We start from the raw sequence: 72,089 nt of genomic DNA on the forward strand, positions 1-72,089 counted from the left end.
CAGTTGGCAGTGGAAGGTTAAGTCAAATGGCAGCCTGCAGAAAGATATGGCGGACGCCATGTGGTAACTGTCTAACAGACAGGCCTGGGAGCAAATGTGAAGCACTTCTTTGGGGAGTCCCCAAAATAAATAGGAACGGGCTGGTGGCGGGGTTGGGGACATACTAAGTTACCCTTTGAGAAAATGGAGTGGTGCCACAAGAAATTTCATAGGCTGCTGAGGCCTGATAAGATCACGTTAACACTTCCAAACATTGCAAAGGCAACAGTCAAATAGGCCATAGAGCTCTTGCCAGCATCTCAAAAAATAAAGCGAAGGAGCAAAATAGAAAAAAGTGAAAGCACGTCAAGTGTACCGGGGTCATAGATTTGGTATAAGATTGAACCTCTTCATGCCACGTGATAGAAAAATGCATTACATTTTTTGCAAAATGTTTACAAAAGCTCGTGAGGCAGGGCGCCTTGGTGGCTCAGTCGGTTAAGCGTTCGACTTCAGCTCAGGTCATGATCTCGTGGTTTGTGAGTTCAAGCCCAGTGTCAGACTCTGTGCTGACAGCTCAGAGCCTGGAGCCTGCTTTAGATTCTGTGTCTCCCTCTCTCTCTCTCTCTGCCCCTCCCCTGCTTGCACTCTGTCTCTGTCTCTCAAGAATAAATAAACACTAAAAAAAAAAAAGCTCGTGAGGCAATTGCCTATCATTTTTAGTTTTGACAAGTCAACAAGGCTTAAGGACACAAATTTGGATAAGGATATACTATCTAGATGACACAAATTACAAATGGAACACTGCCATAATTTGCTTTATCAAGTGCCCACTTACCCACCATAAGGTCACAACCACAATTTAGACCCTGACCGCTAATCTCCAGCTTCCCTTCTCCGCTTCTGATCTTCCACATCTCTGAAAGGCTCACAATGTTAGTTAGCCTCAATTAAGAGCAAGAAAATGAGTATGGGGTTTAAACTGGGGTGACCTCTTCTCCGAGATGAAACAAGGGACCATCAAAGTTCACCAGAACATCTGGCAATGCCAGCTGAGGGAGACATTTCCATAAAGTTTTATTATCAAACACAAGGTTTGTGCTGATGGCAATAATTCATAACCTTAGAGTCAGCACTTTTATTCTTTAACTTAAAGCCTCAATTAGTTGAAATCGGTGGACCATTTTGATGAAATAATATTTCTGGTTAATCGGCCCTTTATAAAAAAAAAAAGAAAGAAAAAAGCCAGTACTCTGTCAGCATCTTTCTAAACACTATAAGCCAACTGCTCTGCGTTAAGAGGCCTGGTTCCCTTCCATAAAACCAATATAGTGTTGATGATTACAGACCTCACAATGCCTCTGCCTTGTAATTCTGAATCTCGCTTCTCATCTTTCCGGGACCATGCATTCGTTCATTTATCAATCAATGTGATAAATATTTACCAAAAGCCCACTATGTGCCCAGTGGTCTTCCAGAGGCACAGAACAAAACAGGCAAAAATCACTTCTGTGGAGATTCGCTTTTAGTACAATGTTCTGTGTATCAAGAATGAAAGGCTGGGCTGACTTAAGTTTTACTAGTACCTACCCTGGAACTTGATGTTTGATTAATCACTGAGGTCAGCTAGTCTGATGTTACCTCCTGAAAATATATATTTCTAATATATTTAAATATAGTTTCAGGGAGTTGAGTTCTGGCTAGTGAAGGTATTCTCCATTGTATCTCTCTTAATTACAGACGAGGAGAGAGAAAAACCGTGTATAATAGAATGAATGCTGAATCTCTAAAGTCTTTTAAATCTAGAACTGTTTTTACCCCCTCAGTCTAAGTTATCGCCTCTACTGGAAAAAAAAATTTTTTTTTTAAGTAAAACAACTCAATTTTTTTTTCCCACTGCTAAACAGAGGACAGAACATCATCACCAACCATCACAACCCTTCTGCAATCTTAGTCCTGTCAAGGAACATCCTGTAATTTCCTCCCTTCAGAATCAGAACTGAATCCAAGATCAGTGCAGAACCGGGTGCTAATAACAGTCCAGTCCTACTGATAACAGGCTGAGGTCTTCGCAAACCTCTCCAAAGAACAGTTTGATGTAACTTTAAAGTCACAAATGGTTCTGTGTTCTCTAAGCAGGCGTTTTTGTTTTGTTTTTTTTTTTCCAGAGGGCTGAACTCAGTTAGAAATCTGAAAACCAGAGAGGGCCAGTGAGGCTTGAAGGTAGTCCAGAAAAGAGCAACTAAGATGGCTGAAAGCTTGGGGTGGGGGGTGCTCCTGGTGAAGAGATGCTAGAATTGAATGTATCCCCGCGATTGCTTGGGTGACAGAGAGGACTCCGAGGAATTCAAAGGCACATGGCAGTGAGGCGCTGCAAGCCATCGACCTAAATGCTGAGAGAGCTAAACTTGCACTAATACTACAGGGAGTGCTTTACATGTCTCATCTTGTTTTTAAGCCTTTCAGTAACTCAGGAGGCAGATATTATCGCTATTATTCCCATTGCATGGTTGAGGAAAATGGAGGCTTATGTAACTTGCACAAGGCCACGCAGTTAATAATGGAACAATTGGGATGTAAGCCAAGCGGGCTCCAGAGCCCCAGACCTTAATCGCTACACCATACAGCCTGAAGAGGAGAAACGCCCAGCTGTCTGTAAGATGTAGCTAAGTGAAGGCATGTAAACGCGCAAGAATCCAATACTCATCACTCCCAAGATTGTCCACAGAATAGAATGTCTTATTGAGATGAATGAGATTCAGGTCTGCCTGAAAGCTAAAAGCTAAATTAAAATGGCTTTGGGTGTCTCCTTGTTTCTGGAAATGATTTAAAAGATGGCTTTTACACATTTTGCCATCTGGAAAACACAGGTGACATAAAGAAAATTAACATCGAATTACATAACATATGTGATGTCCTTGGAATGTTAAATATCCAATTAGGGAGTGACCTTTTGTCAGTTAGGGAAAACTGGAGTACTTACAATTCAGGTATCTAACATTATAATGTCAAGTAAGCGTTCATGTCTTGGTGGTTCTGTACAGGTAAAGGGGTGGGCAGAAAGCACGTAGAAAATGCCTGAACTATCTCTGCTCTGTCTGTCTGAGGGTGAAATTCCTAAATATGTTATATTTTGCTTTAAGGCCTTAGAGAAAAAACCTTAAAGAAATTGGCATGAATCTTTCAAGAAATCTAAGGTGGCAGAAAATGTGCTTGTGTTTCCTGTGAAAAAGTTAATTTGTATGTCGGGGACCTAGAAAATGGGGGCCACTTCAGTGGCCGAGCCCATGTCACAAATCTAAACCTAAGTCAGCCTGTACTTACGGAAAACACCTGTCAAGGAAATTGAGCATACGACTGTTACAGTCCTCCAATCCAGTTTTTGATAGCTTACCTTACCCTAGAAAATATGACCTGCTAGCTTTCCAAAGAAATTCCTGACCTCCTGGACACTTGCAAGAGACAGGCGTGTGCCAGTAAACAACTGAGGGGGAAGGGTTTTGATTTATTATTTGCAGATTCCCACGATACAAATACTCCCACCATGTTGGATTTCAAGCCAACAAGTTGAAAAGCCATCGAGCCCGTGTCAGAGGCTCCAGCAGATTATTGCTTCTAGGCCCTCCAGGTAAGTTCAGCCAACGTTCTTCTTGTCGTAGACTTTTGGATTTCACAAGCAAATATAAAGATTTTTGAAAATTAGAAGAAGAGTAACCCCAAATCTCTTCCTTCCCTTCTCCCTCTCTCCCTCCTTCCTTTGCAAGTGCTAAAAAAAAAAAAAAAAAAAAAAAGACGATCTATAATCACCATCATTTCTTTAAAAAAAGGACATTTTAACAACAAAAAGTGAAAACCACATAATTTTAGAATAAAGAATAGCCCTTTAAATTTAAGGAATCTAGATCAAGAAAATTTTATTACCTTCTTTTTCTAATCTTGTTATTATATACCTGTGGAATTTTGGCATATTCATTAGGATGTGTTTTGGCTACAAGTGATGAAGAACATGGAAGTGGCTTAAATAATACTTCAGGTCATTTCCTTACATATGAAGAGGTCTAGAGGTTCGTGGTTGCCAACAATCGTTAGTTGTCCTGTGATGCTATCAGATACCTCCCTTACCCCAGCTCTCTTTTCCATTGTCTTTAGCCTATTTACCTTTTTCTCAAGAGTGTAGCTTCATGGTCATTAGATGGCTGCTGTACTTCCAAGAAGATGAAAGGAAAAGGGCATAAGCCCTCGCTATAAGTTGAATTTTGTCCCCCCAAAAGGTATGATGAAGTCCTAACCCCAGGTACCTGTAAACGTGACCATATTTGGAAACAGTCTTGGTCAATGTAATTAGTTAAGATGAAGTCATGCTGAATTAAGATGGGCTCTAATCCAGTAGCTGGTAGCCTTATAAGAGAAAACAGACAGATACCAAGAGTATCTCATGGCATGAGAATACACAGAGAATCCACAAAGGGAGGATGGCCACATGAAGACAAAGGCAGAAATTGGAGAGATAAAGTGTAAGCCAAGAACATCAGGACTGCTGGAAGCCATTAGAGCTGAAGAAAAGGCAAAGTATTCTTCCTCAGAGCCTTCGGAGGGAGCAATACCTGAGGTCAGATATATAACCTTCAGATCCGTGAGGAAATAATTTATGTTGTTTTAGGCCCAGTTTGTGGTATTTTGTTCTAGCAGTCCTAGGAAACCAACACAAGCCTCTTCATCGCAAAGCCTTGTCTTGGGAAGTCTCCAGATTACTCTTTATAGCCTGTTGGTGAGAACTGGGTCAGATACCCAAACTTAGAAGCATCAACGGCCCAGGGGAAGGAGATTTCCATAACTGGTTTAGATCTATACTGATTCATTCTTGGGCCTGGGGTAGGGTCTGTTCTCCCTGTGATCAAGGGATCTCTCTGCACCACATGAACACATTGGAAGAAGGGGAAATGGCCTTGAGGAAGCAATAGGCAATGACTGTCGTATGCAAAGATGGGTCGTTTTGCCACTTTGCATGTTAGACATGCTGCCCTATTTACCAGCGTTTGAGATTCACCCCCAAACAGATCTTTACATTCTCCAGAATCACTCAGAAATTTAGGTTAAGGATCAAGGTAGGTAGTTCCAGGGTAAGAAGTTAGAAAGGTGAGGGTATCTGAGAGGTAGTGTCCACAGGGTGAAACCATGGGATCTCATCTAAAACTAAGAGAGAAATTATGGAAGCAGCCCCAGTACCCATCGATAGATGAATGGATAAAGAAGATGTGGAATATCTTTAGCCATGATAAAATATTATTTAGGCATCAAAAAGAATAAAATCTTGCCATTTGCAATGACATGGATGGAGCTAGAGAGAATAAGTCAGTCAGAAGAAGACAAAAACCATATGATCTCACTCATATGTGGAATTGAAGAAACAAAACAAATAAGCAAAGGGGGAGAAAAGAGACAGAGAGGCAAGGCAAAAAATAGACTCTTAACTACAGAGAACAAACTGACAGTTACCAGAAAGGAAGCGGGTGGAGGGATGGGTGAAATAGGTGAGGGGGATGAAGGAGTGCACTTGTGATGAGCACAGGGTGAGGTATGGAATCGTTGAATCCCTATATTGTGCGCCTGAAACTAATATAACACTGTATGTTAACTCACCTGGAATTGAAATTAAAAACTTAATTTAAAAAAAGTTTTAGTTGGGGTGCCTAGGTGTCTCAGTTGGTTAAGCGTCCAACTCTTATTTATTTATTTATTTCTGAGAGAGCGGGGAAGGACAGAGAGTGAGTCAGGGAGGGGCAGAGAGAGAGGGAGACAGAGAATCTGAGGCAGGCTCCACGCTCTGAGCTGTTAGCACAGAGCCTGACATGGGGCTTGACCCCACGAAAGGTGAGATCATGAACCAAGTTGAAGTTGGATGCCTAACCAACTGAGCCATCAGACGCCCCAAGCATCCGACTCTTTATTTTGGCTGAGGTCACGATCTCACAGTTCATGAGATCGAGCCCCACATGGGGCTCTGCACTGACAGTGCGGAGCCTGCTTTCGATTCTGTCTCTTCCTCTCTCTCTCTCTCTCTCCCTGCCCCTTCCCCGCTCATGTTTACTCGCATTGCTCTCTCTCTCAAAATAAACAAATAAACATTTTAAAAAGTTTTACTTAGACAGCTAATAATAACTGAATTAGGTAACAAACCTTTGCAAGAATACTTACTAAAATGGAGGTGGGGTATATCAAACTCCACATTCAGTATGACCTAGCATTTCTTAGTCAAAAAAAAAATGGGAAGAAAACAGCAAAATGTTAATAATGATTATCCCTGGGGAGTGAGATGTTTTTTATATTGTTGTAATTTTCTGTTATATTTTTCTGTATTTTTAAACTTTTCTACAGTGAGCATGGATAATAATGATATTTAACATTTTCAAATGAACATATGCTAAGCATTGTACTTGAATTTTTTTTTTTTTCATTTCATCTTCCAATTCTTTGCAGTGGGCACTATTGTTATCCCCATTGTACAGATGAGAAAACTGAAGTATGGAGCCATCAGTTAAATAATAAAAAAAAAAGGAGAGAAAAACCAAGAGAGAGATGGTAAATGAGAGAAAATGAAGTGTCAGGAAACTGGAAATCCAAGGAAGGTGAAATGACCTGGTGCAGATGAAAACCCCCCATCCTTACTCCAAGGGAATTACTACCCTCGTTTAACTATAGCAGCAACATATAGTAAGGCATGCGTCTTTAATCTTCACTCAGTAACAGGCTTAAACAGTTAAACCCGGCACCAAGTGATAAAAGCATCAGTGTTGCTAAACGTTTTTTTTTTTCAGAGCTAAAACAGAGACTAAATGTGCTCATGAATTTAGCTCTAAGGACCAGAGGTGATAGAGTAGCTGTCCAAGCATTCCATCCAGTAGGCAACTCCCAGCTCTACACATTCTGGAATTCCTCTCAAACATTAAATCCATTGAGTGCATATCTGGGAACTATAGACATTGTCTGGAGGCCAAGTCTTGTAGAGGCTGTTACACTTCCTTGGGGCCCCTGGGTGGCTCGGTCGGTTAAGCGTCCAACTTCGGCTCAGGTCATGATCTCGCGGTCCGTGAATTCGAGCCCCACGTAGGGCTCTGTGCTGACAGCTCGGAGCCTGGACCCTGCTTCGGATTCTGTGTGTCTCTCTCTCTGCCCCTCCCCTACTCATGCTCTGTCTTTCTCTCTCTCTCAAAAACACATAAACAATAAAAAATTTAAATAAAAAAAAAGATAATTACACTTCCACTGGGATCTTCCGATGTGTGCCAGCCAAGCCCCATTCTGCCACATCTACTCCCTGGACCTGGCCTTTACTCCAACCTCTCCAAAGATAGGGTTCCAAGAGGCCAACTGATCTATCTGTCTTTTCCCCACCACACCAGTTCTTTGACCATGGCTGCTTTATTCCCACAGTTTGCTCTGCCTGGGAGCACCTCCTCCTTCTTGGTGACCCCTCTGTTCCCCAGACATACATGTGTCATAGCACTAAGGCAGAGTATGGCATTTGTTACATGTCTGTCTCACCTTACTGAAGACTTTGGAGGCAGTCGCCATGCCTCAGTTATCTTTGTATTCCCAGCATCTAACACAGTAGAGGGTCTATGTGAGATCATGGACCAAGATGGATGGATGGATGGATGGATGGATAAGTAATTAAAGGTTAATCCCAAGGGAAGCAGATCATGTTGTAAATTCCTCAGCTGGGTTCAGTGATGTTCCCACACAGAAGCCTTAAGTCACGAGACTCCAACAAGGGTGTTGGCCACAGGTCTTCCCGGTCTGTGGAAAAGTAAGAGATATACACAGTGAGCATTGGGCAAAAGTCCTTTGAGGTAGTCTGATTTATTTTTACCAAATTCAATGCTCAGTTGTGGCGATCTGTTTTTTAAATCTTCTTTTTAATGTTTACTTTTTTAATTTTTTTCATGTTTTATTTATTTTTGAGACAGAGAGAGACAGAGCATGAGCAGGGGAGGGTCAGAGAGAGGGAGAGACAGAATCTGAAGCAGGCTCCAGGCTCTGAGCTGTCAGCACAGAGCCGGATGCAGGGCTCAAACTCACAGACCGCGAGATCATGACCTGAGCTGAAGTCAGACGCTCAACCGACTGAGCCACCCAGGCGCCCCAATGTGATGGTCTGTTTTTAATGTGTAAATTCTGCTTTCCTAAGACATTGAGAGGGACCTGCGCAATTACTTACCTCGTTTCAAGTCCAAACTTCTCTTGAGTTCAGGACTTCCTTTTGTGAAATGTGCAGCTGAGCAGTTAGCGGTCAGAACTGAGAGCGGCAGAGCCCTGCAGATGTGAACGTGATATGGAAGCTTTCATCATCCAAGTGGAGATGTGAGACGTCAGCTGTAGCCGTCGGCCACACGGCAGTGGTGGGGCGGGCAGGGGGCGAAGGGAGTTTGGACGAAAGTGAAAAGCTCAGGGGCTGTCAGAAACACACTCATTTTACATGGTCTCCCTAAAAACAGGCCTGTTGCTGGCAAATGAAATGTTTCCAGCCCCAGTTAAACAATTGCTGGGTTTAGCTGCTAGACTCATGTAGCTTCTTACTGTGAAACAGCTCTGCATTGCATTTTGCCCTGTTTTCCTTTCTTCCATTTATTAGGTCACTGTGAACTTTCTCTCCATGTTTACTCACAGTACCAGAGTCTACGGGGGTGGGAGGGAGTGCCTTCACCTGTCTTGAGACCTCCCACTGTTCCTCATGATTGACCTCACCGAGCTACTTTTTTAAAATTTCCTATACTTTATATTCCGATCGTTTTTATCTTCTCTTTTTTCTTCCATCATTTGTTTCCTACCTGAATCTGGAAGTGACTTTAAGAAGTGATCTAAGCAGAAGACGTGCATCGTTTTCAGACCTTGAGAGGATCCACACTACTTCATGGGATGCCTTTGTGTGAACTGGAAGAAGGCATTCCTTCTGGGCCGATGCAGCCCCACAGTAAGGTACAGGTTTAGTGAGCAGAGAAGCAGACTGATTTCAGGACCAACTCTATTGTGCCATGAACAACCTGCCCAACTGAACAGGTGCAGTCCTGTTCAGAAAAGAACAGTCCGTAATCTTCCTTAAATTGTTACTGTGACCATTCTTCTCGTAATGAAGATATTCTTCTTTAAAGTCCTTTTAATGGATGAGTGACCTCGAACACACATTTATTTCTTCAATCTTTGGTAGTTTACAGGTCCTTGAGTGGTGTTGAGGCTACACAGTGGCTTTCTGCTGCCCTAGCATCAGGTGCAAACACCATGGACTTAGCCATCCCTTTCTAGCGCTGTATCGCCATCGCACATATTGTCTTCATTTCAGCAAACAACTGATGAGCAGGGACGCTGAGTCAGACTCTAAAAGCCAGCCATCTTTTGTTTCTCTCCAGCCTGGCATTTTCCCTTCAACTAGCCTTATGACGAAATGGGAGTCCTTGAAATTTCCAAACAGAAAGTTCCCCGAGATGTTTGGCAAGCCCTCCACATAACTCTCTGCCGCTCCAGGCCTGAGAGCCACAGAAGAGAGCTCTTGGGTTGGCTCCTCCAGCCCCAGCTGGCACTTGTCTCAGCCGTTCCCCACCCACATACCCACTTCAACACAATGTGCTCAGAAAGGTGCTTGAAGTGCACAGACTGGTTCAATGTCATTTGCAGGAATCTCTGAAACTCCACACAGAAACACAATGACAAGACCTCACGCACACAGTATTTTGTTTCAGAACAATATTGTCATACGCATGAGTTCGTGTAATCTTGAGCTGGACTTCTCGCCCAACAAGCAGAAACGCCTAAACTCAGATTAGCAAAAGCTGTCTATCCCAGCCTGTCCTTTTCTGTGGTTCAGGTTGGTTCATGAGAAGGCACGAGCGAGAGCCCTGCTCCATGGGGCCCCATTCTCTGGGTCTCAGTCTCCAAAATGGGTGCAGATGTCCCCCCAGTTCCATTTGTTCTGACCCACTTCTTCCTCGCCCTGAACCCCGAGCCTGTGGCCTCAACACCTTCCCTCTGGCTCCTTTTCTTCCTTCCAGCTCCCTGCAGGCTAAGGGTGATAGGCTTTCTCTCAATGCCCTTCAACTTCTTCAACTAGAAACCTTTAGGTCTCCACCAGTTTCCAAGGCAAATCTTTATGAGCCGCCACCTAAATCCTGAGGCTGGGATACAGGATTCATTCACACAGAACCTTTTTCTCTTTGAAACAACAGTTACATTAACTGATGCCTATTCCTGTCTGTATGATAGCCACGGCGTTCTGTGCTTTATGCGTATTCTCCCATCTCATTCTTACAACAAACACGTAAGGGGGCTACGAAGAGTATGCCCATTTACAAATGAGGAAGCTGAGGCTGAATTTAAGCCGCTTTCCCAAAAGGACCTAGCTGGCTTCACAGCCATGTGCTGTCTGTGTTCAGACTCGCTTTACCTCCTTATCTTCTGATAAAGGTCTGCTTGAAATCCCCAGGTTTCTCCTTAATGCCATACCCCAGCATTACCATTCAACGATCTACCAGATCTCAGGGGGGCGCCTTCCCCAAACCTTCAGCTTGCGCTTCCCCAGACAAACTAGCATGTTCACAGCCCAAGGCATCTACCTTACTCTCATCCTAGGCAACGTGGAGGAAGCCACATTTTCATTACAACCCAGAAGAAGAAATATTCACCCCCAGGCATGCAGCTCTCCACAAACGACGTGGAAATATTCGGGGTGCCTGGATGGCTCAGTTGGTTAGGCGTCTGACTTCGGCTCAGGTCATGATCTCACAGTTTGTGGGTTCGAGCCCCACGTCAGGCTCTGCACTGACAGCTCAGAGCTTGGAACCTGCTATGGATTCTGTGTCTTCCTCTCTCTCTGCCCCTCCCCTGCTTGTGCTCTGTCTCTCTTGCTTTTAAAAATAAAGAAACATTTAAAAAAAAAAAAAAGACGTGAAAATATTCATCATCTAGTCTTTGCCCTAAGGCAGAAGTTTTCAGCCCTGGATGTACATTAGAATCACAGGAAGCTTTCCTACAGCATGGATCCTTGGGTTCCCAGGCCCAGGGCAACTGATGCAGGATCTCTGGGGGTGGGGCCTGGGTGCAGGTGGATTTTTCATTTGTTTGTTTTTACTACCACGTGATTCTAATGAGAACCCTACATGCCCTTCTCTTTGTGATCCATATTCATTACATTTTCCTTTTTTAAAGTTTATTTATTTTGACAGAGAGACAAAGTGTGAGTCAGAGAGGGGCAGAGAGAGAGAGAGAGAGAGAGAGAGAGGGTATCCCAAGCAGGCTCAGCACTGTCAGTGCAGAGCCTGAGGTGGGGCTCAAACCCACAAACCGTGAGATCGTGACCTGAGCCAAAGTCAGACACTTAACCAACTGAGCCACCCAGGCGCCCCTCATTACCATTTTCTATAGCTGACTCAGAACCATCAGTTGATATATGGGGCACCTAGCACTTGCCAAAGAGGTGACAGTTTGCTCTCCATATCTCCTCATTAGGTCCTGACCAATAGAGCATCCATTCGCTCTGTCTCCTCCTGTGAATATATCCAATCTATCTAATATCATTGTGGAATGTCTATCCATTGTTATAGAACTACTGTTTTCTCATTGCATATGGATTTGCTTTACTTAAACAAACTGATAACTATCTCAAAGATGTAGACTATGCTTTATAATCTTTGCTTCTTTCCACAGGGCCTGCAAATAGCTTCGAAACCACAATAGACAGTAAATGAATGATGATGATAAGAAAACCTATTCTTTTTGCTTTCATTTCCCTTTGATATGAAAGGCAATTAAATAGGCTGCAGGGAACAGGGTGTTTAGAGGCTGAAATAAGAGAAATATGTAGCCTGGACAAAACCAGAAGATGTCCAGGAAGCAGATACAGATAAAGGCTCAGAGAGGTTAAGTAATTGGCTCAAATGTGCACAGAAAGTAAAAAGTGGAGTCCGTTTTGCAACCAGGCATTAGACTGTCCCGATTCTGTGTTGGCATCACCATCCATCCAGTTGTCCAAACCACTTCAGAAACCCGTGTTAAGTTAACCGGACAAGGAGGCCATTAGATTGAAATAGCTTTAATGCCATGGCAACCTGTGTAAGCAAACTAAAATCTAAGCCTGTAAATGCCTCAAGATTACAAGTTGAAACCTAAGGGTAACCAATCACAACCGGCCAACTAGGCTTTAAGCTAGAGCCAATCAATGACTTCCTTGCTTTACTTTCACCTTTTCTCTACAAAGAAAGTCTCTCTGGGAGCTCCTGTTGGTGGAATTCTCCTGACCACTTCTGACTTGGTGCTACCCCATCAGAACTGATTTTTTGCTCAAATAAACTCTGAACAATTTTAATATGTCTCAGTTTATCTTCTAACACTGGGAACCATTCTCTACAATACTTCTCTGGCCATGACTCTGGTACCCTCCTCCAATTCCGCTCGCCATTTGGTTCATCAGTTTGCCCCCACCCCTCTCGATCACCACCATAATTCAGATTACTGCCTTCGCATGCCCAGATTACCCCGGTAGCCAGAGTCGAAGATTTGGAATATTGGCTGACCTCCAAAACAAAAAGATTAAACATTGGGAATGACTTTTATAAACTGTGAGCATTTCTTCTAATCTCTTTTAGAGACACAGACCTACTTCCGTACATGTAGTCCTGAATGGCTTAAATCATGGTCCACTGGGAAGTTACAATTGTCTTTTCACCCACTGACATAAATTTTGGTGTGAGGGTCAGTGCACCTGCTCATTGAGGCAACCAGATAGTCTCCGAGATTCTAGTCTTGTTCGCTGATTTCATTTCACCAGTGTATTTCATTGTCCGCCATTTAGGACCTAACTGTGATGACTGCATTTGGTGTCTTGAGTTGTGGTTGCTTTTAACCCATTTCATTCCTCGGTTTCTCCGTGGCTGGGGCCTTGTGTTGCTCTTGACCTCACTAACCTGAATTCCCGGGTTTCCTGCCTACCTATCACTGAATAAATATCCCATGCTGTGATACTGAAGTGGTTTTTTTCGCTGTACTTTGCCACCTGTAGGGGCATTTGGTCAGGCTGCCTTAAGACCTCTCTGCACCACTAACTGCCTGCCCTTTGCTGCCAGCATCCTTCAGATAACTTTCTCTATTGCCCCTCAAACAGATCTGCCTCCCCGCTGCCTTCCTCATCTCAGAGGTGGGTCTCCTTACAAGCGTGGGAACTAGTTTAGACCCATAAGTGTCCCTTTGATATCTACTTATTGCAAACACAAGAGAAACTTCTTCAGGGCAAAGGGAGCTGGTCATTTTTGGCAGAGTGCTCAGGCTGTTTCAACAATGAAGCTTCTCCGAATATTACGGTCTCCTGCTCTTCTGGGAACCATGGAACAAAGTACTCTAGTTAATATTCTCAGCTGACCTGCCAAGAAGGAAGGTCACACCGGTAGGAGTTCCATATACTATTTAAAGAACAGACGTTCCTTAGGTGGGGGAACAGCAATATATGGCCAGGATTTTAATGAGGCAGGGAAAGGTGGGATGTGGCAAAATGAGATAGCAAATGAAAATTCCCTTCGACCTTCACACTGGCCATTTATTCTGTTTTGTGATTCCATTTAAACTTATTGTCTTCATTGGGAGTATTGTGCATTATTAACATTATATATTTAACCTGTTCTGTGAAGAAATGTGTACTTGTATGAGATAAAAGAAGCCTGCTTTAGTCTTTGGGAATTAGTCTTCAGGAGTATTCGTAAAAGTTGGAGCTGTGCCTCAAGAGAGAAAATGAGGATGATGAGGATATGAAATGATCTCTCTCCGTATTCATTGTTTACATTTCAATTCTGTCTCGTAATTGGTGGCTATAAGGTTATTCCTTTCCCTCTACCTATGCTTCTTCCTCTCTGATGGTCTTTCTAAATTCATTTAGAGGCAGAAAATCCCCCCCAAAAACTACATGGTCGTAGGTAGAGGAGAGTTGAACATTATACTAGAGGTGTAGTTCTTGTAAGCAACACGATGCAGTGAGAGTCAGAAAGACGATTGCTCAGGGCAGCTCAGTCCAGTGTAATATCAGACATGGAGGCGAGTCAGGCAGACGAAAGAAAGTGGTACCTGAGTCCGTCCGAGTTGTCTCACCCACTTTTCCTATTCTCCACGTCTTCAACTTCCATTCACTTTTTTGTGTGTGTCGTTAAATACTTATTATACGCTTTACTATACTCATGCAAATAGCATTCATAATTTAATATTGAGTGCACTATGATTACTATTAAATTTCCTTATCATTTGCTTGTTCCCTGTAGTTAATAATTGTCTTAAAAAAAAAAAAACTTCTCCGATTTCTTTCCCCACTACACTTCTTCCCACACTCTCCAATATTCTATCAGACTGGTTTTCCACAAGATTAGTCAAACCAGGGAATGTATCAATTCCAGTTCCAAAATAAATGAATTCTTTTAAGTTTGCAAGGAAATTTGAAAATCCTGCCATTTTTGAAATGGAGTCTGTACGAGTGTCTTTTTTAAAAAATATGCAAGGGGCGCCTGGGTGGCTCAGTCATTTAAGCGTCCGACTTCGGCTCAGGTCGACTTCGGCTCAGGTCATGATCTCACAGTTCGTGGGTTCGAGCCCCGCGTCGGGCTCTGTGCTGACCGCTTGCTCAGAGCCTGGAGCCTGCTTCACATTCTGTGTCTCCCTCTCTCTCTGCCCCTTCCCTGCTCATGCTCTGTCTCAAAAATAAATAAACATTAAAAAAAATTTTTTTAAATAAATAAAAAAAATTAAAAATATGCAAACCACAAAAAATATAGGTAGAGCAGGCCATCTGCAAGTGGGAGCACTTCATTAGGGGTCAGTAGAGCTCAGGGGCTAAGTTTCTGGCATCAGAGTGCCGCTCTTCAAATCCTGGCTCTGCCCACCTGAAACAAGTTACTCACCTGTTTGTGCCTCAGTTTCCTCATCCATAAAATGGAGATAATAGTACCTACCACAAGGATTGTTTCAAGTTTAACTTAAATAATGTATGTAAGTCTCTTTATAGGATGCCTGACACACAGTAAATTATCAGCACATGTGAGGTATTATCTACCACAATAACAAAGGAAGAAAGTTAAACAAAATCAAGACTTTATTTAAAGTTTATGCATGTATATCTGAGACTAATATAATTCTGTACATTAATTATACTGGAATTGAATGAATGAAAAAATCCACATCTAACATCATACTTAACGGAAACTAGATGTGTTCTCCTGAAGATTAGAAATAAGGCAAGGATATCCCCTCTTACCACTCCTTTTCAATATTGCACTGGAAGTCCTAAGTAATGCAATAAGATTTTCTATCAAGGAAATAAAAGTTATACAGACTAAGAAGGAAAAAATAAGCTGTGTTTGCTTACAAATAACATGACTCTCTGTGTAGAAAATCCCACAGAATCAACAAAAAACCTCTTGTGATAATAGCAAGGTTGCAAGATACAAGTTAGTATACCAAAGTGATTGCTTTCCTAATACCAGCAATGAACATTTGGAATTTGACATTTAAAACACAACACCATTTACATTAGTACTGACAAGAAAATAAAAATCCAATGATAAATTTTAAAACAAATGTGCAAGATCTACATGATCAAAACCACAACACTCTGATGAAAGAAATCAATGATCTAAGTAAATGGGGAGGAGGTGTTGCATGGATAAGAAGACTCAATATTATCAAGATATCACTTCTTTCTAATTCGATGAGCAGATTCAACTCAAACCTAATAAAAATCCCAGCAACTTATGTTTTGGCTATCAACAAATTGATTCTAAAGTTTATATGGAGATGAAAAACACCCAGAATAGACAACCTAATAATAATAATAATAAAAAGAAGAAATTCAGAGGACTGACACTATCTGACTTTAATTCTTTCTATAAAGCTGTAGTGATGCGGTATTGGTGAAAAAACAGACCAATAGATTGATGGAACAAAATAAAGAACCCAGAAATAGACCCCCATAAATATAATCAACTTCTCTTTGACACAGGAGCAAAGGCAATTCAGTAAAATAAGGATAGTCTTTGCAATAAATGTTGTTGAAACAATGTACATCCACATGGGAAAAGAAAAGAAAAAAAAGAATTGACACAAAAATTAGCCTTTCACAAAAATTAACTCAAAACGGATCACAGACCTAAAAATATGAAACAATAAAACTCTTAGAAGATAAAATAGGAGAAAACCTAGGTGACTTTGCATCTGGCGATGAGTTTTTAGATTCAGTATCGAAAGCATAATCCATGAAAGAAAGATCCGTAAGTGGGACTTCATTAAAATTACAAACTTCCACTCTACAAAAGACACAGTTAAGAGAATGAAAAGACAAGCCACAGACTAGGAGAAAATATTTATGAAACACACAGGTGATTAAGAACTTACATCCACAAGGTACAAAGAACTCTCAAAAGTCAATAATAAGAAAACACCCTAAGTTTTAAAATGAGCAAAGGATCTGAACCTCACCAAAGAAGATATAGATGCCAAATAAGCATGGGAAAAGATGCTCAACACTACATTTCATTAGGGAGCTGCAAACTAAAACAAAAATGGCACACCTATTAGAATGGCCAAAATCCAAAAACAATTACGACACCACATGCTGGTGAGGACGTACAGCAACGGGAACTCTTCAGGGCGTGTGGGAAGGCAAAAGAGCACAGCCACTGAAGACAGTTTGGCAGTTTCTTACAAAGCTAAGAGTTCTGCCAAATCTCTATTTTGTTTTTTTGTTTTTGAATGTAAAAGGCATATTGCTAAGTGAAAGAGGCCAGCCAGGAAGGAAAGGCTATATATCCTGTGTGATTCCAACCATAGACATTCTGGAAAAGGCAGACTAAGGAGACAATAGAAAAAGCAGTGGTTGCCAAGGTTTCTGGGGGAAGAGAGGGTGAGCAGGTGAAGCACAGAGGATTTTTAGGGCAGTGAAACTTTTCCCGATGATGCTCTAATGGTGGATACAGGATGATATGTGACGCCATGAAACATGGTGGATACAAATGAACATTTGTCCGAACCCATAGAATGTACAACACAGAGGGAACCCTGATGAAAACTAAGAATTTTAGTTAAATGATGTATCAACATTGATTCATCAATTGTAACAAATGTGCTACACTAATGCAAAATGTAGTAATAAGGGAAACTTTGGAGGTAGGTGAGGAATATGTATAGGAACGTGTACTTTCTTATTCAATTTTGCTATAAACCTGAAACTGCTCTAAAAATAGCCTATTAGTCAAGATACATTTTATATATATCATTTATGTATAGTGATACAACATGTTTCACCTAGGACGCTTCAAAATTACTTTTATATTGCAATATCCACTGTGAGGATGAAATCTATTCTCCACTCAAATATACATTGATACTTATACATTTATATATACAATTTGCGTGTGTGTGTGTGTGTGTGTGTGTGTGTGTCCTGCTTTAAAACCTTTATTTCCTTCTCAGTGCCCTCTACAAAACAATCCATAGTCACTCCTATGCTTATAGAATCTGGCACGGTGCCTAGTTCATAGCAGATACCCATTAATATTTGCTAACTCAATGTTTGTTGAATGATATGTCGAATATTGGATGTAGATGACTATGGATGCACTAAACTGTGCTATCATGTATCACCTACATATTTCTCCATCTTATTTATAAGGTTATACTGACCGCCATTTCCAACTGCCTTGCTGATATCAGGACACAATGTACCTATAGCATTCCCCTGGTGTATCTAATCTCAGCTTAGCTTGTTAGAGTAGGTAGAAAAATAATAAGGACAGGTAGACAGTAAAGGATATATGACATATGGATTAAAAGGCAGAGTTGCTCATTTAAATTCTATTTCTCCAGTTTCTTAAAAACAAAATAGAGAATTGCTGGAAGTTATTTGGAAGGCTTTTTAAACTTCTCAGTAGTATGGTTATTAATACTGCCCTAACAGTATTACTATTCTTACAAATTACATACATACTACTATATATATTATTATTGTTCCTTAACAAAGAAAACACGTATTCTTAAGTTCATCTTTGAGTAAACCCGAACTTCCATCTGAAAATGGGCTATGGAGCTCTGCCCAATTTTGAAGAAATATTAAAAAACATTTGGATCAACTACAATATCAATATACCAGTGTTACAAATATCTGATTATCTATATTCATGGTAAGCACCACAAACAAAATAAAAACTATACCTAGAAGATACTTATGAAGCATTCAGGCTTTGAGAACCTGATTTCAAGGATCCACAAAGACAAAGAAATGAGCATTCATTAAAAACTCCATACTTCACAGAAAGGTTGAAATCTGGGATGCCTGGGTGGCTCAGTTCATTAAGTGTCAGACTTTAGCTCATGGCACGATCTCGCAGTTCATGAGTTCAAGCCCTGCATTGGGTTCTGTGCTGTCAGAGCAGAGCCTGCTTGGGATTCTGTCTCTCCCCTCTCTCTGTCCCTCCCCCACTTGTGCTGTCTCTCTCAAAATAAATAAACAAGCACACTTGAAAAAAAAAAGGGGGGGAGGGGAGTTAACATTTTCCACGGCAGGGAGTTACTGCTCTAAAGCACCGTCTCAGCTTCCTTTCTTGGGTTTGTAAGACTCCGAAATTGTGCCAAAGTTGCCTATCAAGAAATGTTGCTACACTGCAGAAGCACGTGAGTTTCCAGGCTAGGCAGACTGGATGTTGCCTGGGAAACCGTTACTGGCTTCTGCTACAGCTAGAAGGGAAAATGTCTGTTCCCAAGGCAAGAATGGCATCAGAATTCTCTCTGGCCCTTCTGTCATTTCTGCAATCCTCATGGCTTATCTGTCCCCTGTCCACAGCTCCCATTTGACCTGATTTTGTGTGATTCCTGATTCCCTGGTTGTTTGCTTGAATTTGACTCTCTCACTCTCTAGACAGAAGTAAAAACCTAATGACTGCAAAGCTGTTTGGTTTTACCTACATGGTGTATTTATTTATTTATTTATTTATTTATTTTGACCGATGTTTAAAAATCAGGATATATCTCATAAAAACCTTTACAGCTTTGCTTTTTGAAAAATTGGAGTACTTGGCAATAACTGAAACTATTTTCTCTCACAGAGCAGTCTGTTAGAACAGAAGGGCTAGTGCCTACTTAAATGGCACGTGTTCTCCATTTCGCCACAATCCCCACTATTCCCTATTGTCCCCGACAATGAGACTGCATATTAAGTTTTCATTTACCACTCTACTTTCGCTTTTTTTTTTTTGTCTTCGTGATCGAGAGGTATTTTTCTCTTCCATTTATTCGTAAGAAGTGGCAAAATGAGATAGGAGAGGTTTAAGAATTTCAAGAAAAAAATATACAATACATTCTCAGAGGATACAAAGACTATTTCTACATGTTTAATATGGAAAATGAGTATACATCCAAGAACAGATCCTGCTTCACGTACTGTCTTATATCTCACGTCTAATACCCACAGCTATTGGAGTTTGTGGCTCCTGGTATAGTTCTCAGACATCCGGGTTTTCTTAAAGTGGTATCATGCTCTGGATGTATCCCCAATCCTAGCTTGCTGCCTCATTTCCTCAATTTGCCTACAGACCAGGAGAAGTAAGTCATACATCTACAAGTAAAGGTTCTGGGTGGCTCTAACTGCTCCTACTCATTGTCTACAAAGAAGCTGATTTCCACACATGGGCCATAGCGTTTCCTTCTAATTTAGCAATAAATGCTATACAGTCAATGATTCTTAGCATAAACGAATCTGGACGTCCTAACTCACTGACCCCCTAATCATTTAATCTTTGTAATCGTGGTTGTGTGTAGATTATGCTAGAACAATCAACAACTTTAGCCGATAGTTTTTAGCTAAAGAGAAGGGAAGGGAAGGAAGGAGAGAGAAGAAAGGAAAAGGAACACAAATAGCACTCAACAAATGTTAACCGTAATATTACGCGCATTATATCGATGCCGAGTACCCTTAGCATCAGGTTTAGGGTATTTTCCTCTCTTCCTGGTAATTACTTCAGCCTACTGGAGACAAGGCAAAAGTTTACTGCAGTTTTCTGCGCTCTCTAATGAATTGATCATTTAAAAAAAAATTTTTTTTAACATTTATTTATTTTTGAGACAGAGAGAGACAGAGCATGAACGGGGAAGGGGCAGAGAGAGAGGGAGACACAGAATCCGAAACAGGCTCCAGGCTCTGAGAGGTCAGCACAGAGCCCGACGCGAGGCTAGAACTCACGGACCGCGAGATCATGATCTGAGCCGAAGTCGGACGCTTAACCGACCGAGCCACCCAGGCGTCCCGATCATTTTAAAAATCCTAGAGTCGCCTGGGTGGCTCAGTAGATTAAGAGTCCGACCTTGGCTCAAGTCATGATCTCATGATCCGGGAGTTTGAGCCGTGTGTGGGGCTCTGTACTGACAGCGTGAAACCTGGAGCCTTCTTCCGATTCTGTGTCTTCCTCTCTCTCTGTCCCTCCCCCATTCATGCTCTCTCTCTTTCTCTCAAAAATAAATAAACATTTAGAAAAATTGTCTTAATCCTAGGTTTTTAAGGACCTTGTTTGTTGGAAAGGAAAGCGAGGAAACAGACCTGCATGCGGTCACGGGATGGCAGCAGACCACCAGATACCCCAAAATCTCCTTAGAAGGTGCAGACCAAGGTTACCCTGGTGGCCTTCAGGGAAAAAGCTTCTCAGGTCCTAGGTGGCATCCCGTGGTCACAGCATCAAGTACATAAAGGGACCTTGGCCTGAAGATGACAGACCGAGGGCTAAATGGGTTTAAGTCTCTGTCCCCAAAATGTAAAATAAATGATTAGGATAGTCAAGGCTGGTCTGAATAGGCACATTGGATTGGTTCAGATGAAGCAGGCTCGTCTGTTAGCACAGATGAGTCAAGGCTAGACACAATTAGGGCCATAAAAGAGGAAGCCCTGACTTCCTAAAAGAGGAGAGCCTCCACCTCTCCAGGGCAGTCTGAGGCTTTGGGGACATGCCCTCTGGCTGGCTGAGGCTGCTGCCTCCGTCCAAGCCTGCAGGCAGAAGTGACGGCCCAGCACATCAGCAAGTGGCCAACAGGAGCTCCCGGCTGCCTTTTTCTGCAGGGGTGACAATGTGGCGTGCTTCCTGACCTCTCTCTCTTCCTCCTCTGTACCGAATGATGAAGGGACAGGACAATCAGAAAATCTTCCTTGTGCGAACACGGAAGTATGCATTCCTCATCAGACACAACCACAAGGTAAAGAAACCGCATCAGCCTTGTAGGCTGGGTCCTGGCCCTGGCGGTCAACGACAAACCCACACACTCTTGAAACATCAGCTGAGCGCTCCCTTAGACCAGAGGCTTTTGCGTTCCCCTCCCCCCACGCTTGGGGGCTTTCCCATTTGAAGAACTAATAAACTCCCTCTCTAGTTTTCTTTAACAGACCAAGCACGTGACAGGCAAGGTCTCCGATCTTTTTTCTTCGCCTATTTCCTCCTAAAATTTAAGCCCGCAGTTAGCCACACTAAACTGCAAGAGAGTGCGGACTAACACAGCTCTGTGAAGCATACCCCACGTTTTGTTGTTGCTGTTTTCCCGAGGAGTGCCAACAATCCGAATAAGATTGTAAATAAATAAGGTATAAGGAATTTCCCCCAGGACCTCACATCTGCAATTCCACCCCAACGTCAAGGACTTCTGAGCCTGCTGTCCCCAAACATATGCCTGAAACCAAAGCAGTGACATGTTCGGTGGTGACCTGGGTGCTGCGTCCTCAGCTCCAGCCTCTCTCTTCCCCTGATAATAAAACAGCCTGCTTTACTTCACCACAACGTTTTAATTCCCCTGTATGTCGCCATTCCCTGTGTGGCACCCCATAGGCGTGGAAGCTGCAGGGATCGGGATCGGGAGGTGTGAAGGGCCCGGTTTGGGGGAGGACAAACTGGGGGTAGGCTGAGGCAGGCTGGGTCTGCAAATTGCTACTTCCTAGCTGACTAGCGTGGCCTGACGCCCTGCAGGGTGGTTTAAAAAGTTAACAGCTAATGGACACATATGTCTGGAATGTAAAGGAGCCGCCCAGTCCATGGCGCCAGTAATTATTGTTGCTGATTTTGTAAAAAGGGTTAGTATAAATTGTTAACATTCTGAGCGGTTGATGATGCGCTCAGTGTGTGTTCAGAAGGGTCTACTCGGTATGCACTTGTGATGTATTATTGTGATCTACGGGAACCCAGATGCCTTGTCAATTGGGGAGCCTCAGACCTCACCGAGGCACCGCTGCGTAGGTATTTGCCTAACATGCCTGATGAAGAAAAGGCAAAATGTTGAGTATTTTCAGAAAAATTCTAACAGGATGTAGCCGGTTAAACGCAGCCTCTGAAAGGGAAATGAAATTGTAAGCTACACATCTTTTTTTCTTTTTTTTAATGTTTATTTTTGAGACAGAGGGAGACAGAGCGCGAGCAGGGGAGGGGCAGAGAGAGAGAGGGAGACACAGAATCTGAAACAGGCTCCAGGCTCTGAGGTGTCAGCACAGAGCCTGATGTGGGGCTCGAACCCACGAACCGTGAGATCGTGACCCAAGCAGAAGTCAGACGCCCAACCGACTGAGCCACCCAGGCGCCCCAAGATACACATCTTAAAAAGAGCATGGACTGCAGACAGAGAAGGGGATGGAGGAAGAAAGGAACACCTGTGGGAAGATAAATCAGGAAGGCACGCCCGGGTTTCAGATTCGAACCCAGGTAGCGGCATAGGGAGAGAAGTGGACAGATCACAGAGTGGTCCAGAAAGGAGAATGGACTCCACGCCTGGCGGCTGAAGGCAAGGAGGGAATCACAGACGATCTTGCAGTTTCTGTCATGGAGCGATTAAGTAAATATTGACTTCACTTACTGAGAGGAGGAACAAGCTTGGGGACTAATATAATTAGTTTAGAATTTACTTTAAATTGGATACTTACGTCATCGCAGAGTTTATTCAACCAGGAACAAAGAGCCGTTTCTTTCTTAGCTATTTTTGTCATGTGTTTTAAGACTGCCCCGTGATTTAACTAGCATGCATCACCAAGAATAAACGCGTATATAGAAAATAAACACGGTCTTTTGTTCTAATACAAATATATAGGGTGACTGAGTCCACAGTTATGCAACACCTAGAAATCATGACTAAGAAACTAGAACATTGACATAGAATCCAAAGATGTATGATCAGGGGTCAATAAAACTGGTAATCATCAGATTCAGAGAAGTGAAAGTCATTTAGAGTTCTCCCTTTTCATTTGTTTGAATATATTTCAGAGATTCCACAACCGACTGTTAAGCAAAAGAATGTCCTAAAGGAGAAAGAGGAAGGTAACAAGAAGTAAGCAGTAACACTAGTTTTGTAAATAATAATTTGGAAAAATGTCAAAAAGTCTACTATTTCACTGGTAGAATGGACTAGTGATCAACAACTGATTTATAAAACAAACAATGCAGGGTGCCTTGGTGACTCAGCGGGTTGAGTGACCCACTTTGGCGGCTCAGGTCATGATGTCGCATGTCGCAGTCCGTAAGACCTGATGTCGCAGTCCGTAAGACCTGATGTCGCAGTCCGTAAATTCCAGTCCCGCATCAGGCTCTGTGCTGACAGCTCAGAGCCTGGAGCTTGCTTCAGCTTCTGTGTCTCCCTCTCTCTCTGCCCTTCCCCCACTCACGCTCTGTCTCTGTCTCTCTCTTTTCTTTTCTTTTTTTTTTTAATGTTTTTATTTTATTTTTGCGACAGAGAGAGACAGAGCATGAGCAGGGGAGGGACAGAGAGAGAAGGAGACACAGAATCGGAAGCAGGCTCCAGGCTCTGAGCTGTCAGCACAGACCCCAATGCGGGGCTTGAACCCACAGACTGTGAGATCATGACCCGAGCCGAAGTCGGATGCTTAACCAACTGAGCCACCCAGGCGCCCCTGTCTCTGTCTCTCTCAAAACCAATTAAACATTAAAAATGCTTTTAAAAAATAAAATAAAACCAAATACAAACAATGCAATTCAGGTCAATCGTTATAATTATAAAGTAAATATTCATTTGAAAAGAATCTGACCAGAGGCCACTTTTTCCAGAGCTATTTTCAATTATTTTATTTTTAGTAAAGTTTTTAAAATCCCTTTTCAGTAATATAAGTAATGTCCCAACATAAGGCCATAATTGCATTTCCAACAATGCATTATAGTCATCGGCTTCTGTTTTTCCCTCACTGACTGTGACCTTCTGAGCACAGAGAACATGCCTCAGTCGACCTTGTAGCTGGATGCCAAGCACTGTGCCTGGGTGTATCTAAGCGAAGAAAGAAAGGGAAATTAGCATGCATCAAAAATATTAAGCAACGTCTGCCTTCCTGGGCCAAGAAACTTCATGTTTAGCAATTTAGCAGTTAATATCTCTTAAAATATTGGAACTTTTTCTTTATAAATAGAGTATGACCAGGTTTCAGACAGCCTTGAAAATAAAGCAAATTATTGCATCCACAATCCCACCATGCAAATATAGGAAGGGTTAGCATTTTGAATTAGAAAAAAAATAAAACTAGCAGTTAGAATTAATCTATAATGCACTTAAAAGCATGCATTTTTTTGAAATATCCAGATGTTTTCTTTAATTGACTCTGCTGTGGATAGCCCCATATGATGGTGCGCCTGGGTGGCTTAGTTGGTTAAGCGTCCGACTCTTGATATTGGCCCAGGTTGTGATCTCATGGTCATGATCTCATGGTCTTGAGATCGAGCCCTGCATTGGGTTCCGTGCTGAGTGTGGAGCCCTGCTTGGGATTCTGTCTCTCCCTCTGTCCCCGTCCCTCCCCAACTCGTGCATGCACATTCTCTCTCAAAATAAAATCTAAAAGAATTTTGAAAAATTAATTAATTAAAAAATAAAATGCAAATCATGAATGTGAAAGGAAGATCCACTCAGATCCTTCTGGGTGGGAAAGAGATGATGCTCCCAGCATTTTTGGAATCTAGGATGGAGCTTCTTTATTTGCACAGTTTATGCCAACACAGATCGAGGAAAAGAAGTGTTGTCCCTCCTAAATAACTAAGTCAACTAACCCGGAACGTGAAACATCTCAGATAGAGTTTTTGAGAGCTTCTTGCCTGGGATTTGACATAGCTATGTTCTTACACATGGTAACTGGGTGAACTGTGGTGAACTTGGCAATGGGACATTATTCAGCCTTTAGAAAGAAGGAAATCTTGTCACCTACAACAACATGGATGAACCTTGAGGACATCACGTTAAGCGAAATGAGGCAGTCACGATAGACAAATACTGTGTGATTCCACTTGGGTGAGGTATCCAAAGCAGTCACATTCATAGAAAGAGAAAATCCAAAGGTGGTTGGTTGCCAGGGACTGTGGAGATCAGCAAAGTAGAGTCCTGCTTTAATGGATATAGAGTTTCAGATGTGCAACATGAAAATGCTGGTGCGATCCGTTGCACAACAGTGTTGTGAATATACTGAACACTAGCGAACTGCACACTTACAAGTGGTTAAGATGGTAATAAAAAAGACAGACAGAAAACTGGAATCAGAAAACTAAGCCAGTGGTTTGGAGTCTTCTAATTAAATTTGATATTATTTAGAGGTAAGGGACACTGTTAAATGAATTCAAAGCCCCATTCTCCTAGGATATTACATTATTCTTTGTGAAAAAGGTTTACAACCTTTTTTTTTGCCCCCCTGAAATTCATGAACTGTGACTCTGGGACTAGGAGACCGAGACTCAGGAGGCCTGATCCTTAGTCAACTCAGTGGTTAGCCTGGCTGTGATTCAGGCAGTTGCTTGACCTCCCAGAGCCTCAACTTGGCCTAAGGCCCTGCCATCTTCCCCACTTCTCAGGTCTGTTCCTGCAGGGATAGGGGCACACCGGTTCACAGAGCTGTGCCATCAAATGGGGTACTTGTCAGTATTTACGTTTTATTCAATGTCATTTAAAGCCTATTTTTTTATAACTAAATTACTAACATAATTTACTAATTATTTTACATTACTAAAGCACGGATACATGTATACTAATTTCTAGAGTAAACTAAGCATTTACTTAGCACTTTGCTTATTCAATCTCCTCTGCTGGATTTGGGCCAGAGAGGCTAAGTAACTTTCCCCAAATCACACAGCTCCCAGGTTTCAGACTTGAACTCAACCTTTCTGCCTACAAAGGCCCTGCTCTGAAACCACTAAGCTACACACCGGAGCAGGGTAGAAAACTTGCACAAAACATAAGAATTCCCAGAAAATTTACAGAAAATTTTAAGAAGTCCTCACAGAAAGAGGTCTTTTATAAATTCGCCTCTCATTCCATCCGTCCTGCTGAAACCACCAATGTGGCTCTTCTCGACCTATAACCTCCCAAACTCCAATTCTAGCCTCACTCCTCAACAACACAGAGATTTGCAGGTACTGACTTAGTGCAGAACTGAATTCGGTTACTAAGGTGAATTTGTTACAAGTTTTAATCCAGTCTCAGAATTCTTAGTACACGATCAGAGAAAACTTTGGGCCTCAGTAGAAACAAATTATTCGTATGTGCCTGAAAGTGCTAAATGCAAGTGCCTTGAAGAGAAATTATCGAGAATATGCAGACTGTTGCAAGTCATACAAAGAAAACGCATACTGTTTTGTGGTTTGCCAAATGTGATCCTTTTTTAAGGTAGCCACTCATAGATTTGAGCATAAACACACAGCAGTTTGTTGAAATACGTGTATTTATAAGTACATATTCAGTGGGTTGATTTCAGGCCTGCTTGAAGCACTCCATTCCAAGAAGATAAGAAAAACCACAGTGTTCCTGGAAATAGAAAATGTGAATAAAATGATATCAGCTTATAGAAAGAGTAGTTTACTTAAAAAAATTTTTTTTAATGTTTATATATTTTTGAGACAGAGAGAGACAGAGCATGAACGGGGGAGGGGCAGAGAGAGAGGGAGACACAGAATCGGAAGCAGGCTCCAAGCTCTGACCCATCAGCCCAGAGCCCGACGCGGGGCTCGAACTCACTGACCGCGAGATCATGACCTGAGCTGAAGTTGGACGCTTAACCAACTGAGCCACCCAGGCGCCCCAAGATTAGTTTACTTTAAAATTTTTTTTTAATGTTTATATATTTTTTGAGAGAGAGACAGCATGAGTGGGGGAGGGGTAGAGAGGGAATCCCAAGCAGCCTCCACACCATCAGCACAGAGCCAGATGCAGGCTCGAACTCACAAACCACGAAATTATGACCTGAGCTGAAATCAAGAGTCAGTCCCTTAACCCACTGAGTGACCCAGGCGCCCCAAAAGATCAGTTTAAATTAATCTATGGCCGGAACTGTGAAAGAGCTGTTAATATTGAAAGAACATTATTTCTGTCCTGATATTCATAGTATTTTTCACTGTCTAAAATACTTGGCTTTCATGGGTTTGCTTCTAAATAAGTCATAGTTTAAAATACATTATAAACCTGTAATGGCCTATTAACATACATTAATAGAAACCAAAAGGCAAAACCTCATTCCCGACTAAATACAATTTTTGTCTACTCTGCTACCTGCAGCCCATGGGGCTAAAACAGACTAGAGAAAACCAAGCATCCATGCTGAGCACTCTCGGTTCAAATAGAGGCTCGCAGCCCCAAGTGAGCCTCCATTCTGTGAGGTAATTACAGCCTCCGTCATCTCCCAGATGATGATTTCGTATCTTCTCCTCGATGCGCAAACCTCTCATAGCACCTGCCTCGGGTTCACGCTCAGCTGGTGACCTAGACTTTGCTGCCTATTTCACTGAGAAAATAGCAGTCAGGAAAACTTCCCAAGCTTGCGCCCCCACACCTACCCGTACTCTGGCATCACGCTCCTGTACTCAGCCTGATATCTAATGTGTGCTCCTATCCAAGGCCAACCCGTCCACTTAGGCACTAGATCCCAACCCTTTCACCAACATTGCTCCAGTATTCCTCCTGCATCACCTAGTTTTCCCCATTTACTGACTCATTTCTATAAGGATATACACATACTATTACTGTTCACATCTCAAAAAGAAAGTTAAAAATCTCTTAACCATCCTTCCCCCTTCTTGGGGAAGAAAAATTTTACTCTACCCGTTAAGATTCTCCTGGGTGGTATAAGAATGTTAAATGAACATGAGACAGATAAACGGGGTCTGGGGGAATTAGTTCCTACGTACAGAGGTGTCATAGATATGGGACCTAAGAAGTGACCGAGACAGGCAGCTTTATACTTCCTAGACAAAGAAACATAAATTTACGAAGAATGGACAGGACAAAGAAAACTTCTGTTTGGGAATTGTCAGTTAGTAAGGAATCTAAACAGTATTGGGCCGAGGTAGTAAATTAGCAAAAGTAACAAGGTTTGTTTGTGTAGGCTTCTTCAACCTTGAGTTCCCTGTCTCTCATGATAAGGATGTCTCTCTTCCTCCTGGTGTAGGGAGCGTACCTTTCACATGGGAGATTTACGACCTGCTTTGTAGAGACGGAGGAGGGTCAGACTGTTTTTGTTACACTGGCTGTGTCTTAAATAATCTTAATTTAAAAAAGCATCATGCCATTGTGGCATATTTGGGGGCAACCTGCCCTGGGCTCCAACACTCTCCCGCTGACTTCTCATTCTTTGCTTCCCTTTATTTACAGTAAAGCTCCTCCAGGGTGGTACTGTCTCCGATTCTTCTCTTATTCTTTCTTACCCACTCCAATCAACCTTTGTCCATACTACTCAGTCAAGTCACCAATGTCCTACACTGTCCATATGCTATAGCCAACTGTCAACTGTCCCGCTTGATTTATTGGCTGTCTCTGACACAGACACTCTCTCTTGAGTCCTACCTTGAAACACGTTTTCCCCTTGGCTTCCAGAACCTCATACTCTCCTAGTTTTCTTCCCGTTTCACTGACTCTTCCTTCTCTGTGTCCTGTGTGAGTTCCTCCTCAGCTTCCTGACCGTCTACACCTAAAGTGCCCCAGGGTTCAATTCTCAGACCTCTTTTCTTCCCTAGCTTCACCTTTGACACTGGTGACAGCATCCAGGCCAAACTGATATATCTCCGGCCTGGCCCTCTCCCCTCAACTCCAGACTCGTATATTCACATCCCCATTCAACATCTCAATTTAGATGTGTATAAGGAATGCCGAACAAGCCCCAAATCGAACACTGGACCTCCACCCCCAAAGCTGTTTCTCCTAAATTTTCTCCGTCTCAGTAAACAGCAACTCATCTTTCCTGTTGCTCAGGCCAAAAACCACAGGGCTAGACTTGCCTTCTGTCCTTTTTTCTCACACCCCATCTTCTCTCCACAGCAAATCCTAGCATCTCCACCTTCGAAATAGATCTGGAGTCTGACCACTTCTCACTGCTCAGCTGATGTCACTCTGGTTCAAGCCTCACCTCCTGGATTATTTGATGACCTCTGAATTGGTCTCTCTGCTTCCACTCCTGTTCAACACAGTCCATAATAAGGTGGTGGACGTTTTCTGCTCAAACCCTTCGTGACGGCTCCCAGAGTAAACACCCAAGTCCTTTCCATGGCCCGCCATCTACCTCCCTTTCTTCTCTGACTCGATCTCTTGTGTCCGACTCACTTGTTCACTCTAAGCTAGTCACACTCACCTCTTTATTGTTCTCTCTGCTCGGAGCTGCCTTCCCCCAGATTTCTACATGGGGTTTCCATCACCTCCCTCCAGACTTTGCTCAAATCTCATCTTCTCTGGGAGGCCTTCTCCAGACCACTGCTGGTCCCTTCTGCCCTTTCCAGGTGCTCAGCTGGGTCTCTGTAACAAAAGGCAGATTGACAAGAGAAGAGCACACAAATTAGCCTTCAGAAACAAATGACGCCCCCAAAGAAGGTTAAGCCGGAGTGTTTTTTTACTCTGGGTTCGATGAAGACCGGTAGGACAAAGGGTACCAGCTAAGGGTGGTGAACTGGGGGAACTTACCCACAGCTGTTTGTTTGGATTCCTTGCTGAGTCCTGGTGTCTTCAGAGATAAGGATGTTACTTTCTTCCAGGTAAGGGGAGGGCACCTCTTCCAAGCGGGCTTTATGACCTGCTTTGGGGGCGGGGGGCGGGGGGGAGGTCATAGAGTCCTTCCAGCACCTGCCATTTCACAAATTCCTTCAGCTTACACTATTCCGTATGAGGGAGTGCCATTCTGAGGTGATGTATCTGGAACTCTGTCACTATCCTGTTTAAAATTCCAACCCACAGCCCCTGAATCTTCCCCATCCAACAATCACGTTCCTATTCTAGCTAACATATTATTTTACTTATGTTTTTTAGTTGTCTGCCTCCCCCAATCCCAAATGTCAACTCTATAGGGGCAAGGCTTTTATTATTTTTTTTTTAATGCATTATTCACAGCTGTATCTCTAGCACCGAGAACGGGGTCTACCACGGTATTCCTCCTGCATCATCTAGTTTTCCCCATTTACTGACTTATTTCTATAAGCATACAAACATACTATCACTGTTCCCATCTTAAAGAAAATTAAAAATCTCCTAACCAACTTTCCCCCTTGCTGGGGAAGAAAAATTTACAAAATTTACAAAGTCTACAAAATTAACCATGGGCCACGGTTAATGATGTGGACATATTTTATTATACACTACTATATCCTTGGTGCTCTGGGTGTATTTTCTCATTTAACCATCACATCTATATAGTGGTTATTAACATTTTTTTAGTGTGTTAATGTTTTTTTTAATGTTTTATTTTGGGTAGAGAGAGAAAGACATTTCATGTGTTGATGTTTTTTTTGATGTTTTATTTTGGGGAGAGAGAGAGAAACAGCATGAGTTGGGGTAGGGGCAGAAAGAGAGAGGCAGGCACAGAATCCGAAGCGGGCTCCGGGCTCTGAGCTCTGAGCTGTCAGCACAGAGCCTGACGCGGGGCTTGAACTCACAAACCGCGAGATCATGACCTGTGCCGAAGTCGGCCCTCAACCGACTGAGCCACGCTGGTGCCCCTATGTAGCAGTTAGTATTGTCGCTATTTTGTAGATGAGAAGATCAAGCCACAAGGAGTTCAGTGACTACCGATGTCATGCAGCCATAAATGACAGAATTAGTTTTCCAACTCAAGTCTGTGTGGGCCTCAGAGTCACTTCATTCACAGTATCGTAGCCCTGGTTTCAATTCACACTGTCAACAGACATGCAGTTGCCGTATTCCAAATCCGTATCAAGGTTTAAGTGGTCCCCAGGCAGGGCACGAGGGCCCAAGTCAATTATAGTGCGACACCACAGGGAGGGCTTCGCCTAACTCCTTTAGAAGCTGTTGTGAGTCACAAGTTTTCCGTACCATTTCAAACATCTGGATATTTGGAACAATCTGGGTGATCGGTTTACCAAAGCCTTTCGGCAGTTTAGCATCTGCTCCGAGTGGGTTTCGTATTCGTTCCAGACGTCTGCCTTCAGTAAAAAGGGAAGTTGACTCTTCAAGAAAGAAGGAAGGAAGAGAGAATAAAATACTTCCGAGAGATATAGGTTATCTGTATAGAATATTTCTGGTAGAATAGATAAGCCAGTGACCATATTGCTTCTGGAAGGAAGAATGAGGGATTAGGAAACCAGAAAGGGAGAGGGACTTCTTGCTTATACCACTTGTACCTTTTCAAGTTCTGTGCCATTAAATACCATCCGAAAATAGGCCGAATAATAACAGCAGGGCGCCCTTTCTGGCCTCCCGCTGAGAAGGCAGCGAAGAGGACACACTGTCATCATCGTGCCCCCAGGCTCTGAGCACCCCGTCAAGGTGACAGTCATTCAAGCTCTCTCCGGGCCTCGGCTTCACCATCTGCAAGGTGACCATCATAATTAAAGTTTGCCTTGCTTTACTAGCGGGGTCTGTTGTGAGATTCCAAGTGTAAAACCTTATACATGTGTAAGTGATCACGGCTGTTTAGGAAAAGTGTGGTGGAGAAGAACGCAAGCCAGCTCACTGAGCTACGGAACACGGAATGGGGCCAGAATAGCAACAGTAACTGTCTCCATAGATAAGTTCTTGGAAGTGGGAAAATCTGTAGAAAAGCTGTTGTGTGGTCTCAAACAGTGTTATGTTAAATTCAAAGAGTAAAACGAGATTATCATTTGCACGGTGCCGGCTCTAGTCTTGGAATTAGGCCAGTTTGGGTCATCCTCCCTCGAGACCTCACGAGGGCTTTTCACCCTCACGGTACACAGACTAGCCGGACTTCAGAGAACCGGAGCGGTTGAAAATTCATTTATAGAAATAACGGCAAACTTTCAATTATAGGACATACTAGCCTGAATTGTAAATATCTAGATGCAGCCTTGCCTTGAGACACAATAACGATTGTAGTAAAAGTCATGGAAAAAATGCAAGATAACTTGCTTTATGGCTACTGATAAGAGAATAAAAACAATGTGTAATGGATGCAGTTTTGAGCCACGCTTTGGGTCGTCAATGAAGTGAAGGGAAAATGGCATTTCTCAAGAAAAGGCTGCTAGGTTGTTTTATAGGCCAATTTACCTAAATAGCACGGTATTGATTTTTAATTGTTTTAAGTTTATTATTTGAGAAAGAGAGCACACGAGAGTGAGCAGGGGAGGGGCAGAAAGAAAGGGAGAGAGAGAGAGAGAGAGAGAGAGAGTGAGAGAGAGAAGCCCCAGCAGGCTCTGCACTGACCGTGCAGACATGGAACTCGAACTCATGAACCGTGAGAGCATGACCTGAGCCAAAATCAAGAGTCGGACGCCTAACTGACTGAGCCACCTAGACGCCTCTAACTAGCATAGTATTTAAAAAACTAACACAAACTAAGTGCACAGGGCACATATTTCTGGACTGTTTTGGAGCCCATTACTCTTGTTCATTAGTTATCTTATGCCATGGAGAAACGCTCTATCCTAAAGTGCTTAATACACCGATAAAAGGCTCCCGGTTTGGGGAAAAACTTTTTTAGAGCTTCATGTCCTTCTTCTTCTTCTTTTCCGATTCGTTTCCTCCTTCTCTTTCATCTTGGTACCTGTAGGGAAGGGAATATTCCTCGGCCTTCAGATCACAGACAACAAAGCACGACGTGTATCTAACCAATCTAAAGACCGCTCTCCAGGTCCCTGCCGGTTTCCCAGCGGAACAGCAGAGGAGAAATCGGCAGGTCCTTGTGGGTCGGCCACTGTCTGAGCTTACTGGAGGCCTGTAGTTCTCCATAGTTCTGGGGTGGGCTCTTCCACGCACAGGGTGGTGGGAGGGTGAAGGAGAGGATTTGGAGGCGCTATGTAAACTAATGCAGCACACGAATGTGCATCACAAATCCATTTGAAGAGGGAACCGTCTGCTTCTTATCATCCCCTCCTGTTCTCTTTTCTCACTTCCCCTTCCTCTCCCCTCTTTCTGTCCTTCCCCACTCTGCCTTTTCGGCGGGGCGCAAGCTACAAGGCAGGAAGAACCGAGGGTCTGAGTTGTGAAAACAAAACAAAGTCTAAGAGTCAGTAAATACAAGCTACACCCAGATTACTGAGAAAAGTGAAATAAAAACCAGCTCAGAGCCAAATTCCGGGAAGGTGCTGTATGTTGGACTGACTTCGCGTTTTCACATTTGTTGCCTTGAAGCTTTGGTCATTAGTCTTCCGGTTCCTAATACAAAAAAGTAAATGCTGACTCGTGTCATTGGCCTCAGATACCACCGGAAATGGCATCTTCTCCCCAGCCGCTGGCTCATAAGCATAGAAGCACCCAGGGGTGAACTTATCTGCCTTCCAGCCCAGGCCTGGCCTTCTGATCTACAGCCGAGAAAGGAGCCCGAGAAAGGAGAAAGGGAAGAGATCTCGGATCAACTGAGAGGTACATTTTCAAATCACCAGTTACTGTCATGAGTAAGTACTTTCCAGTTTTCCCATTTTATTTTAAGCATTAATTAGGATCCTCATTTCTTGGGCACTTACTGTAGAGAGGAATCACCGTCCTAACCCCCTTCACCCTACCCCACTTAACTGGACAGCCCTGAAGAGACAACTGTTATGTTGTAATAAGAAAGATTTATGATCGATACACTACCCTATCTCTAAAAACGTACAGTAAAAAGAGACAGCCAGTTGTGAACAGGAGAAAGGATGTGAAGCATCGGCTGTCTGTGCAATCTTGTATGTTGTGGTTGACCACAAAGGCTTGGCATCAGTTTTGACTCCCAGCTCTGCTTTTTATAAAATAGACGACCTTGGGCAGACGACTTCATCTTCCAAACTTAATTTTTGAATGTGTAAAATGGAGAAAAATAAAATACCGATGTCACAGATAACCAGGTAAAACACTTAGTATACTGGTGGAGTGGACACCAAATGTTACTGAATAACAAGTGAAATTAGCATTTCTCAGTAATAAATTAAGTCCTTCATTTGACTGGAAAGCTCTCTTAACGAGTAACATCCCAACCCTTGAACATGCAGACGTGGCTCGAGAATAACAACAACGAACATGTGCAAAGTTTACAGAGCATTGCATCTGATTTCCACAGTTAACCCTGGTGAGTGCAGAGCCGTTGACATGATTTTGTCACTGAGGGATAGAGAAGCCAAAAGCCCGGCTGAACCTGGCAGCAGGAAGGGAAGCTCACGGGTCCAAACTCGGAGCTGAAGGGAGGAAAACAGGACTTGAAAAAAGCCAGTGTCAGAGTGAGTTTGCCCGTTCCATTCTCCAGGCGAGCTTCTCTCCTCTTGGACCTTGTCTCTCTTCTGGTTCCAAGCCCTGCAGCTTAAAACTGGCAAAGTCCTTGGTCCCACTGCTGCCAACACACGGAGCGGTGGGAACACAGGTCTTCCAGATCCGTCTATAGCATAGTGTAGCTAGGGAGCAAGGCGGACGAGAGACTGACTCTTAGAATCCCATTTAATTCAACACCTTTTTTTCCCATAGAAACACTATTGCACTTAGTAAGCAGACACCACATTGTTAATCATAACAGCAATAATAAAAGAATATCCAACTTAAAAGCTCTTTATAGGGCCCTGGGGTGGCTCAGTCGGTTAACCATCTAACTCTTGCTTTCAGCTCAGGTCATGATCTCATGGTTTGTAAGATCAAACGCTGCATTGGGAGCCTGCTTGGGATTCTCTCTCTCTCTCTCTCTCTCTCTCTGCCCCTTCTTCACTTGGTCTCTATCTCTCTCTCAAAGGACAAAAAAAAATTAAAAGCTCTTTCCTGTGATCTCCTTAGAGGAGAACTGGAGGCCACTTCTCCCATCTGAATGCTGAAAACACAGGAGATGAAGTGAGCTCAGAGGTGGGAAACCCCAGCCTGCTGACTCAGCCTAACGTTCACATCACTGCTTAAAATGGCTCTTGTGGCCATTCCTGGAGACAGAACTTTCAGAATCCAAGCTGTTCATCTGTTGAAAGCAACTTAGTCTTTATTGGCTCCCCATCACCCTTCCTTTCCAACCATGGGAAATTTTTATTCAAATACGGGTTAGAATCTGGAGTAGTCAGCATAAGTATAAAGAATTTCTAAGTACAAACCGAGCTTAGCACAGCACTGAGTTTTCCACTGACCCATTAGGAGGAGGAATTAACTATCAGTGAATGAAAGCTGAACTGAGTTAACTTCATCCCTGCTGTTTCCTCATGGAAAAATTTAAAGCTGTGTACAAAACATTGCTTTGATTTGTTTTTCAACAGAAAATAAAAAGGAAAACAGTACGCAAATATTATTTTTCTAGATAAGACTATTTTTTCCTCTTAATTTCAACAAATATTTATAGCTGGGGTTAAAAGCTCAGGTTTTGGAGCCATAATTCCTCTTAAAGAAACAAACCAATATCTTTGGCTTATCTAATCAATCAGAAGATTCATTGGCAATGACAGACTAGTTATGCCTTTTCCTAGCTGTACCATCTTGGGTGATTTACATAACCTCTCCAAGCCTCAGTTTCCTTATTCATAGAGTGAAGATAATAATAGTCCCTTACCTCATGAGTGGGCCCGGCAGGCAGTAACTGCTCAATGAATGCTAACCATTATGCAGAGGGGTAGAACGGGGCGGGGGGGGGGGGGGGGGGGGGGGTGAGACCCAGCCTCCAGGACTAGGATATACTGGGGTAGTTCATTATAGTACAAAATAGAACCAAGGACTAAGTCAGGGCATCTATCAGAAGGAGGAGGGACTTTCCTGTCTGGGGAAAAAAGGGAGGCTTTCAGACAGAACTTCATTTGAAACTGGATCTTAAGGCAGAAACAGAATTTCAGTAGAAGGGGTGCCAGGGAGGCTCAGTGGTTTAAGATTCTGACTTCAGCTCAGGTCATGACCTCAAGGTTCCTGGGTTCGAGCCCCACATAGGGCTCTGTGCTGACACTTCAGAGCCTGGAGCCTGCTTTGTATCCTATGTCTCCCTCACTCTCTCTCTGCCCCTCCCCCTCTTGTGCTCTCTCTTTCGCTCAAAAATAAATAATAATAAACATTAAAAAATTAAAAAAAAAAAAGAATTTCAATAGAGGAGGGGGTTAGGGAGCACTGATGCTGAGCCACAGAGCAAACACGAAGAGGTGAGAAAAAGCTCAGAGTATACACAGGCTCTAAAATTCATCCACAGGCATTGGGGAGCGGCACAGAAGGAAGGATCCTATCTTGGGTTAAAAAACAAAGTTTATAAATACAACAGGTTGGGCTTATGCTAGCATATCAAATGAAAGTGAAGATACAAAATTCAAAAGCCTAGATGATCACATTTTATGTGAGAACACGGAAACTAAAAACCATGCCATTTTAGAAGTCTTCAAAAGTAAAAAGACACACTTTCTTTACTTCTTATGTTTATTCATTTTTGAGGAGAGAGAGAGGGAGGGAGGGAGGGAGGGGCAGAGAGAGAGGGGGTACAGAGGATCTGAAGGGCAGACAGCAGTGAGCCAGACGTGGGGCTCGAACTCATGAACCATGAGATCATGGCCTGAGCTGAAGGTGGACGCTCAACCGACTGAGCCACCCAGGCGCCCCAAAGACACACTTTCTTAAGAATTAAGAATAATTTACGGAAAGTACAAGAGGTAATCATAAAATCTAAAACAGAGGTGAACTCAATCGCTGTGCTCAGCTTCCCAAAATATATTGCAACACCCTTCTCCCTAAAGCATATCCTCAAGAATCCCATCTTATTTTTTAATGCCAGGAAATAGTTGAACGGTTCTCCCTCCATCCAGGCTCTCATTCAAGGATTTTGAGGTTTCAGGAAGAGTGGAGACAGCCATACTCAGAGGCAGAGGTGATTTCCACCTGGTTATCCCCAACCAATGTGGCAAGCCTCAATGATACATCAGCTCTCTGAAAATGCACAGCAAGAATATGCTGCCATCATTCCCACAAAGGATCTGATACCTACCTTTAGGAAGATTGTCCAAAGGTCACAAGAGAATTATCTTAGGAATTCAGCCATGGTTTGATGGTAGGATAAATTGGCGTCTAGAGAATTTGAAAGTGATAAGAGGCCCACACAGAAGGTTACTCGTTGCCCCCTCCCCTTCCCCACCCCCTGGGAACTTCATTCCACTCACCTGAATGCGTCTGGAACTCAGGAGACAAGTTTGGGCTGGCTTAATTTATTGAGCACTTAAAAACGCGGTGGGCCTCACGCTAGTGACTTCGTTCATTTAACCCTCACTTCTAAAGAGATTTGTGGTATTATTCTCGTTTTGCTGATGAGGGTTCTGGAGTGCAAAAAAATGACTTAAACGGCCCTGGGTCTCAGAGGCTCGTAAGCGGTGGAACCGGATATAAACCCCGGGAGCTGATTCCGAGCCCCCCTCTGAGCCACTGGGCTTTGCCGCAATTCGGGAGGCATCTGCATACAAATGGTGATTGATAAGGAGACTTGGATAATTTGTTTCCACCCGAAGTGGGACTTTTTCTGGTGGGGGGAAGGGTGCTGTGAATAATTGCGCTGGAAAAACAGGGGGCAAACCTGAACAGTTTGGGGCAAACAGAAATGTGAGAGTGGAGGGATTTACCCAGGGAAAGAGTGTTGAAGAAAAGAAGAAAGGAGCCCATTAGCAGGTCTTGAGAAAGACCAACAGTAGAGGAGTTGCCCGAGAAAGAGAAACTCACACCGGATCTTGGGGGAGGTGAGCCGGGATACTGGAGTGTCAGCCTGGGGCAGTTTTCCTCAGCGAGTCACCTGGGGTGCCCCCAAGACCCCAGGAGCTGGGAATGCTTTGGGTGATAAGGCCCACGAGGTGGCCTTTAACAGGAGCGGCCGGGAAATCACTGGTGATTTACTGACCAACGTTTCTTGGGTTTGGTGGAGTTGGAAGCCAAATGAAAGTAACAGGAGTGAGTGGGAGGTGAGGCCCCAGCCACAGCCCGTGCAAATAACCCGTTTCCAAAGTGGCCTTGGAGGGGAAGCAAAAGATAGGACTGTCCTGGAGGTGGAGTCAAAGAAGTTTCCTTTCTTTTTGAAAGCAAGAAACCAGAATGCGTTTAGTGCTTAAGGGAAGGAACCAGCCACAGGAGAGGGAAGAAAAAGTAGAATGCGTAATGACCCCCTCTCCAGGGGACAGCGTGGAGCAAAGTTCCTGAGCCGCCAGAGCTGAGAAATTACCTTTACACCTGAGCAGGTACAGCTGTGCCTCTGCGGGAGGAAGGGGGCACCGTGGGCTGGAGGGCTTGATGCAGGGGAACGGGAGCGAGGTGCCGTCTGCGGGCTCGGGTTTTCTCTGCCGTCCCAGCGGGGAGGGGTTGTTGTGCGCGCCAGGCGCTGTACTAGGCCCTTGACAAACAGTGACGTGATCTCTTTTCGTCTTCACGGCGGATCGGTGATCGGTAGGCGATCTACCTCACTTTACCTCCAGAGGAGAAGGTGGCTCAGAACGGTAGGCAGTCAGCCCAAGCGCACACGGCTGCTTGGGGCCAGAGTCCACGCCTGACTTGAGTGTCTCCAGGGAAGGGAAGGCCGGCTGCCTGTCTTTCCGTTATCTTTCGGTCTCAGGGTAATAAGAGGTAGGAAGTTAGCGAATACGGTTTAAATACTGATTGGAGACCGGAATGTGGAAGTTTGTCATAGACTCTGCATGATTGAAATAGTGTGTTTGTTTATAGGGATTGCTTTGATATTTTTACCCTAGGAGATCCTTTCGTAAAACAGGAGTTGTTTCTTTTTCTTTTCTTTTCTTTTTTTTTTTTTTATGGAGCTATTGAATAAGAGCTCCATAGTGTGTTTCGTTTTTATAGAAGTCACCTGCATATCAGGTATTATGAAGCCACCCTTCATTTGTAAAGGATGCTACCAGCATTTCGTTCTAAAATCCATAAGAAAATTTTATATTAGACTGTTCCCACAGGGAAAATACGCTGCCTGGCGGATTTTTACACTTGGCCATTTTTACACTCTAAAAGTGTGTGAAATTCTTCTGTGGATACTTTATTGCAAAAGAATCCCAAATTTAAGATTGTGGCCCCAGGGGGATGGTGCTGATACACCTTGATTATGTCCGCGGTGAGTCCTGCCTCCACCAGGAAAACCTGCAGCCCACTTCGTTGCCTTCCTTCCTTCTTCCTTCCTTCCTTTCACCGTTCACATTTATTTATTTTTGAGAGACAGAGTGTGAGTGGGGGAGAGGCAAAGAGAGAGGGAGACACAGAATCAGCCTCCAGGCTCCAAGCTGTCAGCACAGAGCCCAACGCCGGGCCCAAACTCACGGACCCCGAGATCATGACCTGAGCTGAAGTCGGACACTTAACCGACTGAGCCACTCCGCGCTCCACGTGGAGCCCACTTTGAAGATCACTATTCTAGGTTTCAGTTTTCCATTTCCGTCACTTGTGTTTGAGATTTTAGATGTGCATAAGGATTCATTCCCTGAATAGCCAAGTAAGAAATATGGGCCATATAGGGATGGGGTAGAGGAACCTTGACAGTAGTTGGGGGATGTGAGTCACTTTGCAGAATGACAACTGTCACAGCCCCCAGATAGACACAGGTGATCTCCAATTTGTACTGAATTAATTAATGGGCTGCAGAGCTGAGGCCTATTTTAGAGGGGAAGTTACCTGGAGTGGGGGATTAGAATCCCAACTTTCTAGGGGCTGATATTTGCAAAGAATTTGCGTTCTTTACCATAGTAAATTATTTACCGTAATATTTCACAGTATTTTATGTATTTTTTAAAAATTTGCTCTCAGGGGCGCCTGGGTGTCTCAGTCGGCTTCGGCTCAGGTCATGATCTCACGGTTTGTGGGTTCGAGCCCCGCATGTCTCTGTGCTGACAGTTTAGAGCCTGGAGCCTGCTTCGAATTCTGTGTCTCCCTCTCTCTCTCTGCTCCTCCCCTGCTCATGCTCTCTCTGTCTCCTTCATAAATAAATAAATAAATAAATAAATAAATAAGTAAATAAAATTTGCTCTCAGAACCACTTTTAAACATAGTAGGCCGGCATTATTTTCCCCTTTTTTGTGTTATATGGAAAAGAGTGTGTGTTAACGGACTTGCCCCAGATCAAAAGAGCAGTCTCTTGAGAATCAGCAATCCTCAGGCCATTCATTAAGCTTTCCCAAAGAGAAGTTTGAATTGTTTGTTTTTCTTCTTACAAAACTTACTGTGACACGCAATTTAATTTTTGACAAGTTTAAATCCCGCTTAGAAAATTCAGCAAATGCCAAGACACAGCGGTAAATTTGTGAAAAATAATAATCTTATTTGTACTATCTGTTCCGTTTAAATAGATGTAAGGGGATCTTGGAAAGTTCCACACATTGATTTGATTACGAAAAATGCAGGTAGAAGAAAATGAACTATTTATATTCCTAACATAATGTTGCATTAAGATGGTTAGTCTTATGCAAGAAATTTTTTAACTAGTTGCAAGTACTTCCTATAACTAATCAAAACAACATCCTAATTGTTAGTGTTTACCTCTGATTTAAGGCTTCTCTGCAGGGTCTCTAGAGCAACTGACCTATATCTGTGTCTGCCTTCCTATAACTAAAGATCAATAAGAAAAGAAATTAACCTAAGTTCTACAACACGTTGATGAATGAAAAACAAATGTTATGTGTTTGGCTCGTGATAGTTATACAAGCAATAGTCAGTGATTTATAAGTCATGGTGCTTATGAAGGTATTAAAAAATTAATTACCCCCAAACAGAAATCTAAGCAAAATACTTGAAAGTAATTTATTGTAGTAGTAGCCATTATTAATGCATATTTCTGTAAGAGTGTTAGTCAACGTCCAAATAGAAAGCATGGAATTAGGGGCGCCTGGGTGGCTCAGTCAGTTAAGCGTCCGACTTCGGCTCAGGTCATGATCTCACGGTTCGGGTTCGGGAGTTGGAGCCTGCGTCAGGCTCTGTGCTGACAGCTCGGAGCCTGGAGCCTGCTTCAGATTCAGTGTCCCCTCTCTCTCTGCCCCTCCCCCATTCATTCTCTCTCTCACTCTCTCCCTCTCTGTCTCAAAAATAAATAAACATTCAAAAAATTAAAAAAAAGAAAGCATGGCACTAACTTATGATTTGAGGAATCATCATCAAACTCTTTAAAAAAAAAAGTTTTAATTTGACGTTGGAATCACACCTTGCAAGGATCACCCAAATACCTCCTATCCCCCTCCTGCCTCTTCCATCTGGCTTTGGCGCTTCATTTACGTATATCCACTGTAGCCACTGGCACCTTCTACAATACTTGCCTTTCTGAGTCCATTTCCTTTCCGCTCCTCTTGAGAGAAGAGACCGCCTTTTTATACCTAGTCCTTCCATCTAGCACAATAGCTGGTTCTCAGTGACCTTTACTGAATGAATGAATGAGTGAATGAATCACTCCATCTATAAAACAGCTACCAAAACTAATAAGGGAGTTGAGCACATTTGAAGCACATTTTTAGCCTAGGCCAAAAAGCCCAAAATCTGTTTTCAACTCCCTTTTTTGTTTCATTTTTTTTTATAAATAAAAACTTTGAAATTGGAACGTACCAGCCTTTTTTTTTTTTTTTAGAACAGAGAAAATTTAACTCTCAAGTTTTCTTCCTTCACTACCTCCACCCCCCAGAAGTCACTTTTGTTTTTGTTAGGTTTTGTTTTTAATGCTTGGTATCTTAGTTTAAATGATTCTTTCCCAGGGCGAGAATCCGAAGGGTGTCTGATTTGCTACTCCTGTTACAGGGGTGGTGCTCTTGATCAAGAATTTCATGAATTTCCTTTCAGTTTAGCTTCTGACTGGAGTGCTCTTTCCCAGTCATTTTCTCCCCCCCTTCTTTTCCACAGTCTGATCTGCTCACAGGTTCCATTTGCGGAAGGATGATGAGAAATTCCCAGGGAGACGTTTTTCCCAGTGTTGACGCTGAACCCTTGTAGCTGCATTTGGGTGGGTTAAGTTCACTGGTGGGGACAGAGGGCAGCCAGAATTCCTCAAACACTGTGAGAGGCCTGGGAGTCTGCAGAATTTTGTTTTGGTTGTTCTGAAATCCAGGTCACTTAAATTTTTGCGTGTCTTTTGGTTGAGGTCAAGGGATGGGATGAAATATGTATACTCTCACTCACAGCCCCCCAGCCCCTGAGTACGCACAAACCACCTTTCTCCGGGCTCGGCTCGCAGAGGAAATAGTTGCCTGCCTTTGCATAAAGACCTACCAAGGCACTCTTCTCTCCTGTCTTCAAATATCTCCGGGACATGGGCCAAGATCTTGTATTCGCACCAGCCCGCAGGGCATTCTGTTGTAAAGGATGTCTCCTACCGAGAGACCAGAGACCGACTTTGGCGTTCATGGCTTTACATTTTAGCTCCATCAGATCACATAGGAATATCCTTCCCTGTAAAACGGAACTAATAAAAATTATCTCATAAATGGGATTACATTTGTAAAGCTACTGGCATCCAGTAGCCACTCAACAAACACAGATTTTTGCTTTTCTTCAAAATCTTTCACTTAGGTCACATCCTTTGCTCTTCACAGAACCCTGCTGGGCAAACGGCACACGTTCTGTAAGCACCCCCCACCCTTTTCATAGATGATTAACCTGGTGTTTTGAAACTTGCTCAGTAATAATAATAACAACGAACTCTTATCCATGCTTGCTACATGTCAGGCATTGTTCTAACCATTTTACATTTAGTCCTTACAAGTCTTAAGAAGTGAGCGCTAAAAGTCCCATTTCACAGGTGAAGACCATTAAGGCAGTGAAAGGCTACGTCATTGCCCAAGGACAAAGAGCTGGCAAATAGAATAGTTGAGATTCAAACCCAAGTAGTGTTGGTCCGAAAGAAGTGCTCTTCACCAGTATACTTCAGTGCCCCTCTTTCCCACGGTTTTTAACTAGTAGATTGGATTCCCATCTGTGAGTCCCAAGTCTAGAGCACACTTCAGACTCAGAGGAGGAATGCATTAGGTCCAGTAAACAAAATACCCTCCTGGAGACAGCACCAGGTTATCCGATCTGCCAGCCGGGACTAGGCACACAGTAGGACCAGAGAGCCAGCCCAGGGAAGGTGCACACAGCCGAGCAGCATGAGAAGCTGAGACGCCCCGGGAGGAGATTTCCCTCTTCACTTTGCCCTTTAGAGACTGGGGTCTAGGGCAAAGGAGGACTATTTGTTCACAGAGACCCTGAAGGTCCACAGCACCTGTTCATTCAATGGTACTTAGCGCTCTTTGTATTGTACTTAGCCGTGAATATTTCTGAAGGGCTCCTGAAGGGCGTGACCAGGTTTTACTCATTTTTCTACCCTCCATGTGGAGCCCATAGTAGGTACTTAACAAGTGTGAGCTGGATGAATAAATGGTTGCAAACCAAGGAACATCCCTGAGCCCCAAAGGGATTTGGGGTTTGCTTTATGTTTTATTTTGTTGCACCGCAAGGAACTACATCTCATTTTTAAGCTTTTTTTTCTGATAGCAAAAACATTTAAATGAAGATTCTTTGGGGACAAATAAGCCAATATTTTCAACTCTTCTCTTAGGGCAACTCTTTTATATTCTACCCATTTTCATGTTTTTATGTTTGTACATTACCCATTTAAAACCACAAATAGTATGACTTTTAGAAACTGAATGTGTGATTTAATAATAAGCATCCACCCCCACCTATTAAAATGCTTCCTAATGCATAAAAGCCTACAAATATCAAGCCACAATGGATTTTATTGACTTCTGTGTAAGTGTATGAAGTGGATGCCATGTTCCTCTCCATCTGAGATGTGTTGGTAATATCGGACTGTGTTTCTCCCTTGTAATCATTAATGGGCATGGTTGTAAATGGCAGCTTTAAAAAAAACGTAAACTGGGGCGCCTGGGTGGCTCAGTCCGTTAAGCATCCGACTTCGGCTCAGGTCACGATCTCGCGGTCCGCCGGTTCGAGCCCCGCGTCGGGCTCTGGGCTGATGGCTCAGAGCCTGGAGCCTGCTTCCGATTCTGTGTTTCCCTCTCTCTCTGCCCCTCCCCCATTCATGCTGTGTCTCTCTCTGTCTGAAAAATAAATAAACGTTAAAAAAAAAATAAATAAATGTAAACTGAAGTTTTGAAGATGAGTTTCACAACTCTTAACATTTTATTCAATGTGCTGAGGAGGAAAAACTTTTCTTCTACCCTCTTAGGTTCAGTATCTGGGGCCCTGTGAATTAAACAGAGACAGGTTAAAAGGAGAAAAAGCACACCATTTTTGTTAATATTTATGTGCGCAAGAGTTCACCAAAAAGAAATGAAACTCAAAGAAGCAGATTCGGGGGCTTACATATTATTTTAACAAAGGCAAAGGGGCTTGGGCTTCATGGGATGATGAATTGTGGGGAAGAACTCAGAAATATATAGGGGGACTAATGGAAAATCGGGGCTATTTTAGTAAAGTCTCTTTATGCAAACTCATCTTGGTGTTGACAACTCCCTGTCTTCTTCCTTGACTCTTCTCTCCCTGGTGGGGGAAGGATCACCTGCGCCAAAGGGAAATTTGTACACTGCTTTTAAGCAAATAAGGAAAGTTCTGAGAACACTTCCTATGTCTGTTGATTCTTAGTTGCTTTCAGCTCAAAATAATCCTTACACCAAAATGGCATCTTTGGGGATGGTGTATTCTGATCTGCTTCCTACGGAAAGTAAAGAATATTGCAGCTGAAACGTGTGAATTATTCCCAATGTTACTGCCTTTTTCACAAGTCCTATTCGCAAAACAAAAACAAAAACAAAAAAACCACACACACACACACACACACACACACACAAACAAAAATCCAGCAGCTTCCTTGTTAAGGAAATCTGTTTTCATATGTTTTCTGACCTGGCACCTGTACTTTTCTGTTGTTTGTGGCATTTCCGTGAGTTCTTTTTAAATTATTAAAAGTAAGGTACAATTATATAAAGTCTATTTACAAAAAAGGGGAGAAGGCAAGTCATCCATAGCCGGACCTTTTCTATTACGAACTATGCTTTTGCATATTTTCTTTCAGTGTTATCTACGTGCTATAGTTGGAGTGAGGCAGGGCATGGAACATATCACCACAGGCTCTGTGCTATTGCTTGCTCACGGTGGTCATTACTGAGCAGCTGCAGGGTTGACCTCACCACTCTTCAGTCCTCAGACACCTGAGCTGCCTGCCCAGGGGCAGTCTGACTTCTAGCCAGGGGAGGAGGGCCTGTGGGGTTGGCCGCTTCTGGCCCGGTGGAACTTGGGCCTCCAAGAGCTGCTGCAGAGGCTCACAGGTTAAGGTGAAGTATGGCCAATGGGCTTATAGCTCCGGGCTCCCTTCTTGCTCTCTTCCCACTGCCAGGCTGAGGGGAGTGGACTTCCCAGGCCAACCCTCCATCCCCTTGCCTGAGCCTTGCCACACCAGGGCCCGCCCAGGGTGGGTCCCTCCCAGCCACTCTCTCCTTCTGTCCTAGCAACCTGAAGACCTCCCGGGTGGAGAGGAAAGACCTAGGCGGCGCACCATGGCCGTCATGGCCCACCTGCTGGCCGCCGACGTGCAGCAGCTGCTCCACAACAAGTTCGTGGTCATCCTGGGAGACTCTGTCCAAAGGGCCGTGTACAAGGACCTGGTGCTCCTGCTGCAGAAGGACCTCCTGCTCACTCCCACCCAGCTCAAGGCCAAGGGGGAGGAGAGCTTTGAACGGGACAAGCTGGTGGACGGAGGCCAGCGGGGCCCCATGCACAACGGCACCCAGTACCGGGAGGTCCGCCAGTTCTGCTCCGACCACCACCTGGTGCGCTTCTACTTCCTGACGCGCGTGTACTCCAGCTACCTCGAGGCCATCCTGCAAGAGCTGCAGTCCAGCCAGCACGGCCCCCCGGACGTGATCATCATGAACTCCTGCCTCTGGGACCTCTCCAGGTACGGTCCGGACTCCTGGAAGAGCTACCTGGAGAACCTGGAGAGCCTGTTCGAGCGCCTGGGCCAGGTTCTGCCCGAGTCGTGCCTCCTGGTGTGGAACACAGCCATGCCCGTGGGCAAGAAGATCACCGCGGGCTTCCTCCCGCCGGAGCACCGGCCTGAGGATTCCTCCCTGAGAGACAGAGTCATCGCGGCCAACTTCCACAGCTCTGCGGAAGCGAAGAAACACGGCTTCGATGTGCTGGACTTGCACTTCCACTTCCGCCACGCGGGGCGCCACCTGCAGCGGGACGGAGTGCACTGGGACCAGCTCGCGCACCGCCACCTCTCCCAGCTGCTGCTGGCCCACGTGGCCGACGCCTGGGGCGTGGATCTGCCCCGGCGGTACCCGGTGGGCCCCTGGATCCGGGATGGCCCCGCGAGGACCGGACCCGGCTGGGGAGTTGAGCGGCAGCCCCAAGCCAGCCCAGATCAACCGTCCATGCCTCCTGCCGGGTACCGCCCCCTGCTCCCACTTCCCCATCTACCCCCGCCCCCGCCTCCCCTCCTGCCCTTGCCCCCACATCCTCGCCCTTTTCCCTTTCACCCTGTGATGACCAGATTCCAGTTCGGTCCCCGAGATCACTTTTCTGCCTCAGACCATCCTTTCCAGTCCGATCAGTTCTCCTCAAACCATTTCCATTCAGATGTCCCCTCACCTACCCAGACAGGATTTTCCTTTGAAGATGATCCCCAGCCACCCAGGCCCCCTTTCCCCACACCCTACCTGCAGCGGGCCCCTGTGGTTCATAGGGGGTTTCCCCGGCATCTACCTCGTGGCCCCTATGTGCCCTGGGGTCGGCGGCCCAGATCTTCCAAGAGACAGGCCCCATCCCACCCACAGCCAAGGCCTCAATAAACTGACTTGGGGGCCTTACTCCTCATGGTGGACATGGACTGGGCAGATCATCTGACTCTCCTGAAACAGCCTGACCTTGTTAACGGAAGCCTTTGCTCCCTGCTTGGACTTCTTTTTGGTCATTGCTGTTACTAATAATGGCCTAGAAGAGCCCTTCAACCATTTTTGTTGGCTGTGGCCTTTTCCTCCAATCGCTGGCGGTGACCAAGCATTATTCCTGTCTCTCCACTCCCTGTCCTCTTTGTCTTTTTGTAAACCTAAAATTGAAATAAAGAAGTAGTTTCACAAAAGTAGTTGTAGATTTTGCGTGTGTCTGTATGTAATGGTGCCTCCCCTTTCCATTAAATAATTAGCTTAAAAAGCAAGGACGGTATCTGTTGACTTGAGTGTTTATGGCATCTACTTGACAAACTATTCAAAGTGGAATTTGTCTAAAATCATTCTGAGGCTTTCCATAAAATACACCTGATTCCTTACGAATAAGCAGAAGAACTTTAATTTTTTGTGGTCTTTTCCAGAGATTCTCAAAGACTCATTGAATTTTAAAACTGGGAAGAGTGGGGGCGCCTGGGTGGCTCAGTCGGTTAAGCGGCCGACCGGCTCAGGTCATGATCTCGCAGTCCATGAGTTCGAGCCCTGTGTGGGGCTCTGTGCTGACAGCTCAGAGCCTGGAGCCTGTTTCAGATTCTGTCTCCCTCTCTCTGATCCTCCCCCGTTCATGCTCTGTCTCTCTCTGTCTCAAAAATAAATAAACGTTAAAAAAAATTTTTTTTAAATAAAAAATAAAACTGGGAAGACGGAATATATAATATTTAACGCAAACAAGGTAACTGCAGCTAAGCATGGTGAGTAACTTGTTCTAGGTCATGCAAGAGCCCTCATCCACCAGTCTTTCCTACTTTATGGTATAACTTTCAAACCACAGGACTAATTTATTTATACCAACTAATACCAAACCAAGAAGGACAGGTTACCAAACATGGTCCTTCTATGAAAATGATGGTGAAAACCCCTCATAGCTCCATAACTCCAGAAGTTTATTGGTTAGGTGTGCAATGAATTACATACGTACACTAGAGTGGATGGCATGCTTGTGACTTTATGATTTTTTGGACAGTCTTGAGTTCGCGACTTGAGGAAATTAGAAAAAAGTAAGTTGCATTCAATGGCAATGTCTATCGCCATCATATAATAAAACTACCAGTGGGAAGGGAACACGCAGGTTCCCTTGGACAGATGGCCATGGCCAGCTCTTCTCTGTTTTGTGGGAATGTTAACATCACCAAGACTTTATGTTCTAGGCCCTTTATCACCCCAGACTAGTGAAGTGTTAGCACTTAAATAAAATAGCCCAAACAGGTCATGACTAACATTGAATGATAGATTATTTCATTGGGTTGATTTGACTGGTTTATGAGCCCTCCCCTGGACCATTCCTGAACTTGACAAGTTCAAGTGTCAGAAAATGTTATCCCACAAAAAATGAAATTTGTGAAATCACACACACACACAAAAATAGATGAGATCAGCTCTCTATAGAAGAAATACACAGCAGCTTTTAATCTACTAAAAAACCATGAAATTTGTGGGGAATAAGACCTTCGTCTTACTTTGTGTCTTAAATCCCAGCGCAAATGTATAGCACTTAGTAAGTACTGAATACTGTTTCTTAAATAAATTAGTGAATGAATACGGGGTGTATAAGTCTTCCTGGTGAAACTCACCCAAGTCTCTGACACCTAATCACCATAGCACATCTGAAGGAATATTGCTGAAACAAACACGATGACGACATTCCAGGACTCTAGAAAGGTGGAGTCTGCATGTCAGAATTTGCCAGAACATACCAGCAAACTCAGGACAGAGAGTACCTGTCCAACCAATGTAAATGTGCTAATCCCAAGGAGGAGACTAATGCACCGGGCTGTAAGATTTGTTGAAATTAGCCATCGATACGAGTCAGTTGCCTTCTTCTGGCTTCACATTCCCCAAGCAAGACAAAGCAGTGCTTAGTGATTTGAGTAAGCTCACTCATTTAGTATGTATGTTTCCATGGATAAACAAATCAGTGGTGTGGTTTATATCTCTTAGGAGTCAGGCCAGTGTGTACTATTCCTCTTTAATCTGATCATACCTGACGAGGCAAGGGGAATGAGTTCTCACATATACATATATGTGAGAGGACCAGACATACACAGTGCTGAGGACCAGAGACCAGACACTGAATCAATGATGAATCCACTATAATACGACATGGATTAAACTACACCAAGCACTTATCGGTCCTGTTTCTCTCAGAGGAATAGGAGTGCAGGTAGACTCAAGCAGGGACAATCTTTTCCTGCCTGGGTGTATTAATTTCCTGGGGCTGCTGTAATGAAAACCACAAACTTGGCGACCTAAAACAACACATATTTATGCTTTTAACAGTTCAGGAGCTCAAAAGTCCAAGCAGAATCTACCCAGGGTCCCGTGCCATCCCACAGGATCAGGCCTCTGCCTACCCCTGCCATGTCATCTTCTGGAACTCTCTTCTTTGCTCTTCACACTGGGCTTCCTTCTGTTCATGTTCGACATGCCAAGCTCTATCAGAAGTTGAGTCTTTGCCCTTGCTATTTCCTCTGCCTGGAATATTCCATATCCCCTGCCCCTGGTTTCTTTGGATATCTAACCCTTCATCCTTCCATCCACATTTTCCAAGTAACCTCCAAAGGCCTTTTAGAATCATGCCATCTAAAAGTACCATTAAGATCTACCCTGGCACTCTTTCTGTCCTTGAATTGCTTACCCGCCCCCCAGCAGTGGCTTTGGTAGCTGGCTGTGTGTTGGCTGCTCCCATTAGAAAGTAAGCTCTGTTGAGTCTCGTTCACTATTGAATCACCAATGTCTAGTAGCACAGTGCCTGGCAAGGAAGGTGTTCAAGTATGTTTACTTTAGATAAATGTTCAAGAACGTTAATTCACATTGTGTACTCATGAGAATGCAACTGATATTAAAATTGAGCTGTAGATGACCACTTTTTTTTAGAAAATGTCTATAGAATTCTCCCTTTATCTAAGTCATTCTGGGTGGCTGGCACCCTTGAACTTCTTCACCCCCATGGGATTAGCCTGACAGCACCTTCAGTGCGAATTTCATACATAACGCCGAGCTTTCTTCTTTGCCTATTTTTACTTGCTACCTTGCTCCTTAAGTCAAGAAACCTAGCAATGCAATCAAGCCATTGTCTGGGAAGAAGAGCCTAAATTATTCAACGGTTATGAGAAAAATTATTGTTTCATTGTTAAGACTTAACAATGCAGGGTCCATTCGGCCTAGTCTCCAGCCTCAAGAAATGACAGCGCTCGAAGCTTTTTATACTTGACTCTTGTCTTCTGGAAAAAGGAAAAAAAAAAAAAAAAAAGTAAAATCAATGATTAAATTAACATTATCCAAGCAGCCTATGGTTCTCACCTTATTCTAGAATCAGGTATACTGTTATATCAAAGGACAAAATTTCAAAGCTATAACTATTTTTCCATAAGCACAATGCAAGGCCCAGCATTGGAAATCAAATGGAATCTTATAGCCTTTCATAGGATGGGGATCAGCCCGCTCTCCCCAGGTCAGCCACAGAGCTCTTGTTTCCACACCCCCCCTGCCCCCGCCCTGCATTGCATGTTACTTCCTCTGAGCTGCAGCCTCATCTCTGACAGCTTTATGTTCATGAATTCTGCAAAGGTAAGTTATTTGGACCATTAAGGCTCATATCTAAGGGATTTGCCATTATTTTAAACTATTAGATGCTTGTCTTTAAAACTCTAGGATCAGTATCTCATTCTTACCACTTTAAAAAAAAAGGCTTCTTGTCACTGCACCCTTAATTCATAGATACGGTTTTTCAAAAGACTTGACTCTACCCATTAAACTTTAAAGAGAGCTTTCCTAAAACATGTCCCTCTGAGCCCTAATCTTTACATGCATGCTGTAGGCAAGGATACTTGTAAGGATTTGTTCTGTAATTGCCCCATGTGGAAATTCACAATGACTTTTAATGGATTAGAGGCTCTGAGAGGTTCTGCGTGAAATGAACTGGATTAAACATGTTCAACCTAGTGGTTTCCAGATGTATTCAACCACATATGAAAATACCTTTCCATATGTATGATCTCCGAAAAACATGTTTTGGGAAATATTGTTCTAGAGAATGCCACGTAAAACAGGCGGTTTCAGTGCAAAGAAGGCTCGTTACTGACATTTTACACACGAAGCCCCTTTTCAGTGGAGCATTATAATAATCTGGGCCAAGTATGAGATAATATTCATTAGGTAGGCCTGTGACAAGTCTGAGATTGGCTAGTTGAGCGAAGTGGGATGAAATGGACCAGGAATGATGGCCTTCATCTTGTTCTAAGGTGGGAGGCTGGGGTGAGAAGGGGGCTGTGTGGCCAGTCCAGACGACACAGCGGGGCACGCAGCGGAGGTAATAGTCATTCAACACAGCACCCTCTGTCAGCACTTAACAACATGGTAAGAGGCAGGCCCCAGCTCTCTGAGAAAGAGCCTTTCTTGGAAGAATGAGAGCACCCACAGAAGCTGCTGTGGCCATGTCATGTGGTCTGTGACACGTAGTCTGGGCCCTGAACAGCTTCCCCTGCATCATGCTGCAGTGATGCCTCTCCGACCTGGGTGGTACCTGGTTTCTCATCTTTACTTCCTGCTCCCATGTCTATGTCACATGAACTAGTATTTGATCTTATCTTTCATCTCCATGATTCTATCACGCTGCCAGATGGATCCTTTCCCTATCACTCATTTGTCCCTAACCACACAGTGCCCCAAGGCACTGGTTCTCAAACTTTATTTGGAGTCTGTCAGAATATCCTGGAGGGCTCGTGAAAACATCACTGCCACCATCTCCTTGGCAGAGTAGAGCCCTAGGATCTGCATTTCTAGTAAGTTCCACACTTGGAAAACCACCAAAGAAACAAAAAATGTAGAAAGAAGCATGTAATCCTACTGATGTAGCCATAACCTAAATTTATAACCATTGTTAACATTTTGTTGTATATTATCTTTTTTCTGAAGTATTTTAAAGTTGGCTTCTTAATTAATATTATATTGCTTCATATTATATTGCTTCATAATATTTCACCCCTAAGTATTTCGTATGTGGGAAAGAAGGACATTTTCCTACATAACCATAAATATTACATCTAACAAAGCTGACAATAACTTGCTTATATCATGTGATACTGTTAGGGACTGAATGTGTGGGACCTTTGGAAGACAATTAGGATGAAATGTGATCCTGAAGTTGGAGCCCTCATGAATGGGATTAGGGCCCTGATAAGAGTCACAAGAGAGCCTGTTTCCTCTCTCTGCTCTTGGCTATATAAGAATGCAATAAGGAAGAGCACCTGAGTGGCTCAGTCAGTTAAGGGTTGGACTCTTGATTTTGGCTCGGGTCATGATCTCATGCTCATGAGATCAAGCCCCCGTAGGGCTCCGTGCTGAGCATGGGGCCTGCTTGGGATTCTCTCTCTCTCCCTCTCTGTCCCTCCCCTGCTCGCACTGCACAAGCACTCTCTCTCAAAATAAATTTAAAAAACATTAAAAAAAAATACAATGAGAGGTAGAAAAAGAGTGTTCTCACCAGAATCCAACCATGCTGGCGTTTTGATCTTGAACATGTAGAAAAATTTGTTTATCAATTCTAAATTTCTGTCTCTACATTTATAAATTTCTGTTGTTTATACATTTCATTTGTTTTATTGTTGTAATAAATTTCTATTGTTTGTAAGCCACTGGTTTATATACCAAAGTCTGTGGTACTTTGTTATAGGAGCCTGAATTAAGACAGATGCCCATTCCCAAAAATGTTTTCTATAGATATCCAGACTGGGATCCACTGAAGAATCACACATTGCATTGATTATTATGTCTCTTGAATCTTTTTTAGTCTAGAAGAGAACCCAAACACATTTTTTTATATGACATTGACTCATTGAAAAGACATATCCGATAGAGTGTTTTACTTTGAGTTTATCTGATTTCTGCCTGACGCCATTTCATTTTTACTTTATCCCCTGTGTTTCCTATAAAGCAAACATTAGCTTCAAACATTAGCTTCAAAGTTTTGATCAGACGTAAGCTAAACATGTTTGCTAGAATATTTCACAGGCAAGGCCATGTTTTCACATCGTATCACAACAAGAAGCATATAAACTGGTTTCCTAGTATTCAGTATGAAGATTGATCGCCAGATAAAAGTTGACAGCCTAAGCCTCCAGTTTTAAAGTTATATTTTTTCTGCTTGCAGTCAGCAAGTGTCCTGTGGCTGATATGCTGGTACCATTGCCAGTATTCCAGTTCCTCATCAATCTTTCAACTAGACAGTTTTAGCAACCACTGATGATTCTTGCTTGAAATGGTGATTTCATTAGGGATAGAGTGCTGGAAACCAAGCTATCCAACCAGCCTGATGGCAGGGCCCGGGCGGCGGACGGGTCGGGACTGAAGGGTGGCCCATGACAGTGAAGCTTCTTGTACTCCCGCTTTTATGTAATTTGGCCTTAACGTTGGTCAGGGCAGCCCCACGACCAATCAAAGTACCTGGGGAATTGTCTGTTGGGGAATTGCCCTCGACAGGCCCCCTGGAAAAAGAACCATTGGGGAAAGAAATAAGGTTCCACAAGGAAATTGTGCGGCCCTACATCTAGCCCTTGCCACCCCCTATAAAGACTCCTCTACCTAAAGGAAGGATAGCCCCGTATATTTCCCAGCCAAGGAAGGAACAAATGGATTTGAGAGCCCCACTCTGGCAACAAAGGAGTGTATCTATGGGCACAAGTTACTCCAACCCCTAGGCCCACTGGGCCCCCAGGAGGCATTCCAGATGATGACTGAACCTAGTCGGTTAAGGTATAGAATGGTTCATTAGTTCCTAGGTGCATTGTCTCTCTGGGAATGCATAAGGCGTGGGTTCCTAAGACCCTCTTAGCCCCCTCCTGGCACCTCAGACCGAGGTGAATACTTTTGTTCCTCAAACCACAAATGGTTTCGGGAAACAACTAAGAGGTCATGTCCCTGTAACTGTTCCACTTGAGGTGTTGAGAGATAGATGACCTTTCATGAAAACAGCAAAGCAAATGCTTTATAGATTATAGATAAATGTAGATACATAATGAAAATAATGTAAGAAATTAATCAATGAGCAAAGGGCAGGAGGGAACGTTATGAGAAAATAAGCATGTTGTTCCTTAATGGGTGATTACACAAAGGAACATTTTTAGAATTAGGTAATGCCAAGAAACATAGATGACGCACGCTGCAAGGAAATTGCTAACAAATATAATGCCACGTTTGCCACAATAAATCGGCCAGTTCAACACACTGCTCTTGCCTGTGTCCGTTTTATTTTTGTTGTATTGTATTTTCACTTTTTCACCGACGCCCTCCATCCTTCGGGAACCCCTGGGCCTGCTGGAGCTGGACCCCAGCAATGGAGAATCACTGATTTTCTGGTTTCGCCATTGCTGGTACAATTCTTAGCCAACATTCTTTTGTAAAAGAGAAATATTTTCACCAACCAGAGCGACTTGGTTCTCTGAGACACGCCTCCTACAGAAAAGCCTGGCTACCATAAGATATGACAATGGGTACAAATGGGTTCTACTCTCAGATTCCCCCTCCCAGTCAGCCGGGGCTTCACTGGCAAGGACCCAGATACAGAGAAAAAGAAATGACACGGCCATCTGAAATGTGGTTTTGGTAAAAAGCCAGGTCTTTGAAACAAACCAAGAACCCCAATTTTGACATGAGGAAATAAGCTCAGAGCTAGACTAACGGCAAGGAGATAGACCAGGTGGAGATGACTACAGATAGAACACAAGTGTGCTTGGTTTTGCAGAAGAGAAGGAGGCAAAGTCTCCTAGAAAATTCTAGAAAGACTCTAGAAAACCAACCAATGGGCCAGTTAATAAATGAATGTTCAAAGTGGGAAAATTGTCTTTGCCTGTGAGTCGTCTTCATTTGGGGACTGTATCTTTCCTAGTTGATCAATAAATAAATTATTGCTTATCAGAGTGGGGGTATTTACATACCCGTGTCAATTGGCAAATGATATACTAGTCTCCTATGGTTTATTGACAAATACATATTTCTTAAAAAAATGTTTGTTTTGTATTAGGCAATACATTCCATTTTCATGGCTAGAGATAAACTTTAAATGAGAAAGAGAAATTATATAATATTATTCCAGAAACTTGCTACTTGGGTGGATTAACTTAAGAATGCTTTACTGAGTGTTTTTTTTACAGTGCCAACCATGTGCCAATCACAGTTGTAGGAACTTACTACCAAATTCGCAGTTTTTCACTGAAATTCCTCTAATGGTAGAGAAGATTGAACCTCTACTTCTGTCTGTCTGTAGCAACAGACCCCACAGATCAAATGTATTTTACACCTCATATAGAAATATTAACTGAAATTCTGTGTTCAAGTCCATACAGCATCATAATTTGTTTTTGTTTTTGTTTTTTAATTTTTTTTTAACATTTATTTATTTTTGAGACAGAGAGAGACAGAGCATGAACGGGGGAGGGTCAGAGAGAGGGAGACACAGAATCTGAAACAGGCTCCAGGCTCTGAGCCGTCAGAACAGAGCCCGACGCAGGGCTCAAACCCACGGACAGTGAGATCGTGACCTGAGCCGAAGTCGGACGCTTAGCCGACTGAGCCACCCAGGCGCCCCTTATATTAAAAAAAATAGTAACAATGCACTTCAAAATGCTAAGTAGAATCAATGCTACAAAAATACTGTGGGATTCAGGGTCCTAATCTATAGAACTGGGGGGTGAGAGCACTATCTCATAGGATTATTACAGATATCAACTGAGGAAATATTTACAAAGTCCTTGCAGCTCTGATTGGCACATAGTTGGCTCTACCAAAAATATTTGTTTAAAAAAATTAAGGATTTTTGTCCAAGTTCATCCTGTTGTTTTACCTACCACCATAGCTCCCAGAATATTAGGAACCCAGTTTGAGCGTGATTTTAAAATGTAAGGCCATAATTATGGTTGGAGTAAGTGAACGCGGAGAATGTGATTGTTTATTTGGGCTAAGTTAGAAAAGGAATCAAAGAAGAGAAGGAAATAGACATGAAGCCGTGGCCATGGCCGTGGCAGAGAGTGTTGGTGTCCAGGCAGGTTGGTGGTATAGCTTTTAGCAAATGTTTCAGAGCACCGGCCCCAGGCTGAGGGCCAGGCACTGAGGACTATGGGAACTACCAATAGTTGTTGAGATGATGTAATGCAGGGTTTCTTAGACCACTTGCATCAGAATCACCTAAGGTGCTTGTTAAAAATAAAGAGTCTGCGGCCCCAGCCTGGATGTATACAATCAGAATCAATGGGGGTATCCAGAGGTATCAGGATTTTTAAACAAACACCAATTCCTTATGTAGCTAGAATGTGAAAACCATTATTGTCAGGGATATTTCCCAAGGGTAATGCCCTTTTCTCTTTACAAAGACTAACTTAAAAAAATCATTTAAAAAGTATAATCTGTGCACCAGGTCAGAATAGCCTAGAACTGTTGGCCAGAGGACAACGTAGCAATCAGGTAGTTCAGTTAATTCCTAACTCTAGTAGCATGGTTTAGTAACCTGGGCAGTTAAAAACAAACAAACAAACAAATGAAACAATCCACAGGCCCCACCCCAAAACAATTCAATCAGAAATTCTGGGGCAAAAACCTGGACATAAGTGTACTTAAAAGCTCTCTAAATGTTTGTAATGGGCAGCCAGGACTAAGAATCACTAATCTGGTCCAGCCTCATCTTGCAGGTGAGGAAACTGAGGACTTCGGAAATTTTTTTTTTTTTAACGTTTATTTATTTTTGAGACAGAGAGAGACAGAGCATGAACGGGGGAGGGGCAGAGAGAGAGGGAGACACAGAATGGGAAGCAGGCTCCAGGCTCTGAGCCATCAGCCCAGAGCCCGACGCGGGGCTCGAACTCACGGACTGCGAGATCGTGACCTGAGCTGAAGTCGGACGCTTAACCGACTGAGCCACCCAGGCACCCCTGAGGACTTCGGAAATTAAATGGCTTGCCTGAGATGGTAGAGCTGTCTTTCCAAAGGTAAGATACACTTGCTGTGTGCGAGTGCAGAGTTCTTCAACATAAAGGCAATGACCCAATAGTGGATGGTGAAAACAAACTAGTGCATCCCGACCAGAAGTCTTTAAAAATGAAGTAGAAGATATCAGAAGACTTATCAAGCAGTAATGGTATTATTTCATGGTGTTTGTTCTGCGACTAGATGTTAGACGTGATTCTCACTTTCGGTTGTTGTCCAAAAAAGTTGGAAAGTCCTGCTCTGGACTTATAATTCTAATATCTGAGGATAGAAGCTTTCATCTGTGTACAGGAGGGGTAAAGCTGCCTCCTCTGCCCAGCGAGTAGCCCACAGAGAGGGTCTGATATCATTAGGTCAAGAGCACATGCTTGGGGGTGCAAATACCTCCAGATAAACTGAGTCTGTCACCCTTATTGATGATGAAAACATGTGCAAGAAGCAGACTCTTTAGGGCTCAGCTGCCTAAACTTTAAAATGAAACCCACCTCATAGAAATGTTAGCTTTAAATAGCACAATGCCTAGAAAGCATTTAGCACAGCGTCTGGCATATAGTAAATTGTCAGTAAATACATAGAACTAAAAAGGCATTCATGATCTAGCATTTCCAGACTCTGAGAAGAAATGACCTAAAAATGGACCAGGGGGGCTCCTGGGTGGCTCAGTAGGTTAAGGATTCAACTTCGGCTCAGGTCATGATCTCCCGGTTTGTGAGTTCGAGCCCATTGTCAGGCTCTGTACTGTCAGCCCAGTGCCTGGAGCCTCCTTCGGATTCTGTGTCTTTCTCTCTCTGCCCCTCCCCACCCTCTCAAAAATAAATAAACGTTAAAAAAAATTTGGGGGGGGGGTGGCACCTAGGTGGCTTAGTCGGTTGGGCAACCGACTTTGGCCCAGGTCATGATCTCACGGTTCGTGAGTTCGAGCCTGGAGCCTGGAGCCTGCTTCGGATTCTGTGTCCCCACCTCTCTCTGCCCCTCCCATGCTCATGCTTTTGTCTCTTTCTGTCTCTCAATAATAAATAAAACGTTAAAAAAATTTTTTTAATGTACCAGCATCAGGATGGTATTTGGAGGGATGTGTGTTCTTCGGTCTGTTTATTTTACAAAAAACAAAAGTTTAAAAAATAGCTGAAGTGATTGCTTCAACAGGCAAAAAATTAACAAGAACAATTTTCTATCTTCACAGAACTGGAAATCACGGTATCCCAAAGATAACTGTTTATCTTGGAGACAAAACATTCCAATTTTTTTGTCAAGAACTCCTTGTCTTATAGATGTACATCAACTATGTGATGTCATAACTTTAGTTACATCCTTAGCTTCTTTCTTTCTAGAAAGATATTATTCAGCGTTGGCAGGCAAAAAAAAAAAAAAAAAGTTTTGCATTTGTTTCTGGTAGCTGGATCCCAAATAAAATGAAAAATTAGGCTGATGGACCCAAACCTCCCTATAGTTGCTCATGGGCCTCACGTGCTGCTCAGATCCTTTGCATGAACACAGACGTGTCTCAGGTACAGCTCTCCACTTTTAATATGCACCTTCTCAACCAAGAAATAAAACCCCGTCATACTCACCCGTGCTTCAGCCTCCCTTTTGTGAAGAGACAGGAGCTCATCTGGTCCTAAAAAGTAGACGTGCCTGGGATATTAACATTTGTATGGCGGCTGGTAAAATTCCTGACTGTTCTTTTCTCTTATTCCCGTGAAGGCGTATGGATGGTCTATAATGCCATTTGCATATGGGCACATACATACATATGCATACGTACGTACACACGCATGTATGTACGTTTACACGCATAAAAAGGACCACGGATGTCTAAGTTTGTAGGACATAAATGTATTGAGCTAGGCATTGTAGAAGATTTAGAGATATATAAAGACCAGCCCTGTCATCAAGGAGCTTATAATCCAGTAGCGAAGATAGGATGGGTGCACAAATAACTCCAGCCAGGAGAAAATGCAGTAAGTCTCGAAGAGGCAGGACAGCACTGCGGGGGGGTTGGAAGGGAGCGATTGCAGGCATCCAGCAGACGCGGGAGCAGTAGAGTCTGTGGCTGAGGAAGCATCCCAGCAGCATCCTGAAAGACGGCCAGGGCTCACCTCTGCTGACATAAGGTGGCATGGTCGTCCCCACGAGGGAGGCCATAAAGGAGGCCTCCAAGGAGGCCATAAAGGAGGATCCAAAAGTACATAGGAAAGTGCCCAGGGGCCATTGAGGAAGTCACTTTGGCCACAGCACAGAGCCCACAAGAGAGAGAGAGAGGTTGAGAATTCAGGGAAAGAGGTTATGCAGTAGTAGTCTTGGCCGCTGTAATAAATTGCCACCCACTGGCGGATTAAGATAACACAAATACATTATCTTACAGTGCTGAGGCAAGAAGTCCAATCGGGGGCTCACTGGGCTCAAATCAAAGTGTCCGTACGGCTGTTTTCCTTTCTGGAGGATTTAGGGAGAACCCGTTCATTCCCTTGCCATTTCCAGGTCGAAGCTGTTCCCATTCCTTGGCGCCTGGCCCCGTCCCTCTTCAAAGCCAACAACGGCCCGGTTGAGTCTTTGTCGCACCATACTTAATCACATCACTCCGACGCTGCCTCGTCTGCCTCCTGCTTCCACATTTAAGGATCTTTCTGTTTACCCTGGGCCCACCCAGATAATTCAAGATAATCCCTCCATCTCAAAATCAGCAATTAGCAACCTTATTTCCATCTGCAAACTTAATTCCCCTTTGCCACAAAACCTAACATGTTCCTAGGTTCCGGGAGATAGGACATGAACATCTTTGGGTGGGGCGTGGGGGAGGAATTGTTCTGCCTACCATAAACTGGAACCATGGATGAAAGAGCCCTGAATGTTGGGTTTGTCATCCCCGTTTCTCAAGCTGGGGCGGAAAACACAGGGTCTGTTTTCAGATTAAAGATGGTTTCTTTAGAGCAAATATTTTCTTGCTTTTAGCCGGAATTGCAGCAATTCAGTATAGTCACCCACGTTTTCTCATACTGATTGAATGTTCCAGTTGGCAGTTATAGATTACTTTGATTAATAAAATATGGGGAATAAATTAAATATTGATAAATGCAGGTTGGTATGTTCAGTTTTCCAAAACACAGGGCCCAGAGGGAGAGGAAATCATAAAAGAGGATCTCAGAATTGGAAATGTTGGGAACAACTGCCTTAAAATATATAGCTTCTGATTATTCCAGTTGGTTCTACCTGTAGTATATTAGCATTTTGCTCTATTATTGCCACATCTCTAGGATCGCAGGATGAAACGTTTGGAGAAGATTAACAAAAATAGATTTGGCAAATGCACGTCACCTTCCAGCTTGTTGATGGATTGATCAATAATTCATCCCTTAGCATCTATTTCTTAAAGACTATCTAGTCTGTTGTCTTTATGGACGACAGATTAGGAGATTGAAAAAACAAAACGCCTTCTTTTTAAAGCACACAGCATCTCAAATGAAATGCCCCAAATGTATAGCGTGTAGGTAACAGAAACAAATGGCATGAAGCTGTACAACAGGAAGAGGGAAGAAATTCTGATAAAGCAGGAAGCACAAATAAGAAAACAGAAAATCCATCTGGGTTTGGGTATGGAGCTGTTCAAATGGCCCTTATTTGCTTAGCCAATCTGAAGTTTCTTCCTTTTAAAATACCATTTCAGGGTGCTTGGGTGGCTCAGTTGGTTAAACACCCGACTCTTGGTTTCGGCTCAGGTCATGATCTCACGGTTTGTGGGTTCAAGCCCCACGTCAGGCTCTGTGCTTGCTGATGGTGTGGAACCTGCTTGGGTTTCTCTCTCTCTCTCCCTCTCTCTCTCAAAATAAATAAACTTAATAAAAATTTTAAAATAAAATAAAAAAAATACCATTTCAGTTCAAACGTTCTACGGTGAACTACTGGAGCCTGTTCATGGCCCTGACCATGGATTCCTTTCTATTCCAGCTGTTTGTGTGGCATAGATTTCCAATTCCTAGAGCTTGCCTTTTTGATCTGAATTAGAAGTGGTGAAAAGGCAGAACAAACTAGTTCTGTGAAAGACACATCTAGGCAGGGAAAGGGGTGCCAGGTGGGCACACAGACTTGAGCACTTACAAGCACAGCAAGGGGCTGTGCAGAATTCCTGACCCTCATAGCCACTCCGTGAGCACTGCACTATTATTGATCTTATTCCTGTGCTACTAGTAATCTTGTAAAGAAACCAAGGCTTAGAGAGGTTAATTTGCTTGCCACTGTTAACGAGGGAAGGAGTGGGACCCCCATCCCTGGGCGATCTCCTAAAAACACAAATGTAGTCATTTTATTCTTCCGCTTTGTAACCATTGTCTCCTTAACACTCACAATCGTGGTTCTCCATGTTGGCTTGGCATTAGAATCACTTGGGGACCTTTCACAAAATCCCATTGCCTGGAATCCTTTCAGGACTACTTAAAAACAACAACAGTAGCACTCATGGTAGCAAAACTTACATTGGGCTTACAACGTGCCACACCTTTTTCCAAGTGCTACGAATATTCTCATTTAAGTCCCCCAAATAACGCTGTGATGAAGATATCCTGAAGTAGCCTCAATTTATAAGTGAGGAAGACGAGGCCCCGAAAGAGTAACTGCTTAGCCCCAAGTCATGTGACAAAACTGAGATCCTGATCACAGGCAGTCTGGCTTCAGAGTCTGTGCTCAGAAAACAGAAATAAAACGAATTCAACAACCACAACAAAAACCCTCCCTGGTAACCTCTGAAGGAAGCTAGAGAACCAACCCACTATTATTTAAAATGGAAGATAAACAGGTAGAATTAGGCATTTATCCCGCCTTTATATGTATAAACTGTACCTTCCCATAACCAGTAGATTGAGATGTAACCTCTCTTTGTAGGAGAACTTCGAAGAACAAATTAACGAGTAATAAAATTAGAATATCATCATTTTGTACTCCTCAACAAAATAATGAGTGTAAGCCATGATCATCAACAGATGCCGATTTCTCATAAAGAGATGTCCAGATCCTTCCATATAGAAGCACACTTCACCTCCTATGAAGTGTTCTTGCTAGAAAAATCAAGACTCTTCAAGCTTCTATAACTAAATACCATTTGGGGATAAAACAAGAGACCAGAGGAACATGTCACATGACATTGTGGGAGCACAATCAGCAAAATTCAGCCTGTGGAGAACTTAACAGACAATACATTTAATTTTCTTTACATGTAAGTTGGGAAAGAGACAAAGAGGGACGGAACCTATGGATTGAAAGATTCATATAAACTAATTGCAACGTATGAATGCATCACGTTTGGATCCCGATTTTATCAAATGCGTATAAAAAATAAAATTGGGGGACTTTTGAATGTTGAATAGATATTTGATGCTATTAAAATAATTATTAATTTCTCTTTTTCGTGTGATAATTGTCTTGTGGCTATGTTTTTAGATACACACTGAAATAGTTACGGGTGCAATGGAAAATATAGAGCAATAATTACTACTTAAATAGATATTTAAAGGTGTGTGTGTGAAGCGGAACTGATTTGACTCCAAGTTCTATCCAGCACTTTTATTAACTTCCTCCATGACTTAATTGAAATCATAATTCTCATCGTCATCGTTTTATAAAATATCTTGCGTGCAGCAGGTTCTTAATTAGTGGTTTTTTTCTTAAATTAATGATAGCAATAACAGATGATGCGGGATTAGAGTACAACACCAAATCCTTTTCTGAAGCCCCCTAAGAGAGTGCAACTCAGAAATAATTGTCAAACTCATACACGCTTCTGGAGAGTTGTCCTCACTGCTCAGCCATTTGACTTGACCTCTTGTTGGCTTCTCTATCACATTCCCCAAGTGGCTGTTCTGCGTCTTAGCTACTGTTTACGATCTCCCACACCTCCTCTCAAGACACAATTCTTATTTTTAGAAAGCTCCTTTTTTTCCCCTCTGCACTCTTCAGGAAGTCTCTGTGCTATTTTACCTACGTTTTCACTCACTTACTCGTTCACTCGCTTATTCAAACGTGCTTAGTGAGCTCCTATGTTGTGCCAAGAGTAGGTGTGAGGATACAACGGTGAAAAGACACAGTTCCTTCCCCATGGATACGCAGAGACTATTGGAACATTTCTCGGTATGTTTACCATCTTTTCCTCCTCTCTGCCTTCCAAAGACCAATGGCTTTCCCTTGGAAAACTTAGTCTCGCCAAGTAGAAAATAAAAACAAAAACAACCCCCCCCTCCCCCAGGCTTAAGAGTTAAAACTGATCCAGGCTCAAATCATGATTCTATCACGTGGTAGTTACACGACGCGGAGCAAAGATCTTCTCCAAGCTTGTGTCCTGATCTGCAGAGTAAGAGTAAGGGCACCTAAGCCATAGTGCTGGGGGACGATGAAAAGTAAACAGAGCCCAAAGCTGAGTAAAACCCCTGGCGTGTGGCAGACACTTGATGACAGCGGTTGCCGCTATCATTGTCGCACACCGTCGATCTTCCCCACTTTCACAAATACCTTCCAATTTTCTTTCTCAGTGGGTTTTTTTCTCCTCTATCGGCAGAAAGATGTGGCCACACCACACAACGTTGCCCAGAGCCATGCAGGGACATCTCTTCCCAGCTCCCAGGTAATCCCTGCTTACATTGGAGAAAGGCATTCCCTTCCTGGCCTTCCTCAGAACCACACGTTTTCCCATCTCTTCCACAGGAAAGGATGAAATGCTGATGACAAACGCATACATACAGGGCCTCTGGGAGCCCCGGGACCTCAGACAAAGAAGCCTTACTTTAGCGGGTTCTCACCGTGCTCCACTGTGCACGCTTGGCCTTTTTTGGTTACATGGAAACAACGATCAGCACGTGAGCCACAGGACCTTTACCTTTCAACATTCGAGAAAGTTCACAATCGTCCTTCTATCGTCCACTCACGCTCCACCAAGAGATTCATAGAACTGCGCTTGCTAACCTCACTTTGAGTTCCAGTTCGGCTAAGCACCTTGCCCAACAGCAGGCAAGATGGTGGTGGTGGAAAGGGTTGTGCCACTCTTTCTGGAGTCCATGCACCAGAAAAGAATTCCCTCTTCTCCGGTCATATCACATACCAAGAAGTTTGCTGCCTATGGAAAAGAGTCTAAAGGGAGAACGAAGTAAAATAAGAGGACAGAGAAAGAAAAATCCGGTTTGAGAAATAGGAGGAAAAGGCTAACTCAGCATTTTTAGCAGATGGTCTTGGGTTGCTGCACCAGACTTGGTGTCTATGTTCCGTCTGCAGATCCTTTTAAACATCGCTCATTCATTCATCATCAATTGCTCCCCTAAGGAGTGCCCCCTACACTAGGGCTGGGCTTACAGGTGCATAAGGAAGTGAGTCTACATTCCAGAGCATTCCCTATCTCTGGAATTTTGTTATAAACGTAAGATGCTTCTACTCAGTCTGCAGGGCCTCTCTGTAGAACAGTCACAAATGACCTCACTCATCAGGACGGGGGCCAAGAACTCCACCGCAGCAGAGTTCCAATCTGTGTCTCGGCTAAGTTACCTCTTGTCCTGGAATCCTGGCCCCATCATGGGATTCAAAGAGAATGGTGAAGAAATATGCTCTTTTGTAAGATGTTCTTATCTGACTTCATTCCAAGAGCTCAAATTTCCTCCACTGCACTCACACGAATTGACCAAAGAGAATGGAGGACGGAAAAATAGCCCAGGTGGTGTCTAGAAGGCAAGACTCTTCAACCCTGGGTTCAACTTTTAAAATACACATTGGCACAAGGTCATTTGGCTGAGGCTCAGATGCTTCTGGAGAAAGTTTAATATGTATATTTGAATCCTTGATTTACATGGGAGCTTCCTAGGAAGAAGATTTAAGTCATGTATACCCAAGGGGATTACACACACACACACACACACACACACACACACACATGCACACATGTGCATGCGTGCACACGTGCACATGTGTGAATTCAAAGCATGCCGGTAGTTCCAAAGCAGCCAGATTACAAGGAGAACGATGGGGACCACTGAGGGAGAACACTCCATGAGGAAGGAAAGTCTTTGGCCTTGGGAGCTCAGGGCACTGGTGATTCTAGGAATCACAAGGAGCCTTATACTTCTTACTAGTCAGTATTACTGAAACCCAAGTATAGCAGGACTCTATCTCTAACAGCAAAAATATATGGTGGGATTCCAACCTCAAAGGCAGATGTCAATTTTGGTCCCATCAACTTGGCTTTAGGAACAATATTCTAGCTCCATGGCACCACTGTAGACATGTCAGGTGAGAAACTGAGAAATCAGGAAGTCAGCAGTAAAGCAGGGCTGATCCATGGACACATGTGAGCCCAACTAGAGTGATCCAGAAATTGCTGAGGAAGGGAACACTGTCTAATCAGCTAAGACCAGATTCCCCTGCCATTAGCCTTTCTCAGCTATTTTAACAGCTAAAAACAAAAAGCACAAAAAACCACAAAACATCATAAATGCAGTTCCCAAAAAAGTTGGTGAATAATGTTAAGATTTGAAGGAGCCTCAATAAATAGCACTCCTCTTCCCCACCTGCATTCTGAACAAGCTGAGGAAGTAAAATACAGGTAGAACAAATGGGGATCAACTTTGTTACTGCTAGAGACCAGGCTGGATGACTAGGCTTTAGGGCTGATGGTCAAGTGGGCTGAAATTAGACAGACTTGCCCGTAGGCAAGCCTTTGCTGGACCAGGACAGGCCCAGGCAAGACGGACAGTACAAAGAGATATTGTACTCTTTTGGAAGGTTTGCTCCAAAAAGGAGGAAGCAGAGCTGAACCAAGAGGCCCAGTAATTCTTCCAAAATTATGATCAGATTACCCACTCCAGTGCCCCAAGGGTGGAATGAGTAAAAGGGTAAAGAGAGACAAGGCCTCTGTTTAGGGAACTCCTCATTATAGAATCTGGGAGAGGAGAAAGGTTCCTCTCTCCTGTATCAATCACGGTTCTTCCAGGAAAGCAAAACCCATGTCAGGGTTATTAAATACAGGGTAGGAAACGCAGGGAATTGGTTACAAAGGTGTTAGAGTGGCTGAAAGAATATCCTGGATGAAGGAAGCATCCCAAAGACTAACGACTGGGAAGCCATTACCCATCGTTAGGGCTGGAGGGACAAATGAAGAAGGTGGTATTATTTGAGCCCAGGAGCTGGGGCCACCTGGTAGACCCTTAGCATCATAGGGACCTATTTAGGCAGGAGCTGGAGCCACACAGGAGTTACAGTTATTGCTGGATAGGCCTCAGGAAGCAGAGAAGGGCAAGAGATACCCCGGCTTCTCCTTTCCTCCCCAATTCCAATCTCCAGCCACACCTCTGGCTGGCAAACCTAGTCTAGAGCTGGTGGTCAAGAGGGCCTGAGAATCAGAGCTTGTGACAGTCAGACGGATGGAACACAGGCAGGGAATGGGTCTGAGTACAAACAGGCAACTTGCCAGCACAACCTTTAACAAGGAGGAATTTGATTCACATTTTTGTCCATAGATTAAAGAGGGATTCGTATACCTATCACACAACAAAACCTTTCTACGTTCTCTTTATTTCTTCAAATTTCTCTCCTGCAGCAGTCGCCATGGCCATGACTCTCCCTATCTCTCCTCCCTGCTGAGCTTTCTCTCTACCTCACTGGCTGTGCTCTGCTCCCCCACCCCTTTTTCTGAGTCCCCTCCACAAAAGCCTTGTCCAAAAGTCATGGGGACTTCACCTTCCCTATCAAAGCTGGCTCTCCTTGGGGCTCTCCTGGTGACCACTCCGGGCCTCAAGACTGGCTAAATGGCATTAATGTGACCAACCCGGTCATCACAGTTTAGTCAAGGCAGTGAAATTACCCAGCTAAGGAGGGGGTATTCACCTGCTCAAAATAAGGTCATCAGCAGGAACCCTGCTGCCTCCCTTTCCCCTCTCAGTTGAGAGCAAGTGACCACTTAGTTACCCTGGCTAACGCCTAAGTCCAAACGCAGCTCCTGAAGCCCCCACCTGGCCCACATAGGTGTTTGCTTTGGATTTAACAGAACTGGAAGGACCTCTCTCTGTTTCATTTTCCTGCAACCACAGAATTTAGACTTCCGTGGTGTAGCTCATGGGGTCACTGTTGGAAGGTGGTGATCACTGCTATTTCAAGGTGGATGAAAAGGATTAGAATGGGGCCTGGGACATAATAGGAATTTGAAAACCGTGTTTTGCCAGCACATAGCTAGATTATATATGATTGCATTAGTTTGCCACGGCTGCCGTAAAAAGTACCACACCCTGGGTGGCTTAAACAACAGAAATTTATTTTCTCACAATTCTGGAGGCTAGAAGTCTGAGATCAAGACTTTTTTTTTTTTTCTGGACAGGGTTAGTTTCTTCTGAGGTCTTTGTTGTGTCGATGGCTGTCTTCTCCCTGTGTCTTCATGCGTTCTTCCCTCCATGTAAATCTGCATCCTGACTTCCTCTTCTTTGGGGACAAGAGTCACAGTGGATTAGGGCTCACTCTAATATAGCCGATGTCCAAACAAGGTCCCATTCTGAGGTAGCAGGTGTTAGGGCTTCAACATATGAAGTTTGGGGGACAAGAGTTGCTCAAAGTTATACTGCATCTCATGCAATAGATGACTAGTATTATCTTATTATCTTAACCACAGAGGACAACATGAATATTTACATGGTTAACTTTATTGTTAGTAGTGACAAGACCAGGATTAGATTATGGATTTCCTGGCACCCTAATCCATCCTTCCTGGCTCTGTTAGAGTGTCTTTCCATCCTGTAGGGATTACAGTGCAGTTATTAGATGATCAGGCTGTATAGCCATAGACCCATGGATCCAAATCCCAGATCTGCTACCTATTAGCTACTTGACCTTGGACCAGCTCCTTAACATCTCTCGGTTTAGTTTTGGCATCAGTGTAATGAGATAAGAGCAGTACCTTCCCCACCGAGAGGGATGAGGGTTCAGTGAGATGATGTATGTTGTCCGGGAAGAAAAACTTTCTGTCTACACTCTTCTGTTTTATATTTGGGGAACTGCGAATTAAGCTAACAAGAGGTAGATTAACAAGAGAAGAGGCACATCATTTTTATTAATATTTACATGCATGGGAGTTCTTAGAAAAGGAGTGAAGCTCAGAAAAGTGGTCAGACTCGGGGGCTTACCCACCATTTTAACTAAGGAAAGGAAGTTTGGGCTTCAAAGAATGATAAACTGGGGGAAAGGAACTAGGAGATATGTGGGGGAACTGATGGAAGATGAGGGTTATTTTAGCAAGGTCTGTTTACGCAGACTCGTCTCGGTGTTGATTTTCCATTTCCAGAGATTACAGGCTAGGGATGGGGGGGAGGGGACAACTTCATAAAGGAAAACTTATGCCACACTTTGAGACAGACAAGTGGAGAGCAGAGAACTCTTCCTGGATCTGTTGACTCTCAGTTGGCCTTCAATTCAGAGTAACCTTATGCCAATGTAGCACATTTTCGGGTGGCGTATTCGGATCCCTATCGGTGTAACGTGCTTAGTACAGGTGTGGTCAGTCCTGGATAGTCACCTATCATTAGAGTCGAATGTGCAGTTCTGGAGCCCAGCATGGCAGGGCAGCATGGAAAAGGGACGAAGCAGTTTTGTCTTTCCCTCAGTTTTTCTATCTAGGCTTCCGTACACCAGCTTTTGCACATTTAAAGCATATCCAATTCCACCCTGAAAGTTCACTCAAGTCTGTCCCCTCCTCGGCATCCCTTTGCCACAGCCCTGGTTGAGGTTCATATAGCATAGACTGCCTTCTGTCTACCTTCCTTCCACCCTCTTGTATACCAGGAAAAAAATGCAGAATCCTTCATGGGCTCCCCACTGCCTTCAGAGCAAAGTTCAAGTGCAAAGCCCAGTGCCATCCACCCTGTGCATAACTTTTCCGTCTGAATCCCCTTTCACCTCAGGTCACCACTGAGACAGTAGCCATCACTGATCGGGGGTGCACTCTTCTGCCTCCGGGCCTCTGAGGGGGATGCTTCATGCCGTGCCCTCTCTCCCTGACTCGCTCAAACATTGTCTGCTCTTGGTTAATATTTCTCAGCTTCTCTGCTGCCGACCCCCTTCCCATTCTGGCTGATTGAGAAGCCCCTCTGTGCCCCCTCTGCTCTCCAGAACTGTTATTGTGCATTTTCCTCGTGGTCTCCACCTTTAAGTCATGAGGTCTTTGAAGAAGGGCCCACATTTAGTTCAGCATCCCAGTGCCCAGCACAGGCCTGCCACAGTAGAGTGGGCCTTCCTTGTATGCCTATTGAATGTATGATGCCACCTAGTCCGCCTCTGTCTATGACGGCACAAAAGTCCACAATAACTTAATAGCTTCATTCCTGCCTCCTGAAGTTCAGGGTTTCTGTAAAGAATATGTGAGGTGAGTATGAGGTGACAGAGAGTGATCCTACAAAAATATATGGGTGAAAGAATGGGTGTAATGTAATGGAACAGTCTTTCTAAGTTTCCCCGAGGAAGATATATGTTAATTTCCCAAATGTATGAGCATCTGTGTATTTTCATGGAGAATATAGCGTCTTTTCTAGCACCGAGATGCCTGAAATGGGATTATTTCCCTTCCAAACGAAAACCAATTAAATAAATTATATTTTTTCCCCTTGGTGCTTACGAAGCGTGGGAGTTGTTGCCAAACATTACTAAATGTTCTAATTTAGTCATAAATGGGCTGAAAGAATGTAGCATAATTACTAAGTCCAAAGTAAGTTGTTCTAAATATTTTATCTTGTTCAGCATATGCTGTTAAGAAAAAAAAAACTTCTCAAACTATAATTGTCAACATTCGACTCACAAAAAGTAAACAACAGCTGAGTATAATGGGATGATAAAGAATCTGTCCGTAATTCCCAACATATGGGAAAGAGTATGTCCATTTTGAAGTGAAAGATGATCACGTTGATCAACTGAGCTATTTTCTTTCTTTGAATTCTTCCCATTGGAAAAATATCCCTGGGAATACTAGAGGCATATTCCTAACATGCACGGGAAGACATGAAAATAATGTTTGATCTTGGGCAGGAGGAACTCAGACTCACTGGGTGAAGTAAAAACAAAACAAAACAAAACAAAACAAAACAGCCGTATTTCTGTAAGAGCGAGCATTCTAGAGATATCACGCATGAAATGAACAAGCATATATGGAAATTGTATAGGTGAATTTCTACTTATCGGTTTTAGTTTCAGTGAACAAACTCTGACAGGTAGAGCCCATGATGTAGCTTGTCTTGAGTTGGATTCATTGTACAGGCTGGAAAATATTTCTAAGGGAAGGCTCCTGGGAAGCTGCTTGAAGTATCTTTTTCTGGATCAGATGTTTTGTGTATGTGGATGTCAAGCTCAAAGGAGACATTTAGAAACCTTGTATCTTCAAAGTGCAGCACTAGAGGAGGGGCTTGGGGCAGTACTCCACAGCAGCCCTAGTAGAGAAAGATGTGGCCCGTCTCTAGAGAACAGGCCTTGCTTGCTGGCTTAGACAAGGAACAGAAGCCCAGCTTGGGGGACAAAGGGCTTTGCGAAGAAACGCAGAGGAACAAGACTGTCCCTTTGTTTATCCCCATGAATAATGACAAGCTGCCTTAAATGCTTTCTGGAGTGAGCAGCAGCATTTGGAAGTAGGTATTGAGTGATTATATTAACAAGTCATTGAACTAATTAGTTATTAATAACCACATCTAGGCAGACAGAAAATGAACAAGAGGGCTGGCTCACTGGGAGCTCTCTAAGGAGGAAAGGGCATGTTCTATACCGTCCAACGCGGGGTAAAATACAGCAATTTGGAGGCAAAGAACTGCTTTCTGAACTTCAGTTTTCTGGAGATGATAATCAGGAGTATTGGGAATATGTTTGGCAACTCTAAAGTCTCATAAAGTGTTATGTCTCATTCTGCCTGTCTTCTTGATGTGCTGTTTTTATTTATTTATTTATTTATTTTTTAATTTTTATTTATTTTTGAGACAGAGAGCATGAACGGGGGGAGGGTCAGAGAGAGAGGGAGACACAGAATCCAAGCAGGCTCCAGGCTCCAAGATGTCAGCACAGAGCCCGACGCGGGGCTCGAACGCACAAACTGTGAGATCATGACCTGAGCCGAAGTCAGATGCTTAACCGACTGAGCCACCCAGGCACCCCTGACGTGCTGTTTTTAAAAACGATAGCATGGGGCGCCTGGGTGGCTCAGTCGGTTGAGCATCTGACTTCAGCTCAGGTCATGATCTCGCGATCCGTGGGTTCGAGCCCTGCGTCGGGCTCTGTGCTGACAGCTCAGAGCCTGGAGCCTGTTTCGGATTCTGTGTCTCCCTCTTTCTCTGACCCTCCCCTGTTCATACTCTCTCTCTGTCTCAAAAATAAATAAATGTTAAAAAAAAATTAAAAAAAAACCGATAGCGTTCTAATTAATCAGATTAATCTCACTGAATAAAAAGAAAGGCTGCCTTTTCACAGAGCTCTTCATTGTGCCAGGCAGTGTATTTGTTCACACACAATGATTCTTTCTGCACAGAGACTCTCTCTTGGACTTCTAGGAGAAGAGAGGTGGGAGCCATAGAGACAGCTCAATAAACAGGCACACAAACACTGCTCAGCTATCTAAGGCTACTCCAAGGAACATAAAACAGAAGAATTCTGAGAAAACAAGGACACTTCAGAGAAAAACTCAGGGTGACTTGTTTGAACAAAAAGTCTGTAAAGGTCATTCAATGAATTCTTGATGTGAGAGAAGACATTCCCACTCCTGAGACACAGAAAATGAAAGTGAGGATTCTGGAAGGAAAACATCCCTAATTATATGGCTCAGTCAGTTAAGCGTCTGACTTCGGC

The 72,089-nt window shown here is 43.5% G+C and overlaps 1 protein-coding gene and 1 long non-coding RNA gene across 6 annotated transcripts; one reads left to right on the plus strand and one right to left on the minus strand.

Annotated features, from left to right (window-relative positions):
* Positions 1-24,070: 24,070 nt before the first annotated feature.
* Positions 24,071-38,940, minus strand: LOC113593033 (uncharacterized). 4 transcript variants are annotated; one of them, XR_008300219.1, is made up of 5 exons: positions 38,537-38,939; positions 37,494-37,780; positions 29,932-34,796; positions 29,606-29,766; positions 24,071-24,282 (listed from the first exon to the last, which is right to left on the minus strand). It is a non-coding gene; the product is annotated as an uncharacterized LOC113593033 (long non-coding RNA). The 4 variants fall into 4 exon arrangements; XR_003413070.2 differs by having other exon boundaries at positions 29,606-34,796; positions 38,537-38,940; XR_008300220.1 differs by having other exon boundaries at positions 29,606-34,796; positions 37,494-37,846; positions 38,537-38,940.
* On the plus strand, positions 33,690-47,908 carry PCED1B (PC-esterase domain containing 1B). Of its 2 annotated transcripts, none has more exons than XM_027035966.2 (2): positions 33,690-33,830; positions 45,795-47,908. In XM_027035966.2, the coding sequence occupies exon 2, from the start codon at positions 45,843-45,845 to the stop codon at positions 47,139-47,141; it is 1,299 nt and encodes a 432-aa protein (XP_026891767.2). In that variant the 5' UTR covers positions 33,690-33,830; positions 45,795-45,842; the 3' UTR covers positions 47,142-47,908. The 2 variants fall into 2 exon arrangements, with proteins under 2 accessions (XP_026891767.2, XP_026891766.2); XM_027035965.2 differs by lacking the exon at positions 33,690-33,830 and adding an exon at positions 37,768-38,552.
* Positions 47,909-72,089: the final 24,181 nt, after the last annotated feature.

This window comes from Acinonyx jubatus, chromosome B4, assembly GCF_027475565.1.
Source record: "Acinonyx jubatus isolate Ajub_Pintada_27869175 chromosome B4, VMU_Ajub_asm_v1.0, whole genome shotgun sequence".
Lineage (NCBI taxonomy): Eukaryota > Metazoa > Chordata > Mammalia > Carnivora > Felidae > Acinonyx > Acinonyx jubatus.

Coding starts and splice junctions, on each gene's coding strand:
- PCED1B (XM_027035966.2), top strand. CDS start 45,843: ATGGCCGTCATGGCCCACCTGCTGGCCGCCGACGTGCAGCAGCTGCTC.